This window comes from Cryptomeria japonica, chromosome 11, assembly GCF_030272615.1.
Source record: "Cryptomeria japonica chromosome 11, Sugi_1.0, whole genome shotgun sequence".
NCBI classification, from domain to species: Eukaryota; Viridiplantae; Streptophyta; class Pinopsida; order Cupressales; family Cupressaceae; genus Cryptomeria; species Cryptomeria japonica.
In genome coordinates, this window is record NC_081415.1 from 486116036 (window position 1) to 486188124 (window position 72089).

Sequence of the window (72089 nt, forward strand, 5' to 3'; positions counted from 1 at the left end):
ACTCAGCTCAGTGCATACTAGATCAATTCCTCCTCAAATTTTGGCATCACCAAAATGTCGGTAAAACCCGAATCCTTCAGAATTTGAAATTCTGGTTCACCAAAGTGCCAATATACATGTTCTTGATCTCAGCAGACCCAAATCCTCCAAAGTACAATGAATGAATGCATGAACATCTTCGACATATAAAACTCCTTCAGGAACCCTATAAAATGTGCCAACTGAATCATTTACCTTCACAATCTAAGGGCATTGCTTGAAAACAAGGTGTGGACAGTCCTTGATGTCGACAATAACAGGGGTAGCCACACCTGTCGGAGCAGAAGATGATCCAGAAGCCATTACAAACAAGGATAGCTCAAAAAAATGATAAAATACCTCACAACCTTTGTCGGTGAAAGCTCTTTAAAATCCACTTGAGAATGCACTGGAATTCGCTTGAAATGAATTTGCCTTGAACTTGCTCTATTTCACTCTGAATGCAATGATAAAAAATGAACTAATATTTTCCTTTTTATTCTACGAAAAACCCTAATTTCTCATTGACATTAATGCATACTGGCATTTCATACCGGATTCAAAATCCATTATCACAGTGTCAATGAATCTCCAGACTGTCTTTACCAAGATCTGAAGTAGGCTTTCAGACCTCTACCGGGGGCAATGCAAGATCTATCAATAATTTTCCTCCCCCTAAGGCTAATGCCTTAGTTACCGGATAAGTTTCTTGTCGATGCAGGAACATTTTTCTCTATCGGTTGAGTAACCGGGTTGATTGTCTCTACCGATTGATCTTCAGATTTCCTAACCAATTTCCTCTCATGCTCCTTCTGGATCTCTTCAACCTTTTGTTTTCCTTTCTCATCATTTCCTACTAGATTGTTCTTGCTTCTGCAATATTTGGCAATATGTCCTATTTTGTTGCATGCATAGCAAGTGACATTATTTCTCTAAATTGCCTTGTTGAGTCCTTGACCATTCTTCAACCTACATTGATTGGCCATATGCCCAAACTTTCCACATGCATGACATCTGGCATTCATTCTGCAATCTTTTATCCTATGACCATACTTATTAGATTTTGAACATTGATCGGGAATTGCATTGTTATTCTGATTTGCTCTATTTCTGCATTGACTTGCTCTGTGACCAAACTTATTACAAATAAAGCATCTACCATTAAATTTATGTGCATTGGATTGCCTTACCGATGATTTTTTTATTCTGATTGTCTGGTGGATTGACCTGATTTGCAGTACTGGAGCTTTCTCCATGCTCAAATCCAAGACCTCTAGTGTCTCCGGTGTCTCTTTGATCCTTCAATAATTCATCAATCCTTGCAGAACTGACCTTCAACTTTTCTTTGTATTCATTTGCAACATCCAGATCACTTCTTGGGATTGACATCATTCTTTCCATCTCTTGCTCATTGTTTTGTGATTGTACCAACTCAGTCCTCAACACATCATTCTCATGTGCCAACCTAATGCATTCCTCAGATCTATCTTTCAGAGATCTGCCAATAATTTCTTCTTTCGGTCTTCAATATCTTTGGACATCCTCATAGTCATGGATTGCATTTCATTCTTCATCACACTATTCTCCTAACTAAGTTTCTAACATTGTTCCTTAAGGGCATCCTTCTCTTCATCATCTAGATTTTGCAAAATTTCCTTCCTTTTAGCTTGAACAAATGAAAACATCTCTTGCAGGGTAAGAATGAATTCCTTTGCAGAGTTCAATTCATCTTGCAACTTCAAGTTCTTCATCCTTTCAGCATCATAGTCCTCAAGTGCTACTTCAAGTTATTTTTCTATACTCATCTCCATGGATTCCAGATTTAGGATCTTCCTCAAGCTGTTAGACTTACTCCAATGCACCAAGCTCTGATACCAATTGTTGGAATCCAAGAACACTAAGAGCGGGGGTGAATCAATGTTCTACAGGTATAATCAATTTTAACCTTATTAACAATGCAATTCAATAACCAGTAAACATAAAAGAATATAACAACAAATAGAAATGAAGCAACCATAAGAGCATACACCATAACACAGAGATTTATATGTGGAAAAATTCAAAGAGGAAAAACCATGGTAGGATTGGACACCCATAATATCTATCCATTGGCTAGATGAACAAATAATACAATAGGGGTCTACACATTCAGGAAGGCCAATAGCCTAGAGCGCACTTCTCATCACAAAAGGAGCCTCACTGACTACAAACACCACATATGGAGTTACAAACAAAAATTTGAACTCTAAGAGTGCATCTTCTATGTTGGATGAGTTCTGGTTAAAGCATAGTATGTACTACTTTACACTATGTCCTTCCTTACATGTATCTAGCCTTGCTTCCCAAACCTCTAAACCAAAATCCAAGACCGACTAAAAAATATTACAATTGCATTCTATCGATCAAGATCGCTCGCACAATATCACATCACAATATCCTTATCCATCATCAAAATAACCTAGTCGGACTGACTTAAATACCCTTCCCAAACACAAACATAAATGTCTTATGTCAACTTACAAAGGTATTACAATTTATTTACATGTCGGCCTAAGCAAAAATAAATTCATTAAACTTCAAGACTGATGCCTTTAATCATTATCGTGTAGACCTGTCGGATCAATTTCTTGTGTCGACCTCAGATACTAATTCCTAGAATGTCAGTTTCCCTTTCCTGTCGAGGTCAGTTCCTTGAGTGTCGGATGACTGAATGTCAATTTCTAAACAATGAATACTGGTGAGTACAGGTTAAGTGACCAACCCAAAATGGTGTGTGTTGCCATCAATGACAACACAACTAAGTCGGATTACAACATTCTCATTTTATTTTTTACCTCTGATTAACCCCCCCTATTATTGTTATTTCCATTTGTAAGAGATTATTTTAATATTAAAAAATTTAATTTATACTGGGGCGACATGTATGTTAGACCCCATATCATGGGGTTTGGTATTGCAAGCACCCCATGATATGGGGGGTGCCATGACACCCCTCCATATCGTGGAGGTGCATACAGGAACCACCCACAATATGGGTGCATGTAGCAGCACTCACCACATCGTGGTGGTGCTCCTAAGCACCTCCCACGATGTGGGGGAGTGTCGAGGTACCAACAACATTTTTCATGTGGTGCTTCCCAGCACCAATCCAATTTTGCCTGCAATATTTTTTTGTGTTTTTTTTTAAAAAGAAACAAAAAAAACATTTCCCCCCTACTAAATTATATATATTCATCCTACTATATTTTGGGGAAAAATTGATTTGCCTCCAGCCTACTACAAAACTACAATTTGTCTTCAAATTGATGTAGACAATAAGAAGTGAACAAAGGATAATTATTTACTAATGAAATGATTATTTAAAGATAATGTAATTGTCTCCATTTTGATTTTGATTGAGTGTGTTATGTTTCAATGTACGTATATATGTGTAATCAACATTAGCATTTTGATTGTTTAAACTAAATCATTTTCAGCTGGGAGTATATATATGTTTATCTTGGTTGAGTTGAGTAGCGTCAGCCCGCGAGTGATAGTGCGGGCTAGGCGCAATGAGAGCGTTGCCTCGTCTTGTCTCATATTGTTCAAATAAGTGTCATTATGGTATTTTGTGTCATATGGTGATTTTGCATGCCAGAGGCCATTTTGGTTGTGATGCATATTCATTTTACTATTTTCTATTTTAATGCTTTGCCTTTGAGATGTGGTATTACGATTGATTGAATTGGATTTCTCATGAGGTTTTTGCCATGAGATAGTTCTTGGATTGTGCTATTGATTTTGGGAACAACAAGAGTGAAGACCTTGCTGAGTTTATGTATTTAGTTGCACCAATTTAGAGTTTCATTTATGCATCTCTTTGGTCAAGAGGCTCACTTATTGGTTTATGCTAACCTTTAACCTCTATGATCACATGTTTGTGCTTGGAATGGATTCTGTGATGATGCATTTCAGATTTTTATTTGTTTCTTGAACCTCTTGCATTACTTGCTTATGGGTCCATGTAAGGGAGTGGGCTCCTTTACGACACTTGGGGGTCATGAGAGATGGACTTTCACGAGGTTCCTTGTAAGGATGCGTGAAGTCTAGAACTTCTGGACATAAGGGAGTTTACCATATTTTAATCAAGTGATAACTAATTAATGAATGGGTATGGGTAGTTAGATAATTAAAAAGATAATAACTTATCAGTGCCTCATGACTCATTCCTAGGGAGGATGTTTTAGGATGAGCATGAGAAGACTGCAGAGACAATAAGCTAATATCCCTTGCTCTCTCTCTCAAGGTCGAGATGGCTATGCATGCCCATAGGCTAGTGCCTAGTTCTTGCTTTGGCATGTGATGACACTCACTTGTACATGTGAGTCCTTTACTTACTTTTGCATTCTTATTATGATTTTTTATTGGCCTCTAGAAATCTCTTGTTCCTTTTTGTTTGCCTGGTGTATGGTTGTGTGTATGGAAGTTGTTTGGTACTAGTCCCATTGGTAGAAGCATCAACCTAGGCTTAGTATGCAAGTTGGGACCTAGCGATATCTCCTACCTCAGGGGGGTGGTTCCTTGTAGGTTCCACATTGGTTGGGTGGTTGGAGTTTTTTGCCATTGGGGTTTTTCCCTCTTCTTTAGTGTTTTCTTCACGCATGGACTTGGTTCTCCTTCATGTTGATTTTGGTTCCTTGGAGAAGATTTTTTTATTAGATCACTTCATGATTTGAGATACTATCATTATGTAATAGATTAGGAATATTGATTAAGGAGTTAGTTAAACTCACAATTATCCTCACTAATATTTATGCTCCTAATACCTTGAAAGCCAAAAGCATTGTTTGGAAAAAACTAATGGAAATAAGGGACAGCTTCAAGAACCTCAACTGGTTGGTCATGAAGACTTCAACACCCCTTTGAGAGAGGAGGAAAAATTTGGTGGAAGCCCCTCTCAGTTGGAAAGTAGACTGGCCCTCATGGATTTTATAAACACTCAGGCTCTTAATGATGTGGAGATACAGGGTTGCAATTACACTTGGACTAACAGGAGGACTGGAAGTGACCTTATTCAAGTTCACCTTGATAGGGCTCTAATTTCTGATGATTGGTACAGACATTATTTATGTTCTCTGTCTGCTCACATCCAGGTTGGGTCTGACCATTATCCCATAACTCTTTTTGCTGACCCCATAAATAGAAGAAAGCATTTTCCTTTTAGATTTGAAAAAAAGTGGACTCTTCATCCAGATCTCACCCATAAAATTCAGGAATGGTGGAGCATTCAAGTTGATGGCACTGCCATGTATAGAGTTGTGAAGAAACTCAAAAGCATCAAAGACAATATAAGGTCTTGGAATAAATCCAACTTCGGGAATATTTTTGAGGCCAAAGGAAAAATTTAAGAAGACCTCAATAAAATACAGGTCCAAATCCAAAAGGATGGATTCTCTACTATGTCTATTGCTGAAGAAAACGAGATCCTCAAAAAATACCATGAAATCATTGCTGAATATGAAGCCTTTTGGAAGCAGAGATCTAGATGTATATGGATGAAGGAAGGAGATAAGAACACTAGATTCTTTCATATGTCAACTATCAAACATAAAGTGGCAAACAAGATCAAAAAACTGGTGGTGGACAACGGGGAGCTGGTTAAGGAGGAGGAGATAAGAAATGAGGCCAAAGGATTCTTTTCTAATCTTCTTTGTAGGGATCAAAGCCTGGATGTTGACTCTCAAAGTTCTTTCCTTTAGAATATTTTATGCCTCATTGATGAGCAGAAGATTGCCTCCCTTACTTCTATACCTTTGAACTTGGAGATCAAAAATGTTGTCATTTTTTTTTTATGGTAACAAAGCCCCTGGACCTAATGGCTTCCCCATGTTCTTCTTCCAAGAATTTTGGGATATTGTTGGGAAAGATGTTTCCAATGGGGACAAAGATTTTTTTGGGGCTAGAAAACTTCTAAAAGAGATTAATGGCACCTTCATTGCTTTAATCCCCAAAATTCAAGGTGTTGACTCCATGGATAAGTTTAGGCCAATCAACTTATGCAATTATTTTTATAAGATAATCTCTAAGGTCCTAACTTCCAAACTCTTGACTGTCCTTCCTTCTCTGATTAATCATCAGCAAAATGGTTTTGTGCCAAGAAGACAAATTCTTGATTCCATCATAACCATCCATGAGAATATTCATTCTCTTGTTATGGCTAAGAAACAGGGTTTCATCCTCAAGCTTGATCTCTCTAAGGCCTATGACCGGGTTGATTGGTCTTTCCTCATGGTCCTATTGGCTTTTAGCTTCTATATTAAATGTGTGGACCTCTTCAAGCAGCTCATCTCCTCTACCTCCTTTGTTTTTCTTGTCAACGGGTCTCCCTCCTCCTTCTTTCAAGCTTCTAGAGGACTGAGGCAAGGGGATCCCATTTCCCCAATCCTCTTCATTATTATGGTTGAATGTTTTGGCAAGTCCATGGAAAGTATGGTGATGAGAGGTATTTTTAAGGGTCTCCAACCTTCCTAAGTTGATCATATTTGCTCCCACTAATAGTTTGTGGATGACACCATTGTCATGGGGGACTCAAGCATTTCGGAAGCCAAAATCCTGAAGGACACCCTTTGTAAGTTTTCTTCTGCTTCCGGACAGCTTATCAACTAGGTAAAAAGTGAAGTGTTTTTCATCAACACTCCTGAGAATAGACAACATAGAATCAACAGAATTCTGGAATGTCAGATTGTTGATCTTCCTACCACTTATCTTGGTCTCCCCTTGGGCATTGCTCCACCTGATTCCTTTTGGAGTTCTCTGGTGGACAAATTTCAAAGAAAGCTTGTTCGTTGGAAAGGTGCTCTTTTAAGTCAGGCTGGAAAGCTTCTACTTCTTAAATCTTCTCTTCAAAGCATACCTATTTACGCCCTTAGCCTCTTTAGAATTCCAATTAAGTATGTTGATGCCATTGAGAAAATTCAAAAAACAATTCTTTGGTCAGGGGTTGAGGACAAGAAAAGAATGACTTTAGTGGCTTGGGACAAGGTGTGCAGATCAAAAAGTAAAGGTGGTCTAGGCTTGAGAAGAATCTGGACCCTCAATGAATCTCTCTTGTCTAAACAGGTTTGGAGACTGTTCCACTCTGATAGTGAATGGTGTAAAATTTGGAGAACTAAGTATTCTCTTTTGTCTTCTTCTCTTCTCTCTTTCATCAATTTTGATTTCAGTATTAATGGGTCCCATATCTAGAATCATGCCTCTAAGTGTAAAGACAACAATGCTAAAGGGGTAAAACGGAGAGTTGGCAATGGTAGGAAAGTTAGATTTTGGGAGGATCCCTTGCTTTTTGATAAGTCTCTAATTGAAATCCCGTAATGGGCCCCTTTTGTTGTCCTTTGTATTAGAGTCTTTGGCTCCTTGGTTGAGGGGTATTGGAAAGGTGATAAATGGCAGAACATTGAAAGTATTCACCCTAACCTTATCAATCTTAAGAACCATCTATCTTCTGCCTGGTTGTAAAATGAGGAAGATTCCCTTATTTGGAAATATGAACCTAAAGGCAACATCATTGTCTCTTCAATGTATGGTGTTCTTTCCCCTGCCCCCTCAAAGAATCTCTTTTGGTCTAAAGCCTGGATAAAGGGTCTTATCCCTAAAATCAATTTTTTCTATTGGACAATCCTTCAAAATAAAATTTTGACCTTAGATAATCTTAAGGTTAGAGGCTTTTCCTTCCCTAATAGATGTGCTTTATGTCTTGAGGAGGAGGAGTCTATGGACCATTTGGCTATCCATTGTTCCTTCACTATTTCAATTTGGGAAAGAATTCTTAAGAATTTTTGCATGGATTGGGTGTTTCCTAACACTATCAGTGAATTGTTCCATTCTTGGAGTTATCATTGGTCTAACCCCTCTTTGAGATCTTTGTGGCAGCTATCTCTCCCTCACATTCTGTGGGGGATCTGGAAAGAAAGGAACAACTGCATCTTCAGGGACACTTCTCTCACCTAGGCTTTTGTTTTCTAGAAAATTCAAAGGGCTATTGTGGAGCACATTGGGATCATTGGGGATCCTTGCAATTCTGCCAACCCCTTGGAAACTCACATTTTTAGTTCCTGGAATCGGAAGAGTGCTGGTAGTACTGATCCCAAACTAAACAAGAGACTAGAAGCCAGATGGCACACTCCCCCTCATGGTTGGCTCAAAATCAACTTCGATAGAGCTGCCAAAGGCAATCCTGGCCCTGCGAGATGTGCTACAATTCACAGACATGAAAATGGTAGTTGTAACGAAATGATTGTTGTTCCTATAGGTTGCCAAACTAACCACACATGGCGGAAGCTATGGCTGCTCTCCAAGGTATTCTCCTGGCTAAAAGATGGAACTATCCCTATCTATGAATTGAAGGGGATTCTAATAACATCATCAAGTGCCTAAAGGGAGCCTCTAAGCCTTCATGGACTATCAACAATATAATAAAGGTTGCTAGAGATCTCATCAACACTTTTGAGAAATACTTCATATCCCACATTTATCGTGAAGCTAATGGTCCAGCTGACTAGGTAGCCAACGTGGCGGTCAATCACAACAATATGGTTACCTGGAAGGGGGAAGAGGGTCTCCTCGATTATGTCAGATTGATCATATTTATGGATCGATACAATAGTACCCCAAAGATCATGAATGGACAAAATAATGATTAAACGGATTAATAGGAGGGCTATGAGTAATTATAATAATGTCAGTAACATTTATTACAAGACACAAGCCACCTTTTCCCACGCTTTCTGGGTATATGTGGTAGTTTTGAGAAATTTCTTGCCTAAAGCTCTCTGCAACTTTCGGCCTTCTATTCTGAAAAGCAAAAAAATGAGAGGAAATAGACACCGCTATGAACCTAGCAACTGTAAGGAGTGGAAACAAAAGGAGGTTGTTTGGAAAATTTTGCAGAAGGGTAGGTTTTCAAAGTTTATGGAGAGGCTCCATGGGAGGGATGCCACAATTACTAATTTCTACAAAAACTGGAGAAAGGGCACTCTGAAAATGGGAGATCAAACAATCTCCATTGATGAAGACTTCATCGCTCAGGTCACTGGTCTTCACAAGGAAGGAAGCAATTATTACAGAGATAGAAAATTGAGCAAGGAGACTATTGAGCGATACCCCGAAATGGCAAAGGAGAAAAAGTGCTTGGTAAAGCTAAGTAAAACTTACTATCCACCTAGGGCATTTGTTAAGCCATAGAGGGTGGTCTTGCTTGCTATTATGCGTTATGTTACCTTGGATGGCAGATTCACAAAAGTGTATGGCTATCATTTTGTTTTGCTTAACCATTTCAGGTATGATGAAAAAATTAATATTCCATATTTCTTGTTGTGTTCTATGAATGCTACCATTAAGGCCCATAAAGAGAACCCTAAAGGTGATACAGCCATGCATCAAAGTCTTATGGTGTCAATTTATGACAACCTAAAAGCCAACCAAATTTCTCGCCCTCAGCCTTCTATCTCCAAGTCTAAGGAGGAAGGGTCGGATTCTATTTTTTCTATGGGTTAGGAGTTTGAAAGTGATTCGATGAGTGAGTCAGAGGAGAGTTTGGATGACTCTGAAGCTTAAACTGGTAAGAAAAGAAAACAAGTGAGTATCAGGCCCTCCTCCTCAAAGGGTAAGAAAAAATCTAAAGAAATTTTTTTCCAGATTCATTCCTCCTTGGAGGAGGAGGTCTCTGAGGATTCTGAGAAGGATGAACCCCAGTCTCCTTGGAAAAAGAAAACCAAAATTTCTATTCAGACAACGAACAAACAAAAGAGGCGAGAAGATAATGTTATGGAGCTAGAGGAACAAGTGCAGTGAAAGGATCCTGAAGTCAACCAGAAATTGGAGGAGGAGACCACAGGGGAAAGTTTTGATCAGAGGGTGGATGGAAAAGTTGATAAAATCACTAGTGGCGACGCCCCTGTCTACCCCAACTATAATGACAATAATAATACCTGTAATTGAAATCTCAATCTGAAGTTTAGACATTCATATGGTAGAGTTTACTATTTTCATGGCTAGTGTTCATTTAGTTGTCAATCCAGGAACGTAAAACTTGAAATGTGTTTGCAATATATATGCACTAAGCTCCTTAAATAATTATTTTGGACTACTGTAGTGACTAACATTATGCAGAAAGGAAAGGTAGGAACGGAAATCATAAAAGGCTAAATGAAAGCTTCACAAAACACTGCTAAAATGATCTAATGAAAATAACAAAAATCACACCATTCTGTCTTTGCTGCAGGAACAGTCAAAGGATCTATTTCCAGTGGCTGCAAGAACAATCCAGTCATGAATTTCTACTGCAACTAAGTAAAACTAACTTCAATGATCTTAAACACAGGATCACTCACCAAGTGGGCCCCCTTGGATGAGTGATATCAAACTCTCAATAAAGAACTATTAATAGATCAGAACAACATATTCTTATTCATTTCTTCCTGAAAAATGATTACATATTCTAAAAGAGAAAATTTAGAATGCTTGACAAAACTCTGCTCAATTCCTTTCCATTATGTCTAACTCTCATAAAAGAAGGAAGATCTTATTATAAAGAAAAGATCAACTACAATGGACAACTCAAGTTACGCCCAGAAGAAGAGGTGGATAATTGTCAGATGGAGGAGATAACTGAGAGCTTGGCTACAGGAACCATGGATCTAAAACCGAACCATAGTCTTTGCACGCCAAAGCAATATTTTGTGAATTCAATATGCACCAGAGTTAAACTCCCATGGTGAAATACAACTGCTCTGATTATGCCATACATTGTGGTCACTTGAATCTCCTTTAGTTTGACCTCCAGCTATCTGAACGTGATTCTCCAGTCCTTAGGCACGAAAGAAAATCATCCACCACAGCATCAATTATTATCTGCACTAAAATAGAAACAACATACAAGGACATGCATATGTATCTTACTTAATTAATACATTCATTAACTCACATATGAAATTATCCTAAATAATCCGCTTATCACAGGGACAAATCATTCGGCTGTAGGAATTAACCGACAAAGTTCAAATATGATTTCTTAAGTTCAGTTTTAAAACATGGATTACATATATATTCAATTCACAATACCTTACTATCACAATGCAACCCAAAAGATAACAAAAACCTAAGAGTCCTGATAAAAAAACATGTCAATACATCAACTTATCATGCCCCCCAACTTTAAGGGTTTGCTGCTCCTGCAGCAAAAGGAAAATTTCTGATTTTTGCTGAAACTCTGAAATCACCAACAGTGTCCTGTCTGGTTCCCTTGGAAGGCAAATTCCAATAAAATCCTTTCATTTTCTCCAACCTAGACCATCTAGTTGTTTCTTCCACCATTGCATCATAATTATGTTCTATTGGTTGGCATGCCAAAAGTGGCCACATAAGGATCGGAGGCTGAAATATTAATGGCAACCAATTATTGGATTTCTCCTTGCCTAGTTGTATGTATCTGGAGGCTCTCTGTATAGTTGCATGAAAATTTTGTAATGAGTAAGGTTCTCCCAGTTTTAAATAATTTGGTAGATGATTCTAGCATTGAGTTAGCCCTTCTAGTGCGGTTGTCCTGTGGGTCTGAACCAATTGCTCATACGCTTGATAGACTTCCTCTCTCATTGGAAGTACTATCTTACTAACATCATCTCTTATTAGCAACTTTTGTCAATCATAATACATAACCCTGGGTGCCTCTAATTTCCTCCTCAATGGCAATGGACAGTCAAGTTCCAATTTTTCAAACACCCTGGCTTGTGGTCCTATAATCATCTCATTTTGGATCCACGACATTAGAGCTCTGAGATGGATATCCCCAATGTACAACAAAGGATTCCATTCTTTGTCTTGGGGTATAGCATAGTTATGTAAATATAATTCACATAAAAAATTCCTTACAGCATGTGGAGAGGTTTGATAAGCATGATAGAATTCCTCAGGTGTTTCCAAGGATGGATTAAGGTCCCTAAAAATGCGGTTTAGTCTAAAATTTAGATACCGCTCTTTCAAGTGTACTGCATAAATTCTTGGGGGTGCCCTACACTGCATTATCTCAGGAACCATACCATAAATCTCTTCTACCTTAGCTTCCAATTCTTTAATTCTATTATCTTTCTTTTCAATCTCTTTTTGCTGCTTATTAATTATCCCTTGCAACCTATCCTTCTCTATTTCCCATTGCCTAAAAAATGTTAAAGCAATTTATAGACTAGTTAGGGATGAAGGAGGTCTAATAGGTCCTACCTTAGACCATGGGATTTCTTCAACAAAATCCTCATTCTGAGTTGACATATCTCCCACATTTTCTTCAGGTTGTTGTAGAACATCATCAACAAACTCTTCACATTGCAATGCCACTGAAGTAAGATTTGCTAGATTATCCATTACAACTTCTTCCTAAATTTCATCTTGGATTTCTTCCTCTGTAGGGTTTTCTTGCATTTCTTCTTCCATAGATTTTTCTTGCATTTCCTCTTCCATAGGGTTTTCTTGCATTTCTTTCCCTACAGCATCTTCTTCTTCTGAAGTTTCTATTGCAATAACCTCTATTGGATTACTCACAGATTGAGCCTTTTGTGTCCTCCTTCTTGTTCTCCTTACATACACTTTTGAAACAGATGCAAGAGTTTTTGTTTTTGTTCAACGCCTCTTGGTTGCAGGAGGAATATGCACTTCCTGCGGCTGAATAACAAATTCTTCATCTGATTCATCCTTTTCCAATTCTTTTCCTTCCCTTTCTGAAACAGGTGAATCTCTTTGAAGAGAGGCAGAGGGTTGTCCTTTGATTGACTCTGCTTCAATATTTCCTTCCATAATAATTGTGGCTCCTTCAGCAACCAACAAACCCTCATCTTCACCAGAAAGATCTTCTACAACAATCTCTTCTTGAGTCGGCGGGTTATTTTCAATAGGGGCTTCATCAACCCTAAATTGCAAAATATCCTCAAACACACCCCATTCCATTTGTGAAACATCTCTTAGGGACCATTGTAAAAGTAACTTCACCAGTCCATGATGGCTAATAGAGCGATTTCCATATTTTTTAGTCTCCTTAGCACTTATAGAAATGAGATGATACAAGAAATTTGGGACATTAACTCGCCGGTCATGACGCAGATGAATAAGTAACTTGAAATGAGGTGAATGTAGATTTGAATACCATCCTTCACATGTAATATATTTCATAATATATAGAGCTACCTGAGGCCAATGTGCTGGCAAAGAAACCCTTCTAGTCTCTTGCCTATCCACCATTAAGGGTCTGTCAGTAGAAATTGTGAACTCTACCCTGGCACTCCTTGCATCCTTTGATTCTGGAAAGAGTTTTCCTTCCTGCAGCAATCCTGTGACCTCTGCAATTTGCTTCTCTGTAGAACTTACCCTCAACCCTTTAACTGTAGCTTCTCCTTCATTAAAGGAATGCATAAATTCCGCAATTATTTCATCGTTGAAATCCTTGATTTTCAAGAAATAATCCAGCCAGCCGTGGTTTTGGAGATAATGCACACAAACAACATCCTGCAGCAACCCTTCATGGACCGTTGGTTCATGGCAAATTAGATCACCACCCATCTTTTACTCTGATACTTCCGCAGCTTCACCAAAATGTTTGACAGTTTCACAAAAACTAAAATCTACATATCTTAATTTTGGCGACAAAACTTATTATTCACTCGCGTGAAATAATAATCATCATAAGTAATGTCAGTTAGGAAATCAATTTGGGATATCAAAAAAAAAACTGATAATAAATCTTATTGGGAAAAAGGACCATCAAGTACCCCCCCCCAACTTAAGCTAGCACTTGTCCACACAGGCTGACGAGATTTCGGGTTTGAAGCGGATTTAAAACAGGATAAAAATCATAATGAACTAATAAATGCATAATTAAAATAAAGTACAATATACACGTACCTACAATTGGGTGAAAATGATGGCGAAATGAAATGAAGTGATAGGTAAGAAAGTGAGATGGAATGTAGTGGATAGAATTTTATGTACGGAGAATAATATTTCCATGGAAATATTTCATTATGAAACGGTAAATAAGTTCATTGTAGAGGTTGTAGGAACATCACCTTTATCAACATGCTCAAGTGCAACAGGAAGCTCATGAATTGATACTGAATCATTGGCAGTTGCTGCAGGAACCTTGCCATTTGCTGCAGGAACTTGTATTTCATTTTGGGGAGCAAACTACTACAGGAACTCTTCTCTAGTAGCTGGCTTGTGATAAAGTCATAGTCGGTGTCCATTTACTAAGAGTTTAAATTGAACAGGATCTATTATGGACAACCGGACTACTCCATTCTAAAAAACTTCTTCTACCTCATAAGGACCCAACCACATTGTTTAGAGTTTTCCCATAGCATCCTTATATCTAGAATCATACAGGAGTGCCCAGTCACCAACTTTGAATTTCTTTTCTCTGATATATTTATCATGCCATCTGGCTCTTTGGTTTTGAATCAATTCTATCTACTGAATAGCTATCTTTCTCCATTCATCAAGAGCATTTAACTGTTGAATGTGTTCTTTCTGTGCTTCAGACAATGTCATATTCAGTTGTAGAGTTGTTCTCAAAGTTTTATGCTCAAATTCAATAGGCATCATTGTTGTTTTTCCATAAACCATCTCAAAAGGTGTGAATCCAATTGGTGTTTTCCATGTTGTTCTATATGCCCAAATTGCCTCTGAAAGCCGATGAGACCAATTTTTCTTGTGAATAGACATTGTTTTGGTAAGAATAGCCTCAAGTTCTCTATTGGTAACTTCTACTTGGCCATTAGACTGTGGATGATATGGAGTAGATTTCCTGTGTCTTATATTGTATTCATTGACCAGAGCTTTTATCAATGTTGATGTAAATTGAGGTCCCTGATCTGAGACAATTTCCCTTGGTACTCCATACCTTGTAAATATTTCTTCATAGAGAAACTCAACCATCTTATTATCTCTTGCATGTTGCATAGCTCTAGCTTCTACCCATTTTGTCACATGGTCTGTACATACTAAGATATAAGATTTGCCATTAGAAGGTGGATCAATGGGGCCAACAAAATCTAATCTCCACTTATAAAATGGTGTAACAGATATTTGAGGATATAGTGGCATCTCATTAGATTTTGTAGGTCTGCCCATTCATTGACATCTGTCACAATTCCTTGTGTACTGAGCTGCATCCTTGTGTAGTGTAGGCCAATAGTAACCGGTATTGAGTATTTTTAGTGTTGTCCTTTTGGCAGCAAAATGACCTCCACATGGCTCATCATGACATGCATGCAAGATGTCATATGTTTCATCCTCTCTGACACATCTTCGCATGACTTGATCAGGTTCAGTATAAAATAGACAATCAGCAACCCATGAAAAGTTAAAAAATTTTTCGACTAGCAACCTTCTTTCCTTAGGAGAAAAAGAAACTGGCATCTTAGTTGCAGCTAAATAGTTCGCAATATCAGCATACCAAGGAGTATGAGCCTGTATGAGAAACAAATGCTCATCTAGAAAAGTGTCATCTATCATTGTAGAATCTTCCTACAATTGAAGACGTGAAAAATAATCTGTAACAATATTAGACTTCCCTCGCTTATCAACAAATGTGATATCAAATTCCTGCATCAACAATAACCCAGCGAGTCAGTCTACTAGTGATTGATGGCTTATTTATGCACAAATATGGGATACCCTGTAATATAGTGTCTAAACTTGTTAAGGGCATATATGACAGCTAGCATTTCCTTTTCAGTAACTGTATAGTTCAATTCAGGTCCTTGAAAATTCTTGCTGATATAATATATTACATTTTCCAACATGTCAACTTTTTGTCCCAGCACTGCTCCTATGGCATAATCAGATGCATTAGTATGGATTTGGAATGGTAGAGACCAATTAGGTCCTTTTAGAATTGGTGTTTGAGTCAAAGCATGCTTAAGCTTTAAAAAAGCTTCATTGCATGCTGAGGTCCATTTAAATTCTACTTCTTTAGTAAGCAGTGTATGTAAGGGACTTGCAATTTTGCTAAAATCTTTGATAAACCTTCTGTAGTATCCAGCATGGCCAAGAAAACTTCTCACATCTTTCTGCTTCACAGGGTCATTAATATGCTGAATAACCTCAATCTTTGCTAGATCCACTTGTATACCTTGTATAGATATATGATGACCAAGGACTATTCCTTCTTTCATCATAATAAAACATTTCTCACTGTTTAGAGACAAGTTGTAGTCTTCACACCACTGCAAAACTTTCTTCAAATTTTCTAATGCTTGATCAAATTCAGAACCATAAGTTGTAAAATCATCCATGTAAATTTCCATAATGTCTTGAGAAATATCAGAAAAAATATTGATCACTGCCTTTTGAAAAGTGGCTAGAGCATTACACAACCCAAAAGGAAGAATAGAATATGCATAAGTGCCCCATGGGTAATTAAATGTTGTTTTCTCCTGATCCTTAGGAGCTATTTGTATCTGATTATAGCCACTAAATTCATCTAGGAATGAAAAATATCTCTTACCAGCAAGAGACTCCAATACCTGATCCACAAATGGCAGTGGAAAATGATCCTTCCTTGTGGCTAAGTTCAAGGTTCTATAATCAACACATACTCTCCATTTGCATCCCTTTTTAGGAGCTATCACCAAAGGTGATACCCATTGACTATCAGAGATAGGATAGATAAACCCAGCTTTCAACAATTTCTGCAATTCTTGTTTAACTATCTCCTTCAAGGCAGGATTGACTCTTCTTTGAGGTTGTCTGAGGGGGCAACACTCATCCTTTATGTAAATGCGATGAGTACAAACTGCTGGATCAATTCCATTCATATCCTTGTAATCCCATGCAAAAGCATTTCTATGGAGTTTCAGCAAGTCCACTAGGCTATCCTTTTGAGTATCTATTATATTCTTATTGATTTTCAAATATTTATTCAATTCAACCTCTATCTTGATAGTAAGATCAATCTGATTTATATCAAAAATATGAGAATAAGACAATTCCTGTGCCAACAAGGTATGCAAGATATCAGTGGCTGTAGGAAAGTCCAACCCTACAATATTCGGAACCAATTCCTGTAATTCTTGGTCTTCTATTAATTCATTTATAAAGACTTTATAAAGGATTGATTCTTCATCATATAACTGCATGAGTGGCACTCGATTAATCATCATAAGGTGATTAATAGAGTCAATTTCTTCAGATTCCTCTCCCAAAATAGGCCAAACAGCCTGCTGCTGCTCAAGTTGAGGTTGTGCAGGGGAATACAAGGCTAATGTTTTCGTGGAGCTACCATCTGAAATAGTCATGTCTCTTGATCTACACCCAATATATGCATCAGCTGTTGCAAGCCATGGTCTTCCCAAAATGACTGGATATCCCCCCAATGTTGCTTTTGGAGATAAAATCATAAAGTCTGCAGGATATTCCCAGGAATCTAGAATAACTACTATATCCTCTATGATACCATCAGGTCTTACTGTAGAGCCATCGGCAAGTTGGAGAACTGTGGGTGTAGCCCTTAAACTATCTATCTCTAGATGTTTCATTACTTCCCTTGTCATTACATTAATGGCTACCCCTAGATCAACTAGAACATTTTTTATTTGACTGTCATTAATGACTATACTCACAACAGGACTACCTGGATCAGAATACTTTGGAATAGCAATTTTTCCTAACATAATATCAGCCAATTGACCCATAACATGAACTGTTTGTGGATCCTTTTTCTTTCTGCCAGGTTTCTTTAGGCATGCTTCTCTCAATGCCTTACCTTATATTGGGACATCCTTTATTGCTTGCAACAATGAAATTTTAACACAAATATGTTTCAGTTGATCAAGAATATCAAATCTTTGTTGTTGTTCAGTGGAAACTTCTTTATCTTTCAGTCTATGAGAAAATGTTGGTAATATTTGATTCTGAGGTATTACATATTTAGGATCAGAGATTAGCTGCTCTTCTTGTACCTCAATAATAACTGGTTGAGAGTGATTAGGTAGAGTTGTGTCAGATCGAAGGTGAATATCATCTAGTGATAAAGAATAGGTTGGGTATTGATTAGCATCAGCTGAATAAGCTTGTTGTTGTTGTTGAGATTTGATATTTGGATTAGGCAACGGTTGAGTAGGCATCTGTGTTGGCTTGGGAGGTTGTGTTGTAGCTGCAGGAGGTGGCATTAAAGCAGGAGGTTGTGGCTACTGATTAGGGGGCTGATATCCAGAAGATTGGGATGACCATGATGGGTTTCCCCTCCATTGAGAGGTAGGTTGCCAATTCCCTTGAAACTGGTTCCTTGTACCCTGAGGTGGATACCAGTTTCCCTGTGGCTGCTGCCACTGGGGAATTTGATTAGCAAATTGTTGTCCTTGGCCTTGTGATCCATACCAATGTGGATAATTACCAAAATTTTGAGAATACTATGGTTTCCATTGGTTATTTGGTGCATAAGAATTACCACTATAACTAGAAAAGGAAAGTGGATCAGGTGGCATACCTTGTCTTTGAAAATTTGGTCTTCTTTGAGCAACATAGAAGACTTGTTCATCCTCACCTTGAATTGGTTTGAAATCAGGTACTTCAACATTTGCAACCATCTTACATCTACAATCTTTCTTCCATTTCTTATAATGAGGACAGAATTCTGCAAGAAATGCATCAGCTTCCTCATGCTTCTTCTTAGCTGCTAATGTATCCAATTGAGTAGCCATATTGTTTATAATGTCCTCCTTGAAATCTTTTAACAAATGGCTAATTTCCAATCTAGAAACTCCAGTTCCAGATGATGATGATGGTGCCCCTAGCTTAAATCTCCTATTCTTCTTAGAAGTAGATCTGGAATACTTCTTGCAAATTTGTCCTATTTCAACCCAAGTAGATTGTGTAATGTCACCTCCCCCCATGAGATCTAAGGAATCGGTGCATTCATCACTAATACCCCTCAAGAATATCAATTTGAGGGATTCTTCATTTAGAGTACTATGCTTAGACTTCTTGACACTAAACAAAAACCTTTCCAGATAATCCTCAAGGCTCTCATCTTCAATTTGTGTAATTCTAAAGATATCATCCCCATGACGATCAGTGCCTCTACAATAATCTTTGTATTTTGCAAGAAACAACCATTTCATCTCATCCCATGTATTGTTTGTGCTACTACCCAAGCTCATAAACCATCTCAAGGATGACGCCTTCAAAGTGGCTGAAAAAATTTTGAGTCTATGGGCATCTGTAGTATAATCAAAACTCCTACAAAGAACATCAAACTCAAACAAAAATGTATCTGGATCCTCTGTCACCAACCCATAGAATTTAGGAAGTGAAGATGCTGGAATGTTCTTGAGGTTAGCATTATCATGCTGATTAGAGATGGGAAACTCAAATGTTGGACCAGGTGGTGGTGTGTTAGGGTTTCAAGCAGATCCGAAGCAAATATGAACTAACAATTATATGCAGTTCTAAATACAAAAAGATAAAGAAATAAAATAGGACACAGATAACACAGAGATTTAACGTGGTTCACCTAGAATGGGTTACGTCCACCATACACAGTTGTCCAATCTTTCTTATTATCCAGCAAAAATAGTACATCAACCTTACAATGCCTTAAGCATCCCGGCCGCTTATAACATGCGTTTTTAGGGCAACAAACAAAGTCGGCATTTTTAGGGTTTTATTACAATGTCGGTTTTCATCAACAAAAAATGGCAAAAAAAAAAAATTCTCGGGGGCTGCCGCCCCTGAACCCCTGCCCAAGGCCCAGCCCGGCCCCGAACCCCGACGAGGATACGTGCTGAGTGTACAGTATTTTGTTGATCAGTCACCACATTTCAACAATCTCCCACCTGGAGACTGATCAGGCTCCACACCAAACAATCTCCCACTTGGAGACTGATACTACACGACACCACTGTACATGCAACATCTGTTGGATAAAACACTAGGACTTGATTGATATAAATTCCACAATTATCAATCAAGAAAACCAACAGAAATTGATGAAGAAATCAGCTTCTCCTATGGAACTGCCTTTGTGAACATATCGGCAGGATTCTCACTTGTGTGAATCTTCTCAAGTCGTAACTGACCCTCCTCCAAAATAGTCCGGATGAAGTGGTACCTGAGCTGAATGTGCTTTGTCCTTGAATGAAAAGCAGAGTTCTTCACAAGATGAATGGCACTCTGGCTATCAGTATACAATGGGCTATCCTCTTGTGTCTGACCCAATTCCTTCAGAAAACATTGTAACCAAATCATCTCTTTGCTGGCTTTTGTAGCAGCAACATACTCAGCTTCAGTGGTTGAAAGTGCAACAACCTTTTGCAGCCTAGAAATCCAACTAACTGCAGTTCCCCCTATAGTAAAAACATACCCTGTAGTACTCCTCCATGAATCAATATCACCCACTAGATCAGAGTCAACAAATCCACTTAGAGTAGCATTAGATCCTTTGAAATATAATGCCTTTGTAGTAGTTCCTTTCAAATACCGATGAATCCATTTCACAGCATTCCAATGTTCCATACCCGGATTACTCATAAACCTGCTCACAACTCCCACTGCATGTGCAATATCTGGCCTTTTGCATACCATTGCATACATCAGACTGCCAATAGCTGATGAATATAGGATGTTAGACATTTTATTAACCTCTTCTTGTGCCTTTGGGCACATTTCCTTAGTCAATTTGAAATGACTAGCCAAAGGTGTACTAACTGCTTTTGCATCCTACATGTTAAATCTTTTCAACACCTTCTTTATATACTCACTTTGGGACAAATTCAAGGTTCCTTTTTTTCTTGTCCCGTGTAATCCTCATACCGAGAATTTTCTTAGCTGCACCCAAATCCTTCATAGCAAATGACCTCGCTAATTTCTGTTTAAGATCATTTATATGTTGCATGTTAGACCCAACAACAAGCATGTCATCAACATAAAGCAACAGGATAATATAACTTCCATTATCAAATCTCTTAAAATATACACAATGATTAGAATGACATCTATGATAACCGTGTTTAGCCATGAAACTATCAAATTTTAAATACCATTGTCGGGGTGCTTGTTTGAGGCCATACAGACTTTTTTTCAACCTGCACACCAAGTTCTCCTTACCTTTGACCTCATATCCCTATGGTTGCAACATGTAAATTTCCTCCTCCAAATCTCCATGGAGAAAAGTTGTTTTGACATCTAATTGTTCAAGATGTAAATCATCTGCAGCCACAAGACTAAGTATAGTTCTAATTGAAGTCATTTTTACAACTGGAGAAAATATTTCATCATAATCTATACCCTTTTTCTGTGCAAAACCTTTTACCACAAGTCTGGCCTTATATCTTTTCTAACCTCCTTCCTCTTCCTTTAGCCGATAAACCCATTTGTTAGGCAAGGCTCTTTTTTCTACAGGTAAAGGGACTAAGTACCAAGTCTTATTTTTCATCAAGGAGTCCATCTCCTCTTTCATGCCTAGCTGCCACTGTTGTTTGGCATCCACCTGCATTGCTTCTTCATATTCTTCTGATTCACCAGAATCTGTTAATAAAATAGAATACAAAGAAGGAGAAAATATTTCAGGGGGTCTACTTGTCCTCATAGAACATCTAACACTTGCAGAAGCATGTGGGACAATCTGTTGTTGCTAAGCATCAGGTATCTGTGGCATTTCATTTTCAGGAATCTCATCCAACACCACATATTCTTGTTTTTCCTGTTCATGCTTCTTTTCCTGCATCTGTTCTTTATACATAACCTTCTCATTGAATATAACATCTCTACTTCTAATTATTTTCTTATTTTCAAAATCCCATAACCGATAGCCATATTCATCTATCCCATATCCAATGAAGGTACATTTCTGAGATTTAGCATCAAGCTTGGTTCTGTTTTCTTTATCAACATGGACAAAAGTTTCACAACCAAATTTTTTTAGAAAAGAATAATTTACCTTTTTACCAGTCCATGCCTCCTCTAGAATACTACCATCCAAAGGGGTTGAAGGTCCTCTATTTATCAAATAGACGGCAGTATGCATAGCATCTGCCCAAAAATGTAAGGGCAATCCAGCATGCAATCTCATGCTCCTTGCACGTTCCATGATGGTCCTATTCATTCTCTCTGACACACCATTTTCCTATGGAGTTCCTGGAATTGTCTTCTACTTTCGAATCTCATTTAAGGAACAGTAATCTTCAAATGTTTTGCTGCAATACTCACCTCCATTATCCGATCTGAGACACTTCAACTTTTTTCCTGTCTCATTCTCAACCAAAGCTTTCCATTTCTTAAAAGTTTCAAAAACATCTGATTTTTGTTTTAGGAAATATACCCATATTTTTTTGGTTGATTCATCAATAAAAATAACATAATAACAAGAGCCACCAAGAGATGATACCTGAGCCAGTCCCCATACATCTGAATGTACAAGCTCTAACTTCTCACTCTTCTTCTCTTTCCCAACCTTGAGATATCTGATTCTTTTCTGTTTACCATAAACACAGTTTTCACAGAACTCTAAATCAATCTTCTTTAGTCCTGGCAATAGATTTTTGGAGTGAAGGATTTTCATCCCTTTCTCACTCATGTGCCCAAGCCTATGGTGCCACATTATCGAATCTGTTTTTGCAACATTTATTGTTGTTGTCCCTGCAGTAACTTTATCTGTAGTAGCTAAGGTAGAGTAAGTGTTACCAGTACACAGATATAATGTGCCTACCTTCGCACCTTTAGCTACTACTAATGATCCTTTAGTGACCTTCCACATACTGTCTGAGAAGGTAACTATGCAACCTTCACTACTTAGTTGCCCTGCAGAAATTAAATTTCTTCTTAAATTAGGAACATGTCTTACCTCCTGCAGAAACCAGTCATTACCATTCTGCAACTTGATCTTTATCTTTCCTTTTCCAACAATTTCATAGGGCTCATCATCACCCAAATATACCTGTCCAAAATCACCTTGAACATAATCTAAAAAATATTTTCTATGGGGTGTAGCATGAAATGAAGCCCCAGAAACTATTACCCAGGAATCATTAACATTATCCAAACATAAGATTAAAGCATCTTGTAAAGTATTACTTGCAATATTAGCTTCCTTACTATCATTTTCTTTTTTGTCTCCTTTGTTTTTCCGAGACCAACAGTCTTTCTTTAGATGACCAGGCTTTCCGCAGTACCAGCAATCTTTCTTTCCTCTAGATTGAGAGCGTCATTTCTTTGACTTCCCTCGTGACTTCTCATTCCCAGGGCCTTTTCCTCTTTCCTTTGATCTTCCTCTGTTCTCCACATTCAAAACACTACCCGATGATGTTGGAGTCTCACCTGTGCTTTTCCTTCGCATTTCCTCGCTTAGGATAACACCAACAATATCATCAAATACCAAAGTATTTTTACCAGAGATAGAGTTACTTACAGCCATAACCAAGCTATTCCAGCTTTCTGGCAAAGAACATAAAATCAAGAGAGCCCTAACCTCTTCTGCAAAGGTAATTTTTACCGAAGACAATTGACTGGTAATTGTATTAAATTCATTTAAGTGCTCTGCTACAGATCCTCCCTCACTCATTTTCAAATTAAACAAATGCTTCATAAGAAATACCTTATTTGAAGTCGAGGGTTTCTCATACAACCTAGCCAATGTTGCCATCAAATCTACAGTCGTTCTTGCTTCTGTTATATTGAATGCTACAGACAATGCAAGGCACAATGGAATGGATCTCAATGTCTTTCTATCTAAAATGTCTCACTCTTCATCTGATATTGTGGTCGGTTTCTTTGCCTTTCCTTCCAATGGCCACCACAAATTCTTTTGATACAAGTAATCCTCCATATGCATTTTCCATAACTGATAATTCTGGTCGTTAAACTTTTCGACCTTGAATTTGGAATCCTCCATTGCTCCCACTCAAATTTGAAAGTCCTGCCAATTTAAAGAAAACCTCGCTCTGATACCAATTGTTAGGGTTTCAAACAGATCCGAAGCAAATATGAACTAACAATTATATGCAAATTTAAATACAAAAAGATAAAGAAATAAAATAGGACACAGATAACACAGAGATTTAACGTGGTTCACCCAGAATGGGTTACGTCCACCATACACAGCCGTCCAATCTTTCTTATTATCCAGCAAAAATAGTACATCAACCTTACAATGCCTTAAGCATCCCAACCGCTTATAACATGCATTTTTAGGGCAACAAACAAAGTCGGCCTTTTTAGGGTTTTATTACAATGTTGGTTTTCATCAACGAAAAACAGCAAAAAAAAAATTTCTCAGGGGTTGCCACCCCCGAACCCCTGCCAGAGGCCCAGCCCGGCCCCGGACCCCGGTGAGGATACATGCTGAGTGTATAGTATTTTGTTGATCAATCGCCACATTTCAACAGTGGTGGTGGATTATTTCCAACATGAGGTGGGTTCCCTTGCATTGAACTTGTGGGGGTTATTACAATAGGCAATTATTCTTCTTGTGAACCAAAAAGGAACTGAAGACTACCTTCTGAAAATTCAGACTCAAGGTGATTCAAATTTTGTGGGACTTGATATAGTTCAAAAAAAGGATTTATATCTGAGAAATTATCTTCTACATGAGTAGTATGAGTGGGCAAAAATATACCTTTGGCATCTCTTCTTTTATTATGTATGCAGATTCATGAAATTTCAAACAATTAACTAGAAACTAAAATAATCATAAAAGGTTTTTAGCTTGACACCATCCCCGGTAACGGCGTCAAAAATGTCTACCCCAACTATAATGACAATAATAATACCTCTAATTGAAATCTCAATCCGAAGTTTGGACATATATATGGTAGAGTTTACTATTTTCATGGCTGGTGTTCATTTAATTGTCAATCCAGGAATGTAAAACTTGAAATGGGTCTGCAATATATATGCACTAAGCTCCTTAAATGATTATTCTGGATTATTGTAGTCACTAACATTATGCAAAAAGGAAAGGTAGGAATGGAAATCATAAAAGGCTAAATGAAAGCTTCACAAAACACTACTGAAATGATTTAATGAAAATAATAGAAATCACACCGTTCTGTCTTGGCTGCAGGAACAGTCAAAGGATCTATTTTTAGTGGCTACAGGAACAATCCAGTCATGAACTTCTACTGCAACTAAGTAAAACTAACTTCAATGATCTTAAACACAGGATCACTCACCAAGTGGGCCCCCTTAGATGAGTGATATCAAACTCTCAGCAAAGAACTATTAATAGATCAGAACAACATATTCTTATTCATTTCTTCCTGAAAAATGATTACATATTCTAAAAGAGAAAATTCAGAATGCTTGACAAAACTCTGCTCAATTCCTTTCCATTTTGTCTAACACTCAGAAAAGAAGGAAGAGCTTATTATAAAGAAAAGATCAACTACAATGGACAACTCAAGTTACGCCCAGAAGAAGAGGTGGATAATTGTCAGATGAAGGAGATAACTGAGAGCTTGGCTGCAGGAACCGTGGATCTAAAACCGAACCACAATCTTTGCATGCCAAAGCGATATTTTGCGAATTCAATGTGCACTAGAGTTAAACTCCCATGGTGAAGTACAACTGCTCCGATTATGCCATACATTGCGCTCGCTTGAATCTCCTTCAGTTTGACCTCCAGCTATCTGAACGTGATTCTCCAGTCCTTAGGCGCAAAACAAAATCATCCACCGCAGCATCAATTATTATCTGCACTAAAACAGAAACAACATACAAGGACATGCATATGTATCTTACTTAATTAATACATTCATTAACTCACATATGAAATTATCCTAAATAATCTGCATATCACAGGGACAAATCATTTGGCTGTAGGAATAAATTGGCTGGAGGAATAAACATGATTTCTTAAGTTCTGTTTTAAAACATGGATTACATATAGTCAATTCGCAATACCTTACTATCACAATGCAACCCAAAAGATACCAAAAACCAAAGAGTCCTGATAAAAAAATATGTCAATACATCGACTTATCAGCCCCCAAAAATGAATAGGATAATCCTAGTGAGAAAACTCCCCCTTCAAATCCTCTCTCTGAGGGATTGAAAGGTTTTGTGGACACCATCGATTGGTTAATTAATAGTTACAAGAAACTTGTGGACGATAATAAAAAGTTGAACCATAGGGTCCAAATCCTAGAGACAATCAGTATTGGTGGAGGAAAATCTATGGCGGAATATGTTGAGGATTTGACTAAAACTATTGCCAGAGCCGAAGAGATCAGAGATTCCTTCAACCCTAGGTTTGAGAAAATTGAGAAAGACTTGATAGAGATAAAAACTAATGATAATGTTATGGACCAGAGAATGGTGGATACTGATAACAAATTAAATAAAATTGAAAAATGCCTCAAAAGTATTGCTAAACAAAGCTTTAGCATTCTGAAGGACTCGGCCGACAATACCAAAATACTCATTAGCAAACTGGAGGAAGAGAAGGATTCCCTGGAGCTAGAACCAGACAATGAAGGTACGAGAGAAGTGCAAGGACCTAGACCAAGGACCAGAGGCAAAAAGAAGGAGAAGAAGCCAAACAAGGATATGGAAGAACTCAAAGTTTATGCGGAAAACTATGACCAGCTGGTCAATAAGGTGGTGGATCTTCTTAAGTCTTTATAGTTTTTTGTGTTTTCTTTGGTTGTTCTGTTTTGTTGTTCCTTTCTTTTGTTCTCCGTTCGGTTTACTAGCCTTTTTTCTAGTCGTTTTCTAAGTTGTTTCTAGTAGGTCTAGATGCTTTTTGATGAACTATTTTATGCTCCTATGTTAAAGGTTTCGGGTCCTTAAAACCTTTTCATATTAATCAAAACATTTATTGTGTCCATACTTATGCTTTGGAATTAGACTTCCTATGGAAGCATTGTGAATTACCTTTATGAAAAATGGAGAAGTAAATTGTAAACTCTTGAAAGTAATGTCTTATTATAGTAGGCAATGTAATCCCTTGACTTGATACATTGAACCTTGATGGATTTGTCATGCATGATATGTGAAGTAGATTAGTTAATTGTAATTATTATATTCTTATAGACAATTAGTTAAATCATAAATTCAATCATTTATGTGGTATTAGTATGATGGATAGCATTTGCATAGATGTGGTTTCAATGCAATAGAATATGGATGTTTATTACTTTATTCATGTTATATCATTGACAATAAAAATGAACTAATTCTTGAACATTAAATATCTTTATGTGAATATAGATGTAAATAAGTAGGTGTTAGTATCTTGTTATGAGATTAAATGATTTTAACAATGACATTAAACAAAAAGCCATCTTAGACTATTAATGTTAAATCATGGAAACACAATATTTATGGATGGCAAAGTTAGAATCTTGGAACCTAGAATAACACCAAGGCTGAAAATTATATTGAAACTCAATAAATAGATATCATTAAGAACTAAATGGGAATACATATGATCATGTAAAGGCTGCAATAAAATTGCTATAAGTTAGTGAATGTGTGATGCATTAAGTAGTGGACAACATTATAGGAGTAATCATTTTAGCCATGGTAGCTCATAGTTGTCATGTTAAGATATAAGTATAAAGGATAAAAGTGTATGCATAGAGCTAAGCTCAAGGTTGGTCATTATAGTGTCTTGATATTATGTTTAAGCTAAGGATAGGGATATGTATTCATAGGTACCGTGCATTAGCAAGGTTTTAGCATGTAGGTTGTGGTATTCATATGGTCATGTAAGTTTGTAGTAATGTTTGCATTAGGTTTCCAGGTGGAGCTAGTGGTGATAAGGAAGTATTTTGTACCTAGTTAGTGGTAATTAGGTAATGTTGATGTTAGCATGCATTAAGGTTAATTGAGGACAGAAATAGTAGCATATCATGTGAAGTGTGCAATGTAGGTTAGTATGCATACATGCACTTGTAGTTGTGTTCCATGATAAAGTTTGATCATTAGGAACATAAAAGTGAATTATCATGATAATGGTAAATTAAATGTATTGATCATAAACCGTAAATTATGTAGGACTTAGTACTGACATCAATGCCCTTGGGAAACAATGAAAACATGTAAATAATTAAACCTTACAAATATGACTTTATCTATGTTAGTAACATAATGTATGAAACAACGACTAAGCACTTAACGTTAAATTAAAACTATTGAACTAAATCTTAAACATAATGTCTAGTTTGAGTTAAATGTAAACCTTAAAAAAATCCCTCTTTTGGTCTAGTTGTAGAAAGTTTCCTTGGGGTTTGTTGGTGGGCGCTACATGTTGGTATCAAAGCATAACTTATGAGTTTGGGGTTCTACACTGGGTACTCTAGTTATGTGAGCCCATTACGCTAGGTAGATGTTAGCCTGGGATAAGCCAGTGGCTTCATCCCTGTTGTTTATTTATTGAAGTTCCTAGTTCAGTGGCTTATAGTATTCCCTTGTGTTTTGTCCAATTAGGATGCCTTCTAGGTGTAGAGGACGTGGACGTGGTCCTGGCAGTCGCATGGGAACTCCTAGGAATCCTCACCCTGAGGTTTCAAAGGAGTCACATCATAGTGAGTCGTGCTAGGAGCATCTTGGTGGCAATGTGATACCGCAGTTGGTTGCAGCACTACAGGAGCTTCTTGGCCGCTTAGGGCCAAGGCAGGAGGAGGATAGATAGGGTGAGGTTAGACAAGAGGAGTCTCACCAATCAGAGCATCAGGAGAGAGAGTGCTCATGCTCCCCTCTTAGGAGGAGAGTTGTGGCTAATTAGGAGATAGCGGCTAGCCATATGAGAGATTTACTGAGAGCTCGTCCTCCCACCTTTGATGATTCAGGTACTGGTATGCAGGTAGAGACTTGGTTACTGGACTTGAGTCAGTGTTTTTCTATGCATCCGTATAGCAGTAAAACCAAGGCTAGGTGCACCATTATGCACCTACATGACTTTACTTCCACATGGTGGTGTATTGAGGAGAGGAATCTGCAGTTGGAGATTACCATAGTCACTTGGGAGTTGTTCTTAGAGAAATTCCAAGCTATATTTCTATCAAAGCATTGGACACAACGTAAGGTGGATGAGTTTCATAATTTGAGATAGGGAGGGATGACAGTTGATGAGTATGAGTGGAGATTATTTGAGCTCAAACAGTATGTAGGGATAGTAGAGGATGAGACTATGCTCATACAACACTTTGTGTGGGGTCTCAAAGATTACATTTGTAGAGAGGTTCGCATGCATGAACCTAAGACTTTGGAGGCCACCATAGAGAAGGCGAGGATTGTCAAGGAGAATCACTCCTCGAGTGTAGGGGGTACTACAGGAGGATAGGTAGCAAGTGCCCCAGTTACAGGTATAGTTGTTAGAGGTTCCCAGCAGCAGTCCACAGGTGTGTCTAGGAGCCATCCCTCCTCTTTCCGTAGTAGCCAGCAGTTTAAGAGGAAACAGTCTCAAGGTCATAATTTTGCGAGAGGGGCTAGATTTCTAGCTGATGGGAGTCGCAGTTGTCAGCAGTGTTATAGGAGACCTGCTCCTACATAGCCAGCTCAGAGTTCACAGCCAGCCTCTAGTAGAGGCAATGTTCAGCAGCCTAGTGCCACATCTGGGAGTAGAGTTCAAGACAGGAGAGGATTTTTTCTTGTGGTCAGTAGGGTCATATAGTAGTTCATTGTCCTCAGCGCACATCATAGACATCAGGACAGCAGAGGGCAGCTCCAACAGAGCCCACTGTTGGAGATTCAGGAAGGACTCACAAGGTTTTTGCTGCGATTAATAATCGTCAGGCCAAGCATCGGGCCACAGTGGTTAAGACATCAGGTGTGATAGGTGGTATCCCTTGCTTTGTTTTATTTGATTTAGGAGCTTCAAACTCTTTTATTACTCCTTATTTAGTTGAGAGATGGAGGCTTGCTACAGCAAAGTAGGATGATAGGTGGCAAGTAGAGCTAGCTACAGGATCCAAGGCAGTGGTGGATTCCCTTGTGCGTAGTTGTCCTCTAGTTTTGGGAGACCTTCATAACTCGGTGGATTTGCATATTATGCCCTTGGGTTCCTATGACATAGATCTTGGTATGGATTGGTTGGGATTGCATCAGCCACAGATAGATTGCAGGAGTAAGAGAATGCAGTGTGTAGATGACAACAGGAAGAGTGTGGAGATTGTAGGCATTCAGAGGCCTATTTCTCTTTGCATGATTTCTACCATGCAGATGAAGAGATGTGCACAAAAGGGATGTCAGTTATTTGTAGTCAAGTTGAGGGAAGTGGATTAGGAGGTTAGTACAGAGGATTTGTTACAGCAGTATCTTATCCTTCAGGAAATTGCAAATGTCTTCCTTAGTGAGATTCCAGGTATGCCCCCACATGGAGACATATATTTTAGGATTGATCTAGTGCTAGGAGCTGAGCCTATATTTAGGGCTCCTTACAGGATGACCACTTAAGAGTTGAGTGAGTTGAGAGTACAGCTTGAGGAGTTGTTGGAGAAAGGGTTTATCTGTCCTAGCATATCCCCATGGGGTGTGTCAATATTGTTTGTGAAGAAGAAGGATGGTTCTCTCAGATTGTGGATCGACTATAGATAGTTGAATAAGGTGATGGTGAAGAACCAATATCCCTTGCCTCAGATAGATGATTTATTTCATCAGATTAAGGATGCAAAGGTCTTCTCCAAAATTGACCTTAAGTCTGGATATCACTAGTTGAGGATCCATGAGGCAGATATACACCATGCAGCCTTTCATACTAGATATGGACACTATGAGTTCATAGTTGTGCCATTCGGTCTTACAAATGCACCATTAGTCTTCATGAGTCTGATGAATGGCATGTTCAAGACCTATTTAGAAAGATTTGTACTTGTCTTCTTGGATGATATTTTGATTTATTCTAGTCAGTGGAGGAGCATGAGGATCATGTTAGAGAGGTCTTGTAGTATCTTAGAGAGAATCAACTATACACCAATTTGGCAAAGTGTGAGTTTTTCCAGATAGAGGTCAGATACTTAGGCCATGTTATTCAAGAGAGGGTATCACAGTTGATCCCTCAAAGATTCAGTTGATAGTAGATTGGCCAACACCCATTAATGTGGGTGAGGTGCGCAATTTTATGGGATTGGTTGGCTATACCGCAGATATGTGCAGGACTTTTCATGGATAGCTCACCCCATTACTTCCCTTTAGAGGAAAAGGAAGAATTTTATCTGGTTAGATCATTGTGAGGCAACCTTCAAGACACTTAAGGATAAGTTGACTGGTGCACCGATACTTGCAGTTCCAGATCCATTGGGTGACTTTGTGGTTTGTATTGATGCTTCACTAGAGGGATTAGGTGCAGTATTGATGCAGAATGGCAAGGTGATAGCCTATGAGTTGTGAAAACTCACGGATCATGAGCTGAACTACCCCACTCACAATCTTGATTTAGCAATAGTAGTACATGCATTGGTTCACTGGAGACATTCTCTTTTAGGGCATCGGCTCGAGTTGCACATAGATCATCGTAGTTTACACTACATATTCACACAGTCGAATCTAAATGCTAGGCAGAGATGCTGGATGGAGTTCTTGTGTGAGTATGACTTTGAGGTTAAGTTCATATAGGGTTAGGAGAATGTAGTGGTAGATGCATTGAGCCACAGGAGACATGGGATATCAGCGGTGACTTTGGAGGTGGATTTGAGGAGTTGCATACTTAGAGCATTACCAATGGATGCATGATACTAGGAGGTTAGCTTGGAGATAGCATTGGGTAGAGCTTTGCAGAGCGGGTACACAAGTTATTCAATGGACATGGATGGTATCTTGAGGTTCACGGGATGCATTTATGTTCCACCATCCGATGAACTACAAAAATTGATCATGACAGAGGCTCATCATGCACCTTACTCGGCACATCCTAGTGTCAAGAAGATGCACGCAGACTTGAGATAGCTCTATTTTTGGACAGGTATGAGGAGAGACATAGCAAATTTTGTTTCTTTTTGTCTTGAGTGTCAGTGGGTTAAGGCAGAGCACCAACATCCGACAGGATTTTTTACAGTCTCATACAATTCCAGAGTGGAAATGGGACATCATTTCCATGGATTTTGTGGTCGGATTGCCCATTTCCTCTCATAGACATGATGCCATTATGGTCACTGTTGATTGGTTGACCAAGGTTGCACATTTTTCATCGATTAGATCCTCATACACAACATCCACAGTTGCACAGATTTTTGTCAGAGACGTAATCAGGCTACATGGTATTCCACATAAGATCATATCAGATAGGGATCTTGTGTTCACTTTAGCATTTTGGATAGCATTACAAGATGATATGGGGACTTGGTTGAATTATAGTACAACATATCACACAGAGACGGATGGTCAGATAGAGCAAGTGAATCAGGTTTTAGAGGATATGTTGAGGATGTATGTTATGGATCAGCAGTCCATATGGGAGGATTACCTATACTTAGTGGATTTTTCTTATAATAATGGATACCATAGCTCCATCAGTATGTCTCCCTACCAGGCTCTATATGGGAGACCATGTTGTACTCAGCTCAGTTTGGACAGATTAGAGGACAGGGTGCATATAGGTTCAGAGATGTTATAGGACACAGAGGATAATATTACTCATATTAGAGAGCATATGACAGATGCATAGGATAGACAAAATAAATATGCAGATGATCACAGGGTAGATAGGCAGTTCTCAATTAGTGACAGAGTTTTCTTGCGAGTTTTCCCATGAAAGAGCCTGAACCATTATGGAAAAGGCTCTAAGTTGGTGCCTCGGTATGTAGGACCATTTGAGATCTTGGAGAGGATTGGTCTTGTAGCTTATCGTCTTGCATTGTCTCCTAGATTGTCCCTCATCCATGATGTATTTCATATATCAATTTTGAGATTATACCATCCTGACATATCTCATGCTCTTGATTGGAATGCCTTACAGTTTGAGGACGGGCAGCTTTCTTTAGATCCTGTGTGCCTACAGTGCAAAGAGATGTCCCTCCAGGGATAGGGGATAGAGCAGGTAAGCGTCTAGTGGGACCCGAATGATGAGACATCGGCCAATTGGGAGGATGCAACCCAGATGAGAGAGTTGTACCCCTAATTGTTCTCAGGCTTCTAGGAGTAAGCCTAAGCAAGGGGGGGAGGATGTAATGCCCACACATGAGCAGACTCTTATTCCATTTTGGTAGACTCAATTAGACATTCATTTTATGCGATGGATATGATGGACTTGCTTGGATTCACATGATGCATAGATGTATTTTTGCTTTTATACATGTTTCATTGATGATCACTAATAGATATTGTATGCTTCGTGACTTTAGATAATATTGATTTTGGTCATGCTTCATTGCGACCTTATGTGATTTAGATGTCATGAAGATGATTTCATTGCTATGTGTATAATGTCGTGAGCAAAGCATAGATGGATAGTTCTTATTGACTTTTTCTCTATTATATAATGGATATACTAACCCCTAGTTATAGTTTATGTATGATGCATTGCTCATTGTATGACTATTGTTTGACTGTATGCATGGGGAAATCAACACCACATCACTCATTGCAAGCGGGATGTGTCATTGTGACATTTATCCACTTGTCTGTTATGTATGTATATATATATATATATATGCACATGTATCGTTTTGTGGTTGCAGGGTTGCAGGTACTAAGGCATTCATTCCTTTCAAGCAACTGGGTGTGAGCTCCCCTATCTTGATAGGTGTGAGCGTGCCTTTTCCCAATGGCAATATGTGGTTCAGAGATGTCATCGGTTCCCACCCACTCTAGGTCTAGGTTTGACGTTGAGTCCTTGTCATCAGTCTTGGCGAAGTTCACCATGTCGTCATCATCATCATGACTTGTGAGTATGTGGCATGGTGAGTTTGATTATTCAGTTCTTTCGTTGAAGTTTAATGGGTGATATTGATAGATTTGTTATTTAATTTATTTAAATTACGATAATTGATTGACTGTATTCGAGTGGTTACTTAATACTAGTTTATGACTATATTAGTAATATTGTTATTTTAAAGTTATTAAGATTTAATGATTTTTAATTATTTGCTATTTTCTGCATTTAAATTTGAATTAATGTTCAAATTGAGATTTTGAGATCGTATTTGACAATTTACATTTTAAGTCGATTTAATTTATTGAATATTTATTGATTTCGTGTTATTGACTTTATTGTTTATTTCATGATTTTAATCTTTAATTAGTTAATTACCTTTATTACTTTAATTATATTATTTATTTAATGTCGAATTTGATTTCTATTTGGTTAATATTGAGCTAGGGTTTCTTTTTGGGTTTTTTTTCATATGCTTTTCATTCTTGGTTTTTCTGGGGAGGAAGAATCTGGAGAATTTTGAAGGATTGAAGATTGGAAACTTGCTGCTGTAAGATTAATTTGCTACCCCAAATTTCTTCCACCATTTTCCTTCAGGAAGAGGTAGGGTTTTACTTTTCCTTGTTTTCCCTTTTTTTTTCTCTTCCATGATCTGAAACCAAAAATCTGAAAAAAAAATCTTTGTTTTCACACTCTTATATGTTCAACTTCTGATTTCATTCAATGGGGTTTTTTATTTGCAAAAAGCACTTTTATTTCAAGTTGCTGGGTAAAAACCCTTCATTTCAATTTTCACAGCTGAGAAGTAGATTTCCTTGGTTGAGTTGTGGATATAAATCAAAAAAAATCTGATTTCAAGAAAACTTGTTTTGGTCTAAAAGCCTGTTGTTAATTTCTTGTTGGGAAAAATTGGATTCAGGTTGCATAATAATATTTTGTTTGCCTCTAATTAAGCCCCCCCTGTTGCTGTTATTTCCATTTGTAAGAGATTCTTTTAATATAAAAAAATTAATTTATACAAGGGCGACATGTATGTTAGACCCCATATCGTGGGGTTTGGTGCTGCAAGCACCCCACGATATGGGGGGTGCCACTGATGAATACTAAGAGGGGGGGTGAATTAGTATGCCAAAAATATCTGCACTTAAACACTTTGCAAGACTAACAGTAAACCGGTAAAACAGTTTAGCAGACAAACCGGTTAACACACATGCAAACCAAATAGCTAATAATGCATTCACCCATAGAAGCAAAAACACCATAACACAAGAGATTTTGACGTGGAAACCCAAATGGGAAAAACCACGGTGAGATGGAACTCACAAGTAACTATCTATAGAATAGGAACCAGACCGGTTAAGGTCTTACAATGTTCTTTACCAAAACAGATCCTGTTAGGAATCTCAATCTCTGTTAGGAGATAAGTTCGATTAAAGACTACCTTGCTAGAGGATTTTAGATCCATAGATGTGAACCACCTTGTTAGAGGATTTACAAAAGGCTTTTGGGCCTACCCAGTTAAGGGCTACAAACTTGTCAAAGATGTGAATAATCAACAAGTATTTGATCTAGCTAATAGCACAGACTGCTTGGTTAGATCCTTGATAGGTCATTCCTAATGCATTCCAACATTACTTCAGTCTTCTACACATTCATATTCTCTCCAACTCCTCAACCACCTTAAACCCTAGCAACAACATAAACTTTCGCTACAGCCACATCAACAACCTAAAACCCTAGACATGATGTCCTTATAAAGGAATCTAGTTTCATGTCGGTCCAATAGGATTATATTACAATTTCCTAGGTTCAATGAACCTGGACATTCTTGGTAACACGACACAAAAAGCACCGTTAAAGTGTCGGCACCGTCAAACAATCGATGGATGGTAACTCATCACAAAATGTTGGTTGGTAACTCATCACAGAGTATTATCGGTTCATACAATATACTGGTTGTGCTCTAACTCATACATACAAAGGGGATCTTAATGCAAGTGTGTGTCCATCAATGACAATCACAACATAAACATCAAAAATGCCAATAGCCACAACACCCCTCCATATCATGGAGGTGCCTCCAGACACCACCCATTATATGGGTGGGTGTAGCAGCACTCACCACATCATGGTCGTGCTACTAAGAACCTCCCACGATGTGGGGAGTACTTAGGCACCAACCATATTTGTGGTGTGGTGCTTCCCAACACCAATCCAATTCTGCCTAAAAAAAAAAATTATGTGTTTATTTTTTTTAAAAAGAAACAAAAAAAAATATTTCCCCCCTGCTGAATTATATATATTCAGCCTGCTACAGTTTGGGGCAAAATTGAATTGCCTCCAACCTGCTACAAAACTACAATTTGTCTTCAAACTGATGTAGACAATAAAAAGTGAACAAAGGATAATTATTTACTGATGAAATGATTATTTAAAGATAATGTAATTGTCTCTCTTTTGATTTTGATTGAGTATGTTATGTTTCAATGTACATATATATGCGTAATCAACATTAGCATTTTGATTGTTTAAACTAAATTGTTTTCAGGTGGGAGTATATATATGTTTATTTTGGTTGAGTCGAGTAACGTCATCCCGTGAGTGATAGCGCAGGCTAAGCGCAATGAGAGCGATGCCTCATCTTGTCTCATATTGTTAAAATGAGTTTCATTATGGTATTTTGTATCATATGGTGATTTTGCATACCAAAGGCCATTTTGGTTGTGATGCATATTCATTTTACTATGTTCAATTTTAATGCTTTGCCTTTGAGATGTGGTATTACGATTGATTGAATTGAATTGTTCATGAGGTTTTTTCCATGAGATAGTTCTTGGATTGTGCTACTGATTTTGGGAACAGCAAGAGTGAGGACCTTGTTGAGTTTATGTATTTAGTTGCAACGGTTTTGAGTTTTCATTTATGCATCTCTTTGGTCAAGAGGCTCACTTATTGGTTTATGCTAACATTTAACCTTGATGAAAACATGTTTGTGCTTGGAGTGGATTGTGTGATGATGCATTTCAGATTTTTATTTGTTTCTTGAGCCTCTTGCATTGCTTGGTTATGGGTCCATGTAAGGGATGGGGCTCCTTTACGACACTGGGGGATCATGAGAGATGGACTTTCACGAGGTTTCTTGTAAGGATACGTGAAGTCTAGACCTTTTGGGCGTAACGGAGTTTATTATATTTTAATCAAGTGATAACTAATTAATGAATGGGTATGGGTAGTTAGATAATTAAAAAGATAATAACTTATCAGTGCCTCATGACTCAGTCCTAGGGAGGATGTTTTAGGCTGAGCATGAGAAGACCGTGGAGACGGTAAGCTAATCTTCGTTAGTCTCTCTCTCAAGGTCGAGATGGCTCCACATGCCCATAGGCTAGTGCCTAGTTCTTGGTCTAGCATGTGATGACACTCCCTTATACATGTGAGTCCTTTACTTACTTTTGCATTCTTGTTATGATGTTTTATTGGCCTCTGGAAATCTCTTGTTCCTTTTTGTTTTCCTGGTGTATGGTTGTGTGTATGGAAGTTGTTTGGTACTAGTCCCATTGGTAGAAGCATCAACCTAGGCTTAGTGTGCGAGTTGGGACCTAGCGACATCTCCTACCTCAGGGGGGTGGTTCCTTGTAAGTTCCACATTGGTCGGGTGCTTGGAGCTTTTTTCCATTGGGGTTTTTCCCTCTTCTTTGGTATTTTCTTCGCGCATGGATTCGGTTCTCCTTCATGTTGATTTCGGCTCCTTGGAGAAGATTTTTGTATTAGATCACTTCAAGATTTGAGATGCTATCATTATGTAATAGATTAGGAATATATATTAAGGAGTCAGTTAAACTCACAATTGTACCTTTATGTAACAACAACATTTATTGTGTCCATACCTATGCTTTGTAATTAGACTTCCCATGGAAGCATTGTGAATTACATTAATGAAAAAGGGAGAAGTAAATTGTAAACTCTTGAAAGTAATGTCTTATTATAGTAGGCAATGCAATCCCTTTACTTGATACACTGAACCTTGATGGATTTGTCATGCAAGATATGTGAAGTAGATTAGTTAATTGTAATTACAATGTGCTTATAGAAAATTAGTTAAATCATAAATTCAATCATTTATGTGGTATTATTATGATGGATAACATTTGCATAGATGTGGTTTCAATGCAGTAGAATATGGATGTTTATTACTTTCTTCATGTTATATCTTTGACAATGAAAATGAACTAATTCTTGAATATTCAATATCTTTATGTGAATATAGATGTAACTAAGTAGGTGTTAGTATCTTATTATAAGATTAAATGATTTGAACAATGACACTAAACAAAAAGCCCTCTTAGACTATTAATGTTAAAGCATGGAAACACAAGATTTATGGATGACAAAGTTAGAATCTTGGAACCTAGAATAACACCAAGGCTGAAAATTATATTGAAACTCAGTAAATAGATATCATTAAGAACTAAATGGGAATACATATGATCGTGTAAAGGCTACAATAAAACTGTTATTGCATAAATTATATCCATGAGAATGTAGGTTGCATAAGTAGGTTAATGTGCATGCTTTCGATGATAGGGTGAGATAAGTTAGCGAATGTGTGATGTATTAAGTAGTGGACATCATTATAGGAGTAATCAGTCTATCCATGGTAGCTCATAGTTGTCATGTTAAGATATAAGTATAAAGGACCAAAGTATATGCATAGAGCTAAGTTCAAGGTTGGTCATTATGGTGTCTTGATATTATGTTTAAGCTAAGGATAAGGATATGTATTCATAGGTACTGTGCATTAGAAAGGTTTTAGCACATAGGTTGTGGTATTCATATGGTCATGTAAGTTTGTAGTAATGTTTTCATTGGGTTTCCAAGTGGAGCTAGTGGCTATAAGGAAGTATTTTGTACCTAGTTAGTGGTAATCATGTAATGTTGATGCTAGCATGCATTAAGGTTAATTGAGGATAGCAATAGTATCATATCATGTGAAGTGTGCAATGTAGCTTAGTATGCATGCATGAACTTGTAGTGTTCCATGATAAAGTTAGATCATTAGGAACATAAAAGTGAATTATCATGATAATGGTAAATTAAATGTATTGATTATAAACCGCAAATGATGTAGGACTTAGTACTAATGTCCATGCCCTAGTGAAATGATGAAAACATGTAAACAATTAAACCTTAAAAATATGACTTTATTTGTGTTAGTAAAGTAATGTATGAAACAATGGTTAAGCACTTAAAGTTAAATTAAAACTATTGAACCAAATCTTAAGAATAATGTCTAGTTTGAGTTAAATGTAAACCTTATTAGTAAACAAAAAAAAAAAATCCCACTCTTTTGGTCTAGTTGTAGTAAGTTTCCCTAGGGTTTGTTGGCAAGTGCTACACATTCCAAAGTAATCACACCAATGACATATCTACCTCATGTGATTTCATAATAGGTCATCCAAAAGAAATTGGCCCATAAGTAGCCTCCATATCCCCCATAATTCCTTCATCCCCTATATAATCCAGTCCATTTTCATCAAATAATGCATCCAATAATGACATCTTTCAATTTCACCCCCAAGGGATATCCACAATACAAATCCAAGCTAATCCATTTCACGATACAAATCCCTTCTACAATTCAAAAACCCTAGCTCCAATGCCACTATACGCTCCATTCCCAATCAAACATACTCTAGAACGTCCATGTCCCATTCAAAATCCATTCCTATCATTCCAAAACATTGAATATTCCAAAAATCCCCCTTACATATCCAAAATCCTACCCCGTGTCAAGACGATAATCTAAAGTACAAAGAAGCAAGTCCTAAAATGAATCAAGACCAAGACACCAAAACTCTCAAATCCCACTGAATATTTGACCAAGATCTCATCTCTCAAGAATATTATGATGATCGCCTCATCCCTTTTTATTTCATCCAAGATGATATACATTCCTATCGAGAGAAAAGTATCCTTCTGAGTCCCATTCATAATTTTCCTCCTAAGAAAGATCATGATATCTCTTCCATCCCATTCAAAATCAAGATCAAAGCACACAATCCCATGATCATCTTCTAATTCATGGTAAAATTATCTCTTCATCTCTATTTCATGATCCTAATACACATCAAGATCCCATCACCCCTATCCAAGCTAGTCATTAACCCCTTATTCTATCAAATGGGTTCCTCCACTTTCATCCAATCAAATCTACTTCATGAGCTTTTCATTCCTTCCATACCATATCCACCTCAAAATGGACTCTTTTGTTGTTTTAAAAGAAATTAATATCCCATTGATAAAAATATTTTTCAAAACATACATTATCAAGGCAAGTATTAGACCTAAATGAACAAGGTATATTAGAACCCCTTCATATCAAAGAAAAATTCAATTATCATGTCCTTGTCTACATAGCTTACACTTAGATGTTGGTATCCTAGCTAAATCCCACATCCCTCCATCTAAATCCAAAGATAAACATTCTCCATACTCTAAATCCATTTTGGTTCCATATATCCCAAAACCAAAGCCTATATCCCTTCCATCCATCTTAGGTCCTTATATCCCTCCATCAACTATCCATGTCACTTCTAGCTCACAATCTAGTTACCCAGACATAAATCAAGATCAACAAAGGCACACATCTTTAAGAACCTTCCAAACATCCATCTACATGAGCTCATCCAAAATTCCTCCATATTATTTCTATCCACCCATGAATTCTAATTCTCTTAGAAGCAATTTGGATGCTAAGCATAAAATCCACAAGTCAAAAAATTCACATACATCCAAAGATCAACTTGTCCAATCTAAAAGACATGTAAAAATACAGCAAAATTTGACCCCAAAGAAAAAATAAACATCAAAAACCATGTGGATTCCTAAGTCATTCATAGAGAAATGTATTCCAAAGAACCATAAGGGAAAGAAAAAAAACATGTGGAGTCCCAAGTTACTCATAGAAGCATTGTGAACTAAAGAAAAATCCAAACTGGCATCCAAACTTGTTATTCCAAAGGATTCCTTCACTCCTCCATCTAAAATTCTCCCACCTCTCAAATTTATTTTTGGTCCCTATGTCCCAAATTCTACTATCTTAAATCCTCTATCATTTCCTTCATCCATTTTGGGTCCTTATGTCCAAAGATCTACATCCACTCCTCCATCAAAATCTCACAATACAAAATCCACTTTTCCTCCATCACTCCACCACCCCTCAAGGTTTGTTCCAATTTTGATCTTGACAACATATCCATCCACCCATACACAAATCTTCCAACACCCCATCCATTATCCAACACATATTTTTCATCCTTCCATCCCTCCCATCTAATCATTTTACCCCATTTCATCTTATCATCCAATTCATCTTCATTTTCCAGCACCCTATTAACATCTTTGAGAATACTTTAAATATCCATCGTCCATTAAAGGGTATTATCCAAAGAACGAGATGCTTGATTCATTTCATCATCTCCTATCATTCATCCATTATCTTTCAAAAAGTAAAACAAAAAAAAGAAGAAAGAAAATATGAAAAAAGTAATGATAAATAGTTTGTCCATTGGTGGAAACCACTTCTTGTGGTGCCTTGGGCAAGTACCATGATGAAAACCTAACAAACAATCATCATGCGTAATCTATTTTCCTCTTGCACTCTATGCTTGGGGGTAACTTTCATCCATAATATCCTATCCACTTCATCCTCCATTATCCCTAATTCACCCCATCTATATCCATTTTCCATTTTCCACCTTTGATCTTGACAAGGCTAAGGATCTCCATAAGCATTATGAATCCCATTTGCTTCACCTAATCCACACCCTCTAGTCAATATCCCTTATATTATCCATTTCTTACTTCCACCATTCATTACCATATTTGATTTTTCTTATCCTATTTGTATCCTATTTCCATCCTATCCAAATCCAACCCTTGATCTTGATTGAAACTAAGGACATAAAATATAAAACATGTTCCTGAAAAGCTCTTGATATGTCCATTCTTGTGGACCACATGTCATTCAATGCACCATGCCATTGCCTTGCATTTCCATATCTAGTCCCTTGTCTTGGATAAACATATTATCCGATTGCAAGAAAGTCTATGGAAACTAAATCAGATCTAATTCCATAATAAGCCACCTTCATCCTTCACCTATATGTTTCCATTCGATCAATTCATTCATCCATTCATAATGTTCTATGCCTTTCTAAACTTTGGAGGAAAATAAATACATCGTGCTTGAGAATAAATCCTGACATATACCTTTTACCTCAATTAGTGATTCAAATATCTTTCTAAAATCAAAAAAAAAAAAGAAACAATCCCAAAAATCCAAAAACATCAAATATCTCGACAATCCAACATTATCCAAATAAAATGCAATCCATGTCATAACAAATCCATTATTATCCATCATCCATAATACATTGTCTTTTGGAAAGACATAAACACTTTGAGGAAACATAACTAGAACATCACACAAAAAATTGAGCTAAACAAATCACACTTAAACAAACAAACTCCCAAGCTAGCCTACAACCTAACTGATCAACTGCCTATTAGTTTTAGCATCCTTATCAAACAACATGCCTTTATAGATACATGGTTCCTAGAATATGATAACTCAATGATAAGCGAATAGTACCAAACCGGTACTGAGAGGGGGGGGGTGAATCAGTACAGACAAAAATACAGTCCAAAACCGGTTTGACAGCAAACACTTCAAAAGGCTATCAGACAATGAAACTGGTTCGAAACAGAGTGCAACCGGTAAAGCTAAGAATGTCTAAGAGAAGCATTAACTGGTTACTCACTTAGCTTTTCACTCAACTCGAGACTACACTACCATTTCACCCTAATGCATAAACAGGTGATCTATCATCTGATCATAATAACAGCTAGTTCAACATGTTTTATTGACAGGCATAAAACACATAACCATCATATGCTTGACAAACAATAGCAAAGCATCACAAGATAAAAGCATCACACATGATACACATATTTTTTCATGTGGAAACCCAACTGGGAAAAACCACGGTGGGGATGAATACCCACAAGCTGTTTTTGAACTCTTTGGAAGTCTGCTCTATTAGGAGCCTTGTCCAGTTAGAGACATTACAATAGGTTCTGCTAGGAACCAATCCTGTTAGAGATCACCCGGTTAAGGGATGGCTACAATACCTTATTAAGAGTTACCATATTAAAGGTTACCTTGTTAGAGGATTTCAAGAACTCAATAGCTAAAGGACTTTGAACTCAGTAGCTTAGAGTTACCCTGTTAAAGGATTTTCAGCAAGCCGGTTAAAGCCACCCTGTTAAGGGATTTTCCAACTGTTGAGGTGGTTAGAGATCAACAGGTATTACAATGATCTGGTAAGAACACTCAATGCTAATGCAGATCCACTTAAGCTCCTCTTTTCCTTCTGCACTTACACTCTACAGGTATCACTTCTCTCCTTTTGGTCTGGCAAGAATCACATATCCCTTCTCTTGGATACTCACACACAACTTTTGCCAACAACCCTAGAAAGAGTCACAACATCGACCTTATAGAAAACAGTTAGGTCGGTAGAATAAACCCTAAACCCTAAACCTAATAGGTTAAGGAATTCAAACAGATCAATCCTGACCGTTGAGCATGCTGCATTAATCTCCATCATTCGTTTTCCATCGTTTTCATGGCGGCTGATAACCCATCACACGTTATCACCGTTTTACAGTCTTCTCATATTCTCGAGGTAGATAGGCAAGATCTTCTTCATGCACGATCCTTCATGTACACAAGGCTTACGTGGCAACACAATCTTGTTCTTTGTTATCATGCTAACTCATCGCACAAAGTCACCGGTTGAGCCACACAGGCTTGAAGCAATTCAACAGGAAACCCTAAAGTTGAGACTACGAACCAGTAGTCATTCAATGCTTCCATGTGTCGGTTCCCATAACCATATGCTGGTTCACCTTTGAACAAGCACACCGCTTCACTTTGGCACAAATGTTGGTTCATAGTGATATATCGATTCTCACATATGTCGGTTCACACCTCTGCAACATATTGACATCAATGACAACATACAATATCATTATGTCCTCATAACGGTTCACATAATGCCAACAGAATAGGAACTCTATCAGATGTCATGTCTTAATGGATACATCTTTCCTACAATGGGCATCTTATCAAACATCATTTTAACAAGAACACTTATCTTCAGAAATAAGTTCTAAATGGTTGTTGACTCATTTGGTTCATTGAGTCTTATATTTTCATTTGATTTATCTTATATCATGTTCCTATGCTACTCAAGGATATCCACAAGTGATTAGAGGAGTGAGGATGGATCATGATTTTTATCCTTGATTTTTATTTGCAGATTGATTTGACAATAATACTAGGGAAACTAAGATCCTTGTGTGTGATTGGGGTTCCACCTAGTATAATGAAAACATCTTATGCAAGTTAAAAGTCAACTAACGCTTTCTTGCATTAGGATTAACATGCTTTGTGGTTGCTTCCTCACATATACCAACAATGTTATATTGTCACTAGTATGAGTCAAGGCATTCCTTGTCTACAACATGTATGTCTATGCAAAGGGATAGTCGTCACCTTCATCTTTTTATACCTTGGTGCAATATATCCACTTGCAAAATAAATATAATTTATTATGATAATTCTATACACTAGTAAAGGCATAAAGAAAGTTCAATAACTAGTCTATCAATAAATTTCCAATCAAACAAACAATTTCAATCATATCAATAAATTACATTCTTAATGACTCAATCAAGCATATATATCTAGTATTGATCAACCCTTGTCTACATCAACTAACCATCTTTTTCTTTCATCATATTTCATCTTTCATCTAACATTCTTTGTCTTTCAAGAGATCATTCATGCCTTTAATGCATAATCTCTCTAGAGGGCATTCTATTTCCATCCCTCGACATGTTGGGCCATCATCTTCACTTTTCTTTGAAACAATGTACTTTGAACATTGTCTCAAAGAGGGGCAAAATGTAGACACCTAAAATTGTCTTAAAATTTGCAATGCAACATTTTACTATTTTTCCTGTTAATTAATTAATAATTTTAATTATTTAGTTAAACTAATTTCATTCTTCTATTTCAAATTAAAAAATTCATATTTCTCTCCCTTCGTTATTAATTAAATAATTTTAATTATTTCATTATTTTAACATCTTTCATTGTTAATTAAGTAATTCTTATCTTTTCATTAATATTCACTCGCACAAATAATTCAATAGTTCTATTATTTAATTATTCTAATAATCCTCCATCATGAACATTAATTAAATAATGTTAATTATTTAATTAATTATTTCTCTATCTTTCCCATAATTATTTAATTATCTTAATTATTTAATTAGCTAGCTAAAGTCTCATATTATTAAATGAATTCTTTAATTTATTTAATTATTCATTGTTCTTGATTTCTCCTAAAAATAAATAAATTAGTTTATTTATTTAATTCTTCTGGTGTACATGTTTAAATAATTTTAATTATTTAAAAATGATTTAACTTCATATCCTGACTAACACTCACTTCAAGTTCTCCAATCAATCAGTCCACTTCAATTGATCAATAAATTCGCTTAATAGATTAATCAATTCACTTGACAGATCAATCAAGTCATTTAACTAATCAATCAATCCCACTCACAAAAATAATTATATTGGCAACAACAATGAAGGAAAAACTGAGAGGGGGGGTGAATCAGTTTTCACCAGATTATACAATTTAAGCACAATCTCATATTTGAATCAACTGCAACAAGAATAAAGATAAACACAATAACAACAACACACATAAAACCAAGATTTTTGATGTGGAAAACCCGGTTAAGGGAAAAACCATAGTGGGAACCTACCCACAATAAGATGATACTCTACAGTAGTATGAGTAAATATTACAATGGAGAATGCACAAGTATTCAGACATACTTCCTAGAGCTCATTGCTCAAAATATAATGACCCAGAAGGCTCCAACCCTCAGGGAAGGTTCACTACCTTACAATAATGTTCAAACTACAATTCAGATTACATGAACTGCAAAGATAACATCTGCTAATGCCTAATGACCATTCTGGTTAAGCTCATTCGTCTGCCCTGCAATAATCTATTATCAATACACCATACCAAAGGATAAATTCACTTACGCGCACATACACCACTCTCTAATAATAGTTGCACCAACACCACTTAATCAAATCTTCATCGATCAACACGCTAACACTCAAGAACACTTATCAGCAGCAATTCAGATCAGAAAGATAACTTGCGGAGCACCAAATCACAAACCATCTAAAATGTAGATACAAATGAACATCCAAACCACTCTCACAAATCCGCAGCCAAAAATTTAATCATATCGAATCACAAGGGATCAAATACCAAACTCTGCCAACAATAGAGCACATAAAACTGATCTGCATACCAGAATCCACAACTCAACCAAATTACCACAGCATCATGTAATCAATAAAGAATGATATATCTCTAGTTGATTGGGCATCCCAAACAGATAAACCAACCAGATCAACTCAATGCAATCAACGGAACACCAAACACAATAATATGTTGATGTCAAAGACAACAACATATCCTAGCAGCAACAATATCCAACAATATCCTCCTTTGGCATTGATGGCAACATATGAATGTGAAAAACAATCAATGCAAAGGAATGAATCAACACCAACAAACTCCCCCTAAGATCATGCACACAAAGCTCCAAAGATAAAGCAGTTTTTCAAATGCTTCTCTCCCCCTTTGACAACAATGCCAAAGACAGAATACAAATCATGCATCTCTTCCCAAACCAAATAATTTCTCCCTCTAAGAAGGACAATCTCTCCCCCTCAGGATAAACTCACAATTGATCAACCCAAATAAGAAGATAAGGCTCTGAAATCCACAAGATTGATGCAACTCCATGCATCTAGTTCTCATCAAGAGGGGCAGAGACCCCTAACTTGTCTCTCAAATAGACAAATGTATCTGCAGGCAAAGGCTTAATGAAAATATCAGCAATCTGATCCTTTGTGGATACATATTCCAATCTAACTTCATCATTGACTTTCTCCCTCAAGAAATGATACTTTATTAATACATGCTTTATTGTAGAATGTAGTACTGGATTCTTGGAAATATTGATAGCTCTTGAATTATCATAGTAAATAATAGTAGGCTCATCACATACAACTCTAATATCCTTCAACATTTGCGTCATCCAAATTACTTGTGTACAGTTGCTAGCAGCAGCAATGTATTTAGCTTCAGCAGTAGATAGAGATACAACATCTTGTTTCTTACTGGACCATGAAACTAACTTCTTTCCCAAAAAGAAAGCTCCACTAGTAGTGCTCTTCTGGTCATCAACATCACCTGCCCAATCAACATCAGTATAGGCAAATAGCAAAAAATCATCATTCTTCAGATACCCCAAGCCATAGTCAATAGTCCCCTTCAAGTATTTGAAAATCCTCTTCACAGTAGTAACATGAGTCTCTTTAGGATCAGCATGGAATCTAGCACAAAGACAAACAACATGCATAATATATGGCCTAATCTGAGTTAAGAACAATAATCCACCAACCATAGATCTATACAAAGTCTGATTAACTTTCTTAGATTCATCATTCTTAGAAAACTTGCATCCAGTCACCCTAGGAGTTCCAACAGGTTTGGAATCATCTAACCCAAACTTCTTCAACAATTCCTTCACATACTTAGATTGAGAAATGAAAATGCCTTTGTCAATTTGAGTAATCTGCAATCCTAAGAAGAATTTCATTTCACCTATCATAGACATCTCAAATTCCTTTTGCATATCATTAGCAAACTTCATACTCATATCATCATCTCCTCCAAAAATGATATAATCAAAAAAGACTTCAACAATCAAAATGTTATTATTATCAACCTTAAAGTATAAATTACTATCAGCAGTACCTTTACAGAATCCCAACTTCAACAAATACTTATCCAATCTAGTAGACACGACTCTGGGGGCTTGCTTAAGTCCATACAATGATTTCTTCAATTTGCATACCATACCTCCTTCATCTAATAAAGAAAATCCATCAAGTTGCTCAATGTAGACTTCTTCTTCCAAATCACCATTCAAAAAGGCTGACTTGACATCCATCCGATACACCTTGAAATTTTTGTGAGCAACATATGCAAGCAGCAATCTAACAAATTGAGTAGAACTTATCCTTATCATGCAGTCAAAATTAACATGACACATCCTTCTATGCCACAACCAACTCTCATCAAACTAAGAAATCTAACTTTTCTCACTAGCATTCAAGTGAAAGATATTACCTTTAGTCTTAGTTCCTGATACAATCTCTATATCGGAGGCATTTAGGATCTTGCATATTCCATTCTTGAATTGCAAATCATATCCCTTGTCAACCATTAGTCTAGCACTCAAAAGATCATGCTTCAATCCTTTAACATACAAGACATCATCAGTATTATGCTTACCATTAACAGATATGAACCTCTACCACAAATCACACAAGCTTATCATCTCCAAATCTCACTATACCACCATCATACCTTTCCATGCTCATAAATTTACTTTTATCACCTATCATATGATGTGAACAATCATTGTCAATTACCCATTCATCTTTCTCTTCAGTCTTAGCAGCCAAAGCTTTCTCCTCAACAATGCAGCTTGTAGGATTCACTGATGTCGGATCATCTTCCTTGATAGCAATAAATACAAACTCATCTTCTGAATTCCCATTCTCTGATTCTTCATCTATCACACCTTCATCAGCAGCATAATAACACCTCTTTTGATATCTAAACTTCTAGTTAGACTTATAGGGCTTATCATTCTTATAATGCTTCTCATATCTATTATTCCTTTCAAATTTATCATATCTAGAAATTATTTTAGGGCACGTAGAAGCAAAATATCCTATCTTATTACAAGAGAAAAATTTCAAAGGTAACTTTCCATCATACTTACTGGCTCCCTTATGCAATCTCCAAGCAATAAGGGATTCAAGCTCATCCAATTATCTTTCTTGCTCTTTCATATCTCTCTTTTCTCTTTCATATCTGGATACCCAACATGAACTTTCTCCCAGATCATACTTCTGCTTTCTCGATACAGAGGCTCTATATGTAGTCTCAGATTTACCATGTGATTCTCCAAATTCACTCAACTCAAATGCAACAATCTTTCCAACCAACATGTCTCTGGTCATAGTAGTCACACTCTGTATTTCATCAATAGCAACTACTTTATGCTTGTAAGCAGTAGGCAATGATCTCAACACTTTAGCAACAATCTCATCTTCTTCAATAGTTCCACCGACACATCTGATGTTCATGACAAGCTCATTCACCTTAGCCATAAAGGATGTTATGTTTTCATCTTCTCTCATCTTCAATGTGTCATACTTCCCTTTCAAACTCTGCAACTTAGCTACTTTGACTTGTGCATCTCCTTCATACAAGGTCTCCAACTTCTTCCAGATCTCATGTGCAGTCTTCAAACCCATCACATTTGTCATCTCTGAATCGGTCAAGGCACTCATCAATTCTTCCTTATCTCTTATGTTATGTTCAACATCCTTGATCTCAGCAGCAATAACCGGTCCATTCTGAGGAACATTGTAGACATTCTTTGTAATTTTCCAATACTCATCTCCAAGACACTTCAAGTGAACTTCCATCTGGTCCTTCCATACAGTATAATTTCTTCCATCAAATCTAGGACTCTCCTTCTTGAACACATAAGTTTCCATTCCAGATCTCCTCAAGTGATCAAGCTTCTTCCGTAGGATCTAGCTCTGATACCAATTGTTGGCAACAACAATGAAGGAAAAACTAAGAGGGGGGGTGAATCAGTTTTCACCGGATTATACAATTTAAGCACAATCTTAGATTTCAATCAACTGCAGCAAGAATGAAGATAAACACAATAATGACATCACACATAACTCCAATATTTTTGACGTAAAAAACTCGGTTAAGGGAAAAACCGCGGTGGGAACCTACCCACAATGAGATGATACTCTGCAATAGTATGTGTAAATATTACAATGGGGAATGCACACGCATCCAGGCACACTGCCTAGAGCTCACTTCTCAAAATATAACATGACCTTGAAGGCTCCAACCCTCAGGGAAATTTCACTACCTTACAATAATGTTCGGACTACAATCCGGATAACATGAACTACAAAGATAACATCTACTAATGCCTGATGACAGTTCCAGTTAATCTCATTTGTCTACCCTGCAACAATCTCTACTCAATACACCATACCGAAGGATAAATTCACTTACGTGCACATACACCACTCTTTGATAATGAAAACACCACATAGACACCCAAATTACGTGAATATAACAACTATTTATACAAATCATCAACCTTGACTACAAGGTCGGCCAAACCCTCAACCCTCAATTACAAAATTACATCATAGGATACATAAATAAACCATCAAACCAATACAATATCATAGACAACATATCATGGACCTAAATCAAATATCCAAACATGCATCACCACCGAAAAATCTTGTCAAGATCAACCACAACATGCTACACCACCAAAAATACCGCATAACACGAAGAATATCACCAGATCAACAAAATTACTAATACCATGCACAAGGATCAATGCATACCACCAAAACAAATAGAACATGATTAGGAAACACCAACAAGCTCATTAGAACCATCCACAATAGTTGCACCAACACCACTTAATCAAATCTTCATCGATCAACATGCTAACACTCAAGAACACTTATCAGCAGCAATTCGGACTAGAAAGATAACTTGTGGAGCACGAAATCATGAACCATCTAAAATGTAGATACACATGAACATCCAAAACACTCTCCCAAATCTGCAACCAAAAATATAATCATACCGGAGCACAAGGGATCAAATACCAGGCTTTGCCAACAACAGAGCACAGAAAATTGATCTGCATATCGGAATCCAAGGATCAACCAAATCACCACATAGCATCATGGAATCAATAAAAAATTGAGATATCTTCAGTTGATTTAGCATCCCAAATAGATAATCCAACCAAATCAACTCGATGCAATCACCGGAACACCAAACACAAGAATATGTTTTTGATTAAGGAAAATCAAGTTTTAAGGGACCCGAAACCTGCTTACAATACGATAGATAAGAAAGAAAGAAACAAGAGAAGATAAGACCAAGACAAAACAACTACAAAAAACTAGCACAAAAACCAGCAGCTAGGACAAAAGGACAACAAGGAGCCAGCGACAAATTGGCATCCAAAACCCAGCATTACATATCAAATGAAAACTTTTATAGACTCCTCAGCATTCTGAACCAAAAGCATCATGGCCTTAGCAGCTTCTCTCAGATCATTTCTCTCCTATTTCAGCTAGATGTCTTTCATTTTTGTCTCCATATCAATGGTGGTCTGCCTGGTCCTTCGCCTGGAGATTTGATGGGTGGAGCTGGAGGTCGGTACATCTTCAATGATTACCAAGTCCTTATCCTGATTTTTCCTCTCTAAGTGATCCACCAAGGCATTCATATTTTGTGAAGAAACTCTTAAGAACTCAAGACTATGGTTCATGAATATTTTCAAAGCCTTCTCAGTTTGAGCAACCCGAGTGATGATGTTATCTTTATCCACCTCAGTCTTTTATTTTACAATTCTAATAACATCCTCCAAATGTTTCAAATCCCCTTTTATCAGGTCTTTTTCCGACCAGTCCTGCATCTCAATTTCCTCCTTAGCTTCACTCATTTCCATCTCCTCACTCTTTTTCCCCGAATTTGTTTCCATAATAAAATTGTGTATCTTATTTTCCAGGTCCCTCTGTTTGCTTTGAATGCTTGTTATGTTGTCAATAACCCACTTCTGGAGATTGAAAGACTCCAGTGTACAATTTCGGGAAGTATTCAAAATAGTATTCGCCGAATCCCTACCTTGCTTAGTGCTCATGGATTTAGGGTTGTCTTCCTCCATTGAGTTTGGGGTGACATTCCTGCTATCCGAACCCATAGGGTTAGAATAAGGGTTTTCAGAATTAGCATATTTTTTCCCTTCCTCCTCTTCTCTAGCGTTCTCTTCCTTCTCACTCTCCATTTTTTTCTCAATATCCTTCCCCTTTTCCTCCTCCAAATCATAATTCACCTCCATTTCCACATTATCAATGTCAGCTCTCCATTTTTTATGGGTAGGGGCATTAGACAGGTCCTCATCAGACTCGAAATCATTACAGCTCTCAGAAACATGTGCATTAGTTACCAGGTAATCATCCTTGCTAGCCCTAGCTTTTTCCTTCAGGTGTTCGTAAATGAGCAAAATAATTCCCTAATGGGCTATGGGGTAAGATTTGGGCTTTTTAGCATGGTCAGCCAAGCTCTCATTCAGAGAAGAAGCTAAGTAAAAGGGCAGAGAAATCTTAACCCCATGGCGGAAATGATTTAGAATTGCAAAATGATAATTGTAGATTTTAGTAAATCTACCATCAACAGTAAGGAATTCCATCAAAACCCTTAACACTTTCTGCCAAAAAGACTTTACCTATTGGGGGAGGTAGTAGGAGATGTTGTCTTTCTTGGCAAGCCACACCTTCTCATCCTCAGATTTCGGGAAGTTTTTAATCACTTCAACAGCAAACTTCCAGTCTCTATAGAATTTTGTGCCCTCCTTTTGAAGACTTGTGACCTCTGCAACTAGATCCTCATCAATATTCCAGGTCTCCCCAAACAAAGTGACTATGTTGTTGTTCCAGCCCCTAGAAAAGCCATGAGACACCGAATTTCTACTTCCATGAAGCTTTTCCATATAGTCGGTGAATCCATATCTATGAAGCCTCCTCCACACTTTCCACTCACTCTTCCAGTTTTCGCAACCAGAGGGCTCATTCTGGTTTAAGTTACCTCCCATATTGAACAGTAAGTCGAAGTACCCAAAGGTGTATCTCACAATCTGCAGATTTAACCACAAGTTCTTGAGCAAAATTCTGGAGTAACAGAACAGAGTCCCATCCATGGTTTTAAAGGTAATAATAATGGCCGCACAAAACCAACACTTATTATTATAATCCCCATCACACATATGATCATAAAACTGATGCCTAATAGCAATCATTAACTGATAGTTCATTTGCCCCCAAACTTTGTCTTTGATTTCCAGACCCCAAAAAATAATCATGATTTTAAATTGACCCATTGATGTGATCAAATAATAATTGCTCTCTAATATCCCTTTTACAATGGGCCTCTCTGATATATTTAACCTCCACCTCTAAATTGACCCCTTCATTAGCTAAAAGGTCTGCAACCTTATTGCCTTCCCTTAGAGTGTGAGTTATGAGACTACTAACATAGTCATTTAATAACTTTTTAGCACTTTCAACTAAATTAGTTATATTCCAAGATAAAGAACTAGTACCTTTAAGAGCCTGGATGATGTTGAGGGAGTCCCCTTCCAGTCAATTTTTTTAAAATTTGAATCCCTGAGCAAGCTGGAGGCTTTTTAGCATAGCCTGAGCTTCAGCCACATGATTATTTTGGACCCCAAAAGGAGAAGCAATAGTAGCAATACAAACACCTTGAGCATTTCTGATGACTCCTCCCCCATCGGACTTCCCAGGGTTTCCTTTAGCCGCCCCATCAAAATTCACCTTTATCCATCCATGATCTAGAAATCACCAAACAATATTATCTCTCGTTCTCTTATTGTCAGATCTGCAAACTTTGTGGATTAAGTTCCATTCAATAAGAATGCCTTTTTCAATTTCATTCATATCAGTAAAAAAAATCATTGTTTATTGTTCCTGTGAGGAATATTTATGTTTTCTTTTATAGCCCTGCAAAAATTTTCAAAGACCACATGAGAGGTGCACTTAGCTTCCCTAAATATTCTGTTATTTCTCTCTTTCCAGATTCCCCAGCAAGTCATGGGAAGGATCAGGGACCAAAGGTTCTTGATAAGAGGAAATTTGGTGGGAAAGGTCCATTGCCAAATAATTTCCTTGAGACTCTTGTGCATGACCCAATCAACTTTCCAATTCACCCAAAACTTACTCTAGATTTCCCAAGTGAAGGAGCAATGGATAAACATATGATCAATTGATTCTTCCTCTTTTTGGCATAGCTCACACCTGTTAGGGAACATAAAACCTCTTCGGACCAAGTTGTCAATAGTAAGGATCCTATTGTGAGTAGCAAGCTAAAGGAACATATTGACTTTAGGGATAAGAATTTTGTTCCAAACTTTATCCCATATAGGGTTACTGATCTGAGTGAAATTGTTTTTGTAGGTAGAAGCAACTGTAAAGTCACCCCTTGGATTACTCTTCCAGAGGAAAACATCATCATAATCTTTGTTAATAGAAAAGGACAACAGCTCCTGCTGGAACAGGGAAAACCCAGCATGTATAACATCAAGCCTAACCCATCTGTTCTCCTTCCAGTAGTCACACACCATAGACCTAAACCTCCTTTTACTTTCCTCAATAAATTGATTGCAGTCTTGATCAAAGACAGGTTCATTGTTCATCCAAGGATCCTCCCAGAACCTTATTTTGTCACCTTTTCCAAGGACCCATCCAGCTCTAGCTTTGGCCACTTTTATGGATTTGATAATATTATTCCAAATGAATGACCCAACAGGGATGTCTTCAGAGTTGAGGAGATCCTGGAGAGGCTGATTCTGAATATATTTTTCAAACCAGATCCGGTTCCAATATTTCTTAATGTCATAAGTTCTCCATATTTGTTTAGCAAGGAGAGCTTTATTAAAAGTTTTTAGAGCTTTAATACCAAGCCCTCCTTTGCTCTTTGGCTTACACACTTTGTCCCAAGCAACCAAGGATAATCTCTTTTATTCTTCAACCCCTGACCAGAGAAATCTCTTCGGAATCCTTTCTAAGGCTTCAGCAAATTTAGCGAGGATACCAAATAGACTGAGAGCATATACAGGGAGATTCTGGAGAGTAGCTTGAAGAAGCTGCAACTTTCTAGCCTGAGATAAAATGGATCCTTTCCAGCCAGCAAGTTTTTTGTTGAGTTTGTCAATTAACATATTCCAGAAGGAGTTTGGGGGAACTAATCCCAATGGGAGACCCAGATAAGTGGAGGGGAGCATTTCCACCTTGCACCCAATAATTTTAGCAATTCTTTGTTGTCTTATGATAGGAGTGTTCATGAAGAATATAGCCGATTTGTCCCAATTGACTTGTTGTCCAATGGCCAAAGAATAAGAATTAAGAGCACCTTTAAAGGTAGCAGCCTCCCCAACAGAAGAATATCCCATTAAGATAGTATCATCAACATACTGTAAAAGAAAAACCAGGAGAAGAACCTGGTAATTATTGAAGAAGCTCCTACTTCCAACCTAAGCCACTAGACCCCTAGGCGCAGAACCAGGCAGACTATGGTGGAGAAGGATATGAAGATGAAAGAAAGCCAGATTGCTCAGGAAAATACCGACTTGAGGGAAGTGGCCAAGGCAATGATGCTTTTGGTGTAGGATGCAGAAGAAACCATGAAGAATTTCTAAATTTATGTTTATGTTGGACTTGGGGCCAAATTCTTGCTAGCCTCTTGCTGTCCTTTCCTTTGTTGCTGGTTTTTTTGCTGGTTTTTTGCAGCCGTTGTGTTTTGTTTCTTTCCTGAATATCTTTCATATGTAACTGGGTTTCGGGTCCCTTAAAACCTATTTTTAATTAATCAAAAACAAACTGTTGGTGAGAACTAAAAACATTAGCAGAGGAAGGTTGAAGACCTTTGATAATTTTATTCACTTTCATTTTTTAGATCAGTCTGCTCATGCTCTCCACCAAGATGGTGAAAAGAATAGGAGATATGGGATCTCCTTGTCTAAGCCCACTCGACGATTTGAAGAATTTATAAGGAGATCCATTAATGAGAATTGAAAACATAGGAGTGGAGATCAACTCTCTAATAATTTTGATTATCTTCTCATCAAATCCAAAAGCCTCCATGATTCTAAAAAGAACTTGCCAATCCACTCTATCATAAGCTTTCACCAGATCCAACTTTATCAGAAATCCTTCTTTATTGGCAGCATTGAGGGAGTGAATATTCTTATGCACAAGAATGATAGAGTCCAAAATCTGCCTCCTAGGAACAAAACCTTTTTGCTCCTCAAAGATGATGAAGGGGAGGATAGCCAAAAGTCTAGAAGTCAAAACTTTAGATATGATCTTATAGAAGGAGTTACATAGACTTATTGGCCTAAATTTTCCCATTGAATCTGCCCCAGCCACCTTAGGAATTAAAGCAATAAAAGTGGAGTTGATTTCCTTAAGGATTCTTCTTGAACCAAAAAATTCTTTTACCGCATTGACCGTGTCTTTTCCCACAATATGCCAAAATTCCTTAAAGGTTTAGGGTTTAGGGTTTAGTTGGAACTCTATTGTCTGTCCCCAGCCTCCAGCCAAATAGCCCTAGATCTCTGCCTCCAATAGATTTCCTCCCTAGAGATAATGTTGTGAAGTTTGACTAATACATCATCTTCCTTAGCTTTGGGATACTTTTTATAGCCATCTTTCTGTATAGAGTTTTGGATATGTTCTAATTCCTCCTTCAGCTTTTTCTTTAAATCAAAAATATCACCAAAGACCTTCTTGTTCCATATCTTAGTGGTATCTTTTATGTTTCTAAGTTTTTTAGCAACTTTATACATGGTTGTTTCATTCAGATCAATATTCCACCAGTTGGCAATGGAATTTTCAAGAGAGGGGTGAGAAATCCACATTTTCTCAAACCGGAAAGGGGAGCACTGTTTACTCTTAATGGACTCAGCAACAAAGGCAATGGGATAATGATCTGAACCAATTCTATTGACAACTAACAGGGAGCATCTATGAGAAATAACCCAATCATTAGTAACAAGGGATCTATCAAGTCTTACCCGAATGAGGTCTTCACCATCCCTGCGATTAGACCAGGTGTAAGAAGCTCCAGTTAGGTCCATATCAATAAGAGCATTGACATTGATGAGGTCCATCAAATCAGATCTGCTGTCCAGTTGGGCTTAAGTTCCTCCAAATTTTTCAGTACCTTGTAGAGGAGTGTTGAAATCTCCCATCAACAACCAGCTGTTCTTAGGGAAAGATCTTCTTTTCTGCTGCATTTTATCCCAGAATTTGCTCCTAGCAAATTTGGAATTAGGGGCGTAGATATTTGTGACCACCCATTCCTTTCCTTCATAGATGCTTTTAACTTTCATAGATATAATGTTACCATCTTCATCAATCATTTCTCCTAAAATAGTTTTCTTGTTCCAAAAAATAGCCACCCCACCAGATGGCCCGTTCGAGCTACTACCACAAACCCCTCCATTTTTAAAGAAGTTTAAATTCACCACTTTCTCCTTACTCATTTTGGTTTCCTGAACTAGGATAATATTCGGCTTATGGTCTCGAATGAGATTCCGTAATATATCATGTTTATTGAGACCATTTAGGCCTTTGATGTTCCATGAGATTACCTTCATTTGGAAACCTGGGGGTAGGATTCCTGTATAGTTCGCTGCCTTCCATCAGCTATGTTTTGCTTTCTCTCCTAGTCCCTATGCCATTTCATGGTTTTACATCCCTATAGAGATTTGGAGACACCAATATCAGCCTTGGACCTGGTCCTAGTTTTCACCCCATTAGGGCATCCCGCCTTCTTGTTTTTCTTTTTTCCATTCCCTGTTATTTCTCCCTCATGCTCATCTCTGGGCTTATCTTACATGTTATTCCACAGTTCTCCTCTTTTTTGGGATGATGTGGGCGTATCAACTCCAATATTCTGGAATAACGCATTTAGATTAACCTTAGGCGATCCAAACTTGTTCTTCCTTCCAAATTTAATTTCATGTCCTTCAAATTCATTTGGGCACTCTTCATCTCTTTTTATTGCTAAAACTTGAAGGGCCACATGATGAGATTCAGTGACATCCTCAATCTCGCCTTCTTCAAGAATCTCTTCAATGATAGCATTATCTTCCTCCTAAGCCTATAGGACCTCAAAAGTATTGAATGTTTTGATCTCAAACTCACTAATTTCATTCTTTTTATCTTCCTTCAATGGGGGAGTCTTAAGAGGGTTATTTCTATCTCCTTCTGATAAGTCTAGTATGTTACCAAGAATTCCACTTCTTCCTTCCACTTTACTAACTTCCTTATTATTATTCTTTTCTTTCCAAACCTATTTATGGGGATTGTTAACCGTCACAGGTTTTTTAGGGTTACTAGGGCAAGCCTTAGCCCAGTGACCAGCTTTTTTACAAGAAAAGAACACAAAGGGGAGGGACTCGAACTCTATTGTTTGTTCCCATAATCCAAGTTTGGAACTTATATCAATAGAACTAGGAAAATCCATCTTCTATGAAATATTGACACAAATGTGCACATAAACCAGCCTCTTTTGAGTTGCAGTCATTGGATCTATCGCAGCAAGCTCCCCAAAGGAGTTTGCAATTCCTGAGAAAACATCTTCAACCCAGAATTCCAGCGGCAAGCCAGCAAGCCTTACCCAAACCAGAGGAGATTCAAAGAAAGAATCATTGAGTTCCATATTAGGAGACCATTTTCTCATAGATAGGGAAGATTTACCAAACATCCAAGGAGCACCACTTAATGCTGCTTCCATATCTTCCCCACAAGAGAAGGAAAAAATGAAAAAACCTCTGGACAGGGCAGAAACATCAACCTGACCTTTCATCCTTCATTTTCTCTTAACAAAAGACCTAACATTCTCAATATTGGGTCGTGGTCCAACAAACTTCCCCACTAGAGAGAAAGCCATTAAAGAAATGCTATGATCAATAACCAAATTTGGAACCGTAATAGCAAGTTTACCCATTTTTCTATCAGAGATGTCTTCCACAAAGGGAAATGACGATTTTCCAGTCGGTTTTCTAGTTGGTTTATTTGCAAAAAGACTACTCCAGGGTTTGAGGGCCTTCACCTCTGTGGTCTTTTCTGAGTCAACTTTCACAGCCTCGGGACCCGATTTTGGAGAATCTATCATCTTTTTGCGGTCAGGAGGAGGGTCTTGTTGTCGTGGGTCCCCATTCGATCTCCCATCTTCATCATCCATCGCTTGTCCTTGAGCTGCAGAGGCAGCAGAACTAGAGGACCCAGCCTCGTTGTTCCCTCCATTTCCAAGATTCAAATTTCCCCCCTCTGCTTGCGCTGTTCCCTCCATCGATTTTTTTAGATGTCTGAACAATTCATAATTATTATACAACAAGAATATGTTGACATCAATGACAACAACATATCCTAGTAGCAGCAATATCCAACAAATTAACTCCCAATCAATTCCTCTCAATAAATCTCAACCATTGATCTTCAATTCTTCTCCCCAGATCTTAACCGTTGATTGACATAAAAAAAATATATGAACGCAACATTGATAATCATTCAAAAAACCACAAACTTTCAGCTTTTGTGTGAACACTCAACTGACGGAAGTGCTACAATTCTAAGTGCCATTCATACAACACAAAAGTGATAAGGGAAATGGAGGCCTCATGCAAGGATTCATATTTGGTTTTCTTTTCATGTTAATTTTATTAGTTGCATTCATTTGTATTCCTTCATTGATTCGATTAAGATTATAATTGATTTGATTTTTTGTGGTTACTCTTATAGTCTCTTGCAAATTGTTAATTTTCTAGTCATACAACCTTAACCGTTGTACTCAATTGAGTAAAATTTCCCATGTTATGACTTTGTTATAAAATGGATATCATATCTAGTAATGTTTCAAAAACCCTATTCCCCTATGTGTTCGATTTGTGAAGAGTACCTGGGTGTTTATACTAATTTCCATTTTTCATAAAATTTAATATTGATATGATTTCCGTGGTTTAATGGTTATTTAATGCTTTGAGAATATTTATATGGTTCTTATTTATACTTATTTTAATATGGATTTTATTGGGGCGAATTTAAGAGTGTGAGAATTAAAAATTATATATAATTATTTATTTATTTTATTATGTTAATTCAAAAAGTCAATTGGGTTTTATAAAGGAAAAAATGCTCATTTGACACAACCAATTTTTGAGAACTTAGAAAACCCTTTTTCTCTTGGATTTTCAATTTTAGAATGTGCATGCAATTGTGTATACATTTGGATCAAATTAGTTGCAATGGGATAGGAATGTGAGGACTCTTTGTTGCTCAATGGATTTGTGATTTTGTTTGGTGTGTTGAGAGCATTTGAAATTCCAATTTTAGAGCAATCTTGAGGTAGGAATTTCATTTATCCCTCATTTCTCATTCTTTTTGTTTCTAATTGATTTTAAATTAGTTGTATGATTAAAATATGCACTTTATTTGTTTAAATCATTTCATTTGGATGGTTAGATAAATTGTTATGAGTAATTTTTAAGAATTCTCCATCTTATACCATTACCATGCCCAAATTTTATTTGAATCGATGAATTGTTGATTTTGTAATGGAATTGGGGTTTTGGGAACCTAAGAAACAAAAGGGTATTCTTAGTTTTTCAATTTTGAATTTTGAATTTTTATGTGTTCTTGAAGCTATTGTAATGTTGGATTTCACTATTCACCTAGTTATCGATGAAATTATGGAATCCATTTAAAAGTTTATTTTTTGTGAAATTTTAATGGATTACTATGTGGAATGATGGATTTATAATATAAAATTTGGATTTGGATTGGTTTAAATCTTGTTTCATGTGATTGTTGAGTCTATAAAATTTGGCTCCTTTTGTGAATTGTTGTAGAAAGTTTTGTATCATTTGATTTTGGTTTTGATTTTGTGTTTGTTGGAACATGATGATCCTAGGCTAAGTATAAGAGCCAATAATGGGAGTGGTGTATAATAGGGGTTGGGGCACAAAGGGGCCACCCAAATAAGCCATTGGGATGTTGTGTAATAAATGAAAACTAAGGAAACATAATTAGAAATAAGCGAAGATAATGGATTCCACTCTCATTCCTTGAGTTCTCATAAAGACTAAGGATGAATTGGGACAACCTGGTTGTTTGTGGGAGATGGATCTGATAAGATTGAATCTCAACATCTATTGGAGATGACTACTTGATTGCACGCCAGTCATCCCTTCAAGCTACATAATGACACTCCTTGCTCTTGCTCTCCAACATCTAGCCATGTAGTTGAGTAGCACCTAGTAGATGGTCATGCCTTCCCTATTGGTGTTGATTTATGGATTCCTATGTGGTTTCCATGTATGATTGGCCTATGATATTGTGTTTATACTTCATTCATGTCATGTATTTCCATGCTCGATGTTAGGTATTTTGTATAATAAGATAACTGGTGTATCTATCCTCTTTGTCTTGCTTGTGTGTATGGTTGTATCCTTTGTGACTATCTCCTAGCATGAAGGGAGTGGGCCATTTGGTTCCACATGGTTGGGTGTCACGTATACCACCATTAGGGTCCAAAGGATATCAGATCAAGCATGCTCAATGGCTTCTTCTCTTGGTTCTATGTATGCATTAGTTATTTCAATGGAGTGTAACTTATATATAGATAGGGCATTTGAGTCCTTAATGATGTAACTATAATCATTTATATTGGACCTTCATCAAGAATATTTTATAATTCAGTTGTAAATGGATATGATTGTTGTAGTTTTGTTATTATTAAGCATGATTGCTTTTCTATTTTAATCATAATATTTATGCTTGGTTAGTGTTGGTGTAAATAATTATTCATCATGGATATTATTACACTTTACTTAAGTTTACTTAGGTACATGCATTTCATAGTAGTTTGGGTATGAGACACTTGGGTGTTTGTGCCACATTGGGATAGTGTGTGTAGGAGAATTTCCACCTTTTATGGTGTGATCTTGTTGTTACACTCCACATTTAGTGGGTGATCCACCTCATGTGGAATATTATATTGTTTCTCCTACCTACCCACACCTATTTCCTACCTACCCTTGTTTCTTATTGAGCCACATGTCATGTTTGTGTGCTCACATATCCATATAGCCTTTCCTATATAAGCATGCTCATATTCATTGTATTTAACGATTAATGATCCAGTTGATCAGTATTTTCATTTTGATAGAATACAGTTTATTTCTATCATCTATTTTGTTCTCTCTTAGTTGTGCTTTCCATTGCCTCTTGATCTTGGCAAAATCTCACATGGTATCAGAGTTGGTCCATGTCTCACAGTTAGAGTAAATGATTGTAGGAATCTTATTTTAAATTTAAAATGAATCTAGTAAATGTTAAAGATGTCTTGGAAGGAATTGTAGATCCATCATGTCATCAACCTATCTTCAAATGGTGAACTATGTCTTCTTGTGATGTTTTTGGGTCCATTATAGGTCGTTCAGAGCATATTGTAAAGTAGTGAATATGGAAAAATGTCATAATTCCATGTTCTTGTGTTTCCTTTCTTATGTCAGGAGTTTAGGATGTTGGTGAGTTCATTACACACTTCTCCATCCTCTCCATTCATGCATCGGTGGTGTCTTTGTGTCTAAGAGAGTCATTATTCTTTTGTCTCTCCTGAGTCTTTCTAGCATATTTGTGTTCCCAGAGTGTTGTAGGCACCTTTGGTATAGTCCAATAAATTCATGACATCTTAGTGACTAATCCATGCCTTCGGTTCACCCACTATTTGTTGTAAAAAAAGGTAAAAAAAGATTTCGATATAAATTTTAACTAAATATTATTGTAAATCTGAAAATAAGATTAACTCTAGCTTAAGGCCCCAATTTATAGAGATTTGTGAGGATGAATACCACCATGGTATCACCAAATAATAGGCTACAAAACCACCTAGAAAAAATCACATTTATCTCCTTGAATGAGTCAAAAACACCCAAAATAGCCTCTTACAGATGCTCTTACAACTATCATAAGGTATCTCTCATGCATGAGCACCTACGTAAGGATTTCATCATAAATATTGTTATAAAATCAATAATAATTGTCATAACTGTCATAGATCCTCTTAAAACCCTTGACAAGTGTCCAACCACCTCAAAATAGAAGCTTCTAAAAGTGGTCAACTAGCTATTTTTTCCCTTTCCCCAAGGACAAACAGTAAAAGTAACTTTGCCTTTACATGGTCTCTTTCATCATCATTGGTTAAATGGTTTAAGTTCCTATGGGTAAATTATAAAAGATATTAGGAAAATTAAATGATTTACAAGGTTGATGGCACCTAAATCCTAACATTCTCCCACTTGGCATTGTACATTGTAAATTACCCCTTAGAGTTACAAAATACCAATCAACTATAGTGATCAAGGCACATGCCTTTCTTGTACTAAGAGAACTTATCCATGGTTACTAGTTTCATAAGAGAATTTGCACCCTTAGCCAAAGTATCAACTTTTTCAAGCAATACTTGTCCACTCTCAACCATCTCTCACACAAAATGATATTGAACATCAACATGTTTAGTATGAGCATGATACATAGGATTTTTGGTACTCTAACTATTGCATATAACACTTGGATTGTCACATCCTATCCTCACCACCTTGTAATCCAAACCAGTACAATAACAAAGTTTTTGTAACCAAGGTGCCTCCTAAGAGGCATGTGTAGAAGCCATATACTCTACTTCAGTGGTGGACAATGCAACTGTAGGTTGTGTTTTACTCATCCAACTCACTGCATCTCCAAACAAAGTAAACACATAGTCACTAGTGGACCTTATACTATCGAAGTCACCCACCCAATTTGCATCAACAAAACCCTATATGTCTAATGACTTATCCATACCATTAGTACCATGGTAAACCAAACCATAATCAGAAGTACCTTGTAAGTAACTTAATACCCTTTTAACAAAAGTTCATTGCTCTTTACTTGGGTTAGACATAAAATTGCTTAGAACTCCCATTGCTTGGGCTATATCTAGTCTAGTACAAACCATTGCATACATTAAACTACCAACAACACTAGCACAAGGAACATTGGACATCTCCTCAATATCATTGTCAGAATTAGGACATTTATCTAAAATCAACTTAGTACCAAATGAAAAATGGAATACTTACTGGTTTACAGTCTTGCATCATAAATCTCTAGAAAATGGTATCAACATACTTACTCTGACTTAACCAAATCTTTCTATGAACCCAATCCTTGTTGATTTCTATCCCAAGAATATATCTAGCACCCCCCAAATCCTTCATATTGGGTATGCTAGAAAGCTGATTTTTGAGCTCTCTAATCATCGCCTTGCTATTACTAATAAACAACATGTCATCAACATACAAGACTAATTTATAAATAATCATCAATAACCTTAATATAAACACAATAATCCTCTTCACTTCTAACATAACCTAACTTTAAATAAAAAACATCAAACTTCTATTACCACATCCTAGGTGACTGTTACAAACCATACAATGGTCGTTTTAATCTGCAAACCAAGTTTTCTTTTCCTTTCTCAACAAAACTGTTAGGTTATCGCATATAAATCTCTTCTTCAAGATCCCCATGCAAGAAAGTAGTAGAGAATATTTTACCAAAATCAACACCCTCTCTATAGGAGTAGCTCTTGGCCATCAGTCTAGCCTTGTACCTCTCTAACTAACCGTTTTCTCCAAATTTATTCTTAAATACCCACTTGCATCCAATGGGTTTTCTTCCTTTGGGAAAACTAACAAGATCCTAGGTGTCATAACTATTCAAAGCTATCATCTCCTCCTACATGGTCTGCATCCAAGACTCACTTTCCTTATAAGAGAATGCTTCCTTGTAAGATCTAGGTTCATTTCCAGTACTTAATAAAGCAAATTTACAATAGAAATTTGGTGGGCTATACCTGTCAATTGGATTCCACTATCTTGTGGACCTTCTCAAAGGTGGAGTAAGAGGTTCTTCCTCATGTTCTTCTTCATTATTTTCAACTTCTTCTATCACAACTGAATCTTAAGAACTTTCACTTGAACTCTCTTCTTCTTGTCCATCTTCTTGTCCATCTCTCTATTCTTCCACATGTTCATCTCCTTACTTAGTTTCAAAATGCACTATTTTTTTGCTTTTCCTTTGGCTGTTCTTCACTTGAGTCGGCTCTAAATTCTCTAAAAATGACATCTCTAGAAAATATCATTTTATGAGTTAGAGGATTCCAAAGCCTATAACCTTTTACATTCTCAACATATCTTACAAAGATGTATTTATGAGATTTTAGATCCAATTTAGATCTCTTCTCTTGAGGCATATGAACAAAAGCCACACAACCAAAGACCCTCAAATGTGAAACTAAAGTCTTTTTAGCCAACCACATACCATAAGGTGTTTTATCAACAAGAGCTTTACAAGGAGATATATTAATTAAATAACAAGCAGTACCAATAGCTTCTACCTAAAAACATTTATCAAGCTTAGAACTACTTAAATGCTCCTAGCTCTTTCTATTAATGTATAGTTCACTATTTCTACTACCCCACTGTGTTGGGGAGAGCAAGTTGTAGTCTTTTGCCTAACAATTCTTGCATGTTTAGAAAATTCATCAAATTCCCTAGAGCAATATCCATCCCCATTGTCAGATCTCAATACTTTTATGTTATAATTTGATTGCTTTTCAACCAATGCCTTAAATTCCTTAAACTTAGTGAAAACTTCAAATTTTGAATGCATATTATAAATCCAATTATATCTTGAGACATCATTAATGAATGAAACATAATACAAAAATCTATTCAAAGAGTCAACATGCATTGGACCACATACATATGAATGAATAATCTCTAAAAGTCTCTTAACTTTATTAACTCCTTTAGGAAACAAAGATCTATTTCATTTACCAAACACACAATGCTCACATAAATCACTCTTACTAATAGAATAATCAGAAATGCCCACAATTATTTTCTTATCTAAAATGGTTTTAATACCCTTTTCACTAATGTGACCCAATCTATGGTGCCACAACATATGTGCATTTTTCGTCCTAGTTACAAAAACTAAATTACAAAAAGTATAAGCATGTAGCTTAAACAAAGTCCATGTCTAAGATCCTTTAGCCACTACCAAAATTCACCTTACCGACCTACAAATAGACTTATCAAATGTCACATGCATTGTAGAATCATCTAACTTGAAAACAAAAACTAAATTCTTGTAAGATTTGGAATATATAAAACATTATCAATGGAAACAGTCCTCCCATCACTGAAATATAGCTTTATCTTTAATTTGCCAACAATCTTAACTGAGGCATTATCAACAAGAAAAAATTCTCCTCCATCTTATCCTTTATGCTCAGAAAACCACTCCTTGTGGGAAGTCATATGGTAAGAAGCACTTGAATCAACAAGACAAGAATAATTACTAATAGAGTTAGCTGAAATAAATAAAGCATCAGAATCACCATCGTCTAAGGACTTATCTATGGAAGCTTTGATACTCTTTCTTATTTCTACACTCCTTCTTCACATGCCCTCTTTTACCATAGTTCCAACACTTCACTTTGATCTTTTTGGGGGTCTTAGAATGTCCTTTTGACTTATCCTCCTTTTTATCCCCTTTAGGCCCTTTTTCCTTAGGTATTCCTCAAACATGCAAGGCATCTTGAGAGCCAACATTCATGGTCTTTCTCCTCATCTATTCTAAAATAAGTATGGGAATCACATTGTCCATCTTAGGTTCTGCACCACCACTACTTATGGCAACAATTAGATTTTCCCAAGAATCGGGAAAAGAGAAAAGTAGAAGAATACATTTATCTTCATCTTCAATAATAACATCCATTGATGCAAGCTGACTTTAAATTATTAAAAGCATTCTAATGTTTAGCAATAGAATCACCATCCCTCATTTTTAAAGAATACAAACGTCTTTTTAGATAAATCTTGTTAGACAAACTCTTAGTTTGACAGATATCACCTATTTTCCTCTATAGCTTGTATGCAGTGTCTTCTTTAGGGACATTCAGGAGGACAAAGTCAAACAAACACAACTAACTGGTTCCTTGTGCCTTCTTGTCTAACTTTTTCCACTCATCATTTATCAAGAAAGAATCCTCTAGTTTATTTTCTTCTAAAACTAGCAACCACTAATCTCTCTCTTCTAGGAGACACTCAACTTTCAACTTCCATATCTCATAACTAGTTCCATTGAACTTCTCAATATCTTGATGAGATGTGGAGGCCATCGTATACAACCTTTCTTAAATCTACAAAACATTCACAAAACAAAAGCTCCCATTGCAAAAACAAAAACCTTCAACACTTGTAGACAAAGGCATCCCTTCCTCAATAGAACCATTAGCTTTGATACCAACTGCTGTAAAAAAAGGTAAAGAAAGCTTGCAATATGAAATTTAAATGAATATTATTGCAAATCTGAAACTAAGATTAACCTTTATCAAAGTGATTGTAGAATAAAAACAAGAACAAGAGAACCATTACACATGAAACACTAGATTTATGTGGAGAAACCCTTTTGAGAAAAAAATCCACCACAGAAAGAGAGGCAAGTATATTACTAACCAAATGAAGATTACAACAACAATACATCTGCAAAATTTTATAGCACTTCGTTATTCTAGAATTGAATAAGACTAAATGAATAACTCTAGCTTAAGGCCCCAATTAATAAAGATTTGTGAGGATGAATGCCACCATGGTAGATCACCAAACAATAAGCTACAAAACCATCTAGAAAAACTCATGTTTATCTCCCTGAAATTAGTCAAAAACACCCAAAATAGCCTCTTATAGTTGCTCGTATAGCTGTCATAAGACATCTCTCATGCACAAGCACTTGCGTAAGGATTTTATCATAAATCTTATCATAGAATCAATAATGATTGTCATAATCATCATTGATGCTCTTACAACCCTTAACAAGTGTCCAGCCACCTCAAAATAGAAGCTTCCAAAAGGGGTCACCTATCTATTTTGTCCTTTTCCTCGAGGACAAATGGTAAAAGTAACTTTGCCTTTACATGGTCTCTTTCACCACTATTGGTTAAAATAATTTAACCTCTTATGAGTAAATTACAAAAGATATTAGGGAATCTAAAGGATTTATAAGGTTGATGGCACCTAAATCCTAACATTAGTTAGGACAAATGTATGTTTGAATGACAACAATGCGGTGATAGTCTACCAAGGACAATAGCACTACCAAAGGGTATGAATGGTCCCAGAGGATACCAACACATTGTGCTAGTGTCTTGGGTAATTGCCTAAGTCCACTTAGGGCACCTGTGTCCTCAACTGTTTGTCAATAGGGTTTTTAAGGCCTCAAATAGGTGAAACTTGCTAACCAAAGTTTCTCATTAGGTCCTAGAGTGTATAGGGAATCTTTGAGATATTGCATTCATGCATCTAGTGTTAGGTTGTGGTGTCTATTACACCAGTTTGTGTGCTTGTATCTGTTGGAAGTTGATCATGCTACCTAGGATTGAGGAGATGGGTAGGTTTGTCGAGAGAAATATTGTATAATATTGTGAATATTTGTAAGGATTAAAAACCCTTTCTGATCATCCCTAAGGTGTCCCAAACCTTACTCTATCATTGGTTGGACTTAAGGGACCTAATTCTTCTGCTTGCACATAGTTGAGTTGCAACATATTGTTTTATGTGAGTTATTGGAGCTAGTGATCTTTTGATTGTGTTGTAAGTGTTTGGGCTTAAGTTGATAAACCCAGTTTGATCTGGATTGGAGGTTTATGATTCCCTAATCTTATCCTAGTATCATTTTATGAGAGTAAACAAAAGTGGTGTATGTCAATTGTCATTGACGAGTCGTCTTCCTCTTTCTCTTTTGTAGTTTCACCAAGGTGAGTGGTTACACATTTGTTAGTATTTTGTTGTTGTCACCTTGCTTGTGGATTGCTGAGGTATGGTTTAGTTGTTTGCATGTATCACGACATCCCTTGTGACACTTGTGTGCATGTAGTAATGCAAATATGACATGTGTCATATCTATAGTGTTGAAGTTGTTGAGATCTTCTAGAATGTTTTATAAAAAAATATTCTAGATTTCTTGGCTTGTTTCCTCAGAGGTTCCTTGGTAGGGCATTACATTTTGAATTTATATAAAAATATAAAATAAAAACTAGTATTTATTAAGGCTATCTCTAACTAGTTGAGCACTAGTTAAAAATAAAGAGAGTTAAGACTAACAATCAATAAGAAAGTAGACCAAACTATGCATAAATAGGGAAATCAAAATGCACAAGTACAAAAATCAAGAAAGTAACTATGAAAATAAAAGATAAATGAATAAATGTACGTATATTCACTTGTGAGATGTAAATCACTACTAAGAAAAGGTCAAAATCATGTGCAAAATCTACCTTCATGATCAAGGGAGTCAAGGACATAAAAAAGTGTACACTCGAGGTGATAATAATTACTTAGGGGTGGCCTTGAATTAGAAGATTATGGAGTATTGAAAGTCAATAAAAAGATCTAAATAGTGATTCAAGGCTCCTATAAAAACCACACTTGTCAAAGCTGAATAGAAGGCATGCAATATAATAAAAAATTATACGAACTTGATACACGTGAATAATACAAAATAATGCAAGATGGAAATATGGAATCATTTCATTTAGAAAATGATATAGTTTGGTCCTAAAACTAAATGGGAATGTTGTTAATAGTGTAAATAATTATCGCTATATATTCCACTTCTTGACCTACAAAATGAGTCCAAACCAATAATAGACTTTCTATTCTAGTGTCATAAAAAGAAGGTAGAAAATGAGACAAATAAGAAACTTTCACAATATGATTTATCCTAATTTTTTACTATATATGGATCTCAAAAACTAATACAAAATTATGAGAATAAATTGGACTTTATAAATCACATTTTTTGGCCTACGATGAAGAGGTTGTAAAATGGTGGGTAGCTTTGACCCCGATGCATGATCGATGTTCAATTTTGAGCTTGCTAGACAACCTTCTAAAACTTTGAAGAGCAATTCATTTGTAGATTTTAGTAATAACTTTATTTTGTCAGTAAGTTTGAAACCCTTCAATTTCTTTCATAAAAAGGCTTACATGTTAATAATGTAAATGTAAAACCTACAAAATGGTTTGGGGGGAGACAACCTTAATTATTCCCCTAATAGGGTTTGAATCATAACACATCATAGCATATATATATATATATATATATATATATATATATATATATATATATATATATATATATATATATATATATATATATATATATATATATATATATATATATATATATATATATATATATATATATATATATATATATATATATATATATATATATATATATATATATATATATATATATATAATGGAAACAATGTATATAAGAAAACCCTAGGTGATAATGAAATTATTCTCATTCAATGCATAAAAGAGTAAACCTTAGTTGATATTAACAATAGAAAATATAAATAATGTAAATAGAGAGGGGTGGGAGAAGGATTGGAAGGACTAGGTGACATAATGGTTAAAGGTATCTTATATGGACTCAAAAAGGTCTAAGATAAGAGGGATAAATAAAGGTTTTAGGGAAAAAAATTTAGGGATAAATAGTGAGGGTTTAATGGGAGAATGGAAAATAACACTTAAAGAGGGTAAATGAGGGTTTGGACACACAAAGACAAGACAAGAAGAGAGGAAAAATAAAATAAAAAGATAAAATAAAAATTAAAAGATTAAGTGATGGTAGAGAGGGATAAAATAAGACACAAACATTAGAAAAATGCAAATAAGTTATAGAGATTTTAAGGGAAAACGGAAGAAGAAATGAAGACCAAAGAAAAACTAGAGCTTGATAATAGAAGAATGGACAAGAGATGAGAAAATGGGATCAAATTAAAATAGAAATATATGAAGATGGATCATATCTAAAGATCAAATTTATCAATAATGAGAAAAATATTTGAGAACAAATATAGACAAGGATAACTAACCAATAATACTCATACAACATCTAATACAAATATCAAATAAATTGGAACCATAAAAAAACTTTAAAATGCATGATACTTAGTTAATTTCACTGTTACAGATTGAAGATGTAGTCATGTCCATATTTCAAAGATAAATAATGATTAAATAGAATAAAATAAATTTATTTACAACATAAACTTTAAGCATAAGAAAACCATTACAAATTTATAAAGCTTAACCCAAGCATATTATATAACCAAAAATTGCACCTTTGTGTGCAATGGGTACATCGAAGAGGTGTGGAAGGTCAATCAAGGAAATTTTTGGTTTATTTTTTTCATACATTCAAGTGTAGTACACGAGGTCAATTGGTAGGTCATTTAGCAAATGGTGTTGTTTGTTGAGAGGTAGAGAGAGGGAGAGATAGAGATAGATAGATGTTGAGATAAAGTGATAGATAGAGATGGATGTTGAGATAGAGTGATAGAGAGATGAAGGTATAATGATTTATAGAGAGAGGAGGAGACAAAGAGATAGAGAAAGAAACAAGTAGAGAGAAGTAGAGATAGACAAATGTATATTTAAAGAGGAAGAGAAAAATAAGGGGAGATAGAGAGGGAGAGATATTTATACATGCAAAGAGAAATAGATGTTGCAAGGTGTGTTCCCTTGGTCTCCTTGTGTTGTGCAACACAATGCTTGGGTTTGTGACATGGCTTAACTACATCCTATGGATTTTATAAGTCTAGTGGTTGCATCGGGCATTAACAGGTCGACCTTTTGGTGCAATGACAACTATACTTCTAACAAGTGGTACCAGAGCTTGGGTCATAGGTTCAAACCCCCTCACTTGCGATAGGGAGGATTGTTGCAAGATGTGTACCCTTGGTCTCCTTGTGATGTGTAGCGCAACGTTTGAGTTTGTGACATGGCTTAACCACCTCCTATGGATTCTATAAGTCTAGTGGTTGCATTGGTCATTAACAAGTCAACCTTTTGGTGCAATGACAACCGTACTTCTAACAATAGAGAGATGGAGATATATTACTTGAAGAGAAAGGGAGAGATAGAGATATACGAGAAGAGAAAGACATCAAGAAAGGGAGAGATGAGGAGAGATAAAGGGGGAACAGTGATAGGTAGACGAGGGAAAGAAAGAACAGGGGGAGAGAGATAACTAGAGAGAGAAAGAGAGAAGGGGGGAGAGAGAAATATGTAGGTAGAGGGGAAGAGAGAGAAGAAGTGGGGGGAGAGGTATAGAGTGTTGAACCCAAGGCAGAACTGAGAGGGGGGTGAATTAGTCTAAACTAAA